The sequence below is a fragment of the Asterias rubens genome, chromosome 19 (genome assembly GCF_902459465.1).
Source record: "Asterias rubens chromosome 19, eAstRub1.3, whole genome shotgun sequence".
In the NCBI taxonomy this organism is placed as follows: domain Eukaryota; kingdom Metazoa; phylum Echinodermata; class Asteroidea; order Forcipulatida; family Asteriidae; genus Asterias; species Asterias rubens.
The window spans coordinates 6732680-6804768 of NC_047080.1; the positions used below are offsets into that span (position 1 = coordinate 6732680).

Here is a 72089-nt window from a genome sequence, read left to right on the forward strand (position 1 = left end):
TTATATATATGGATATGTAGTTGGGTTGGCTACCGAATTATGGTAAGCATAATGTTTTGCGCTTCTACTTTTTGTGTTTAATTTCACTGGACACTATTCGTAATTACTCAAAATAATTTTGAGCATAAAACCTTAAAGCTTTTGGTAATGAGCAATGGAGAGCTGTTGATAGTATTAAACATTGTTCAAGCTTAAAGCACACAACTTCGTGTGACTAGGGTGTTTTTTCTTCAATTATTATCTCGCAACTTCGACGACCAAGATTGAGCTCAAATTTGCACAGGTTTGTTATTTTATGGATATGTTGAGATACAGCAAGTGAGAAGACTGGTCGTTGACAATTACCAATAGTGTACAGAGTCTTTAGGGAAACTATTATTCGTTCCTCTATGCATTTTGGTTAATACCGTTACGGCAATCTTCAGCATAACCGGAGGGTCAATTTCAGGTTGAACACAATCAAATCAGTCCTGTTATTGTCTTTAAAATGAATACAGACAATCTTTAATAACTAAACAAGTTTAAGCATTCAATAAAACATGTTTTAAAAAGTAGCTGCACTTTTTTTTTAAAGAGATGTGGTTATAGTGTATACTATAATAAACTACAAATGTAATCAATATATAAAATTATAAAACAATTTAAAAACAAAGGCTTTAAATTGAAAACGACCTTGGTGTCGAACTAGGATAAGATGAATATAGTTTACATTAAAAACTACGTGGCCATCGTCTAATTAATGAACTAGGCCTATTTATTTATTTGTTTATTTATTTATCGATTATGAGAAAACTCTGCATACACTTTTACATAAAACAACTACATTGTATTCACTTCGAACAATAACATCATAACACAATGATTAACTGACTTGAAGATGGCCGTCACACCCTGTTGGGGCTCACCCCTCGACTAACCAACGAGTACAATATTTTTAAATTTCTCATCAAAATACAATTCAACATCTTTTGTGAAGTGAACAAAACGAATAAACGAATAAAGAAATCATGTTTGTTCCATTTGCAATCCATCTTGCATCATTAACGAGCTACCTCGTGTACTCCACCGAAACAGGCCCAGTGTAATACAGTTGCTTAAAGGAACACGTTGCCTTGGACCGTTCAAGTTGGTCTTTGAATATAAGTGCATATGGTTGGAAATAAGTTTGATGTTGAGATACACCAAGTGAGAAGACTGGACTTTGACAATTCCCAAAGGTGTCCATTAAGTGCCTTCAGGCAGCTGTATGAAACTGGGCCCAAGATAGGCCTAACCCGAAATTGTATTTCAGTTTTCCCCCTTGATTTTGGTGTCTTTTCATAAATCCATTATTAACTTTTGTTATATACAAATGACAACAAAACAAACACCCAAACACCCCAACCAACAAACAAGTTATTATTAAGACAATACTTTATGCCTACTTTACCAATTTCATGGGGCTGCTACAAACACAAGAAACATGCTTATTGTGTTCATCAGAGTACAGTTGCATGTCGGCATGGGTCTTGGTGTAATCGTCAGTAATCGTAGCAGTAAAGTTGGGCGGGGATCGAGTCTTCAATTTGCCAAATTGCTGGATTTTGACGGCAATCATACCCCGACTTGATAATTATTTGAGGTCGTGGTGATTGGCAAAATCTTCGTAAGGTCGTAGTGCTGTGTGACGGGGTATAAACGGGGTGCTATCAAGGTAGGGATATTATGCCGTGCCTGAGTATTATGATTAAGTGTTTTGTTGAAAAGCAGCTCTGTGAAATTAGGTTTTGCAGGGTTGGAGTTCTTGAAGCTCGTATTAGGTGACTCAATTATATTTACAGATACAACTTAATTACATCAGTATCAAACAAATTGAAGGTGGGGTCATACTTTGGTGAAATGTAAAAGTTCTATCCGAAGGTTTCTAAGTTCTAAAGATGGTAATGATAGTATTAAAGCAACGTGCGAAATTATTTCGTCTAAAATGCCTCCCTTAATTTAGCGTTCAATAAAAGCATTTATATCTCAGAAATGAATAATACATGAATCTTTCCTCATAGTTCTCCGGGTTGGTGTCCGTTCGCGAAAACAGCGGCCAGAGATCCAGCTGGTACCCGCTGTCATCTCACTAAACGTGGATGGATTTGACGATCGTGTGAAAACAAAAACCGTTTTGTGCTGGGGTTTTTGAACAAGTAGACGCTTTATAATGTGCATGGACGTTTATATGTAAGTAGGTCCTTGACAATATCTAGGGGCAGGCACCGTTTGTTTATTAAGTGATTTAAGGCACACACCGGCTTCGTTGGGCCATTTTGGGCTACTCATTGTTTTACAACAACCATCTCCACACATTTTAGCTAAGATTATACACCATACACTAAACTATGTAAATGGTGAGGCGGTGTGTCCCTTAATAAGGAAATAGTACCAACCACCATGCTGCCGGTGTGTCCCTTTAAGGAAATAGTACCAACCACCATGCTGCCAACTAAACCTCAAATCACCGTTATCAGCGTTGTCATCAAGTGAATTAATTAACCTTTACCATCACTTTATTTGATTCCTCCACACTTGCCTACACGTTTCTTGAAATCTCTTGCTGATGGTCGCTTGTTGGCATTTCTGTTCCAGCACTCATTGAGCAGACTCAGCAAACCTCCTGAAATATTGATGTCACTTGGAATCTTCAACTCCACTTGGTCTTCAACACCCATCACACGACGCTCAATCTGGCGTGTATTCAACCCAAAGAAAGGCTCCTCATGACAGATGACTTCCCAAGCCACCACAGCCATGGAGTAGACATCGGCCTTACACATGGCGACTAGGTCTAACTTATCCCCGGCCAAGACCTCAGGAGCGGAGTATTTCGGTGTGCCAACGCCCTGAACAACCTTCGCAACAGACTGCGATGTCTCTGCTTCATTCTTCATCATGCTGAGACCAAAGTCGGAGATCTTTGCAACCACACCATCTTCAGGGATATCGAGCAGTATATTGGTGGACTTGATGTCACAATGTGCCACTTCTTTCTGATGCAGATAATCCAAACCATCTGACATGCCTGCGATTATCTGGTACTGCTCAGCATCGGAGTAGTCAACATCTTCAACATGGAGTGCGTCATAGAGACTGTTCTGCATATACTCAATCACAATAGCCAGGTTTGGTGTGACAATACAAGCACCCAGAAACTTCACAATGTGGGGATGATCTAACTTACAGAGGACTTTAACCTCGTCCTGGAACTGTCTCAGGCGTTTTTGAGACACGCGTTGCACACGGAGTTTCTTGACAGCAACTACACTACCAGCCCACTTGGCAAAGTGGACGTCTCCAAAGCCTCCATATCCGATCTTCTTTCCCAGATTAATCTCTTCGAAGGGTATAACTTGGCCATCATATTTGAAGACTCTGACATCGGTTTGAGCTCGTTTGCCTTGGTTTGACTCCTGCCATTTTGCTTCCTCTTCCTGACGCGTGATATTATTGAAAACTGTCTCCGTCATGTATTCTTTCTCTCGGTCCGAGACCCACGGTCCAAAATCATAATCGTCTGGTTCCTGTCAAAGCAAAACGTCACAAAGTGTAAACTTAGTTAAAAGTGGATGAAAAAGGGGAAAAACGAAAACAAGTAGGCACAATTTAATACAAAGAATAATAAAGTATCATGAATTTAATTGTGTTCATAGGATTTGCGCATTAATTTGTAGTGTTCAATAGACCCATGGAACAAGTTTGTTGTAAGCGCTATGAACCTGGTGGCCAAGGCGCTATGTTTATGATTAACTGATTATTATTTGTAATTTAACCTCTTTGTCGCCCATAGTGATGTAAGTGAATCAAAGCTTAAAGCGTGTTACAGAACCGTCACTTCGACGCCTAGCAAACTCGACACAAGCAAACTTCCTTTGCACGCACAGCACATGAAACACGGCACACACTCAAACACTCAAACACCAGTAGTTGTTTAGGGTGCCAAGTTTGGTAAGTGCCAAAAGTGACAGGCTTTTTGTCACGGCCCCTTAGTTTGGAAAGTACATGAAATAATTGTTATTGTTAATACAGGTAACTGACACAGAGTGCACGCCATTTTACTTACATCATCGAAAAGGAGTACGGAGAGTAAATATTTCATGTAATCTGCTGGCAGACCAGTACTCTTCTCCTTGGACGCTGGCTGACCAGTACTCTTCTCCTTTCCGCGGGAGTTTCTCTTTGGGATCTTTTTGCCGACTCTGCCAAGCTTTCGATTCGCGGCGTTGTCCTTAAAGACGCGGTCTCCAGTTGGCTTTTGTCGGTGATGCGGTTCGGACCAAAGAGGCTTTCCAACACGATCGAGTTTCCTGTTGAGGGGGTTATCCTTGTACACCTTCGTTTCCTCCGACGTACAACTGGATGCTGTCGACCCTTGACCTTTCTCAGATATAGACATTGACCCCAAGGCGGCGCCAACACTTGAAGCACCTGAAGATCGAGACACGGGCATTGAGCCCTTTGGAGCACCAACTCGACCATGGCTTCGGTTGTAGGCGTTGTCGACGTAGGTTCCTTGGCTCGGAACGCTCGAAGCACCACCAGAAGATCGAGACACGGGCATTGAGCCCATTGGAGCACCAACTCGACCATGGCTTCGGTTGTAGGAGTTGTCTACGTAGGTACTGTGGCTGCTAGAGGAACTTGACGCTCCACCACCACCACCACCACCACCACCACCACCAGATGACCTGGAGACTGGCGCAGACCCCATGGCGGCACCAACGCGTCCAAGACTTCTGTTCTGGGCATTGTCAACATAGGTCGTACCTCGTGGCATGGTTGTGTTTTCAAGTCGAATCTGAGTTAAATTTGAATACAGAACAAAGCAATATTGTATTACCGCACACATAGATCCTGTTCTTTCGGTTGGTGGCTAACGCATCAAGTGGCGCCCGTTTTCTTGCCATGTGTTTACAGTGATTCTGTCCCCCGTGATATTTGGGGTGCCCCCCCCCCCCATAATGCCAAACTGTGTACAAACTTCTTCTGACAGCGCCCTCTTTTGAACCATCCTCCTCATCTCAGCCCATGTTGATAGCGAGCTTTTTCAAGACGACGGGAGGTGGGGCCACATAAAAGTAGGTTACCGGTACGTTTATGGATTAAATTGCAGTCAGGAATGCAAGTCGTACCGTTTTTCTTAAAAATATAGGGGTGTCGGAACATATGGGTGTCGGAACATATAGGTTGAGTTGTCGGAACATAGGGGTGTTGGAACATAGGGGTGTTGGACGTTGGGGTGTCGGAACATAGGGGTGTCGGAACATAGGGATGTCAGAATATAGAGCAGTCACCATTTTGACCAAAAGCTGGAGATCTGATCACTTGTTAACAACATTTGCCATCACGACAATAACATCTGCTAAAAGAAAGTGGACACTATAGGTAATTGTCAAAGACGAGTCTTCTTATTTGGTGTATCTCAACATTACATAAAATAACAAACCTATGAAAATTTGACCTCAATCGGTTGTCGAAGTTGCGAGATAATAATGAAAGAAAAAACACCCTTTATTAGATGGTTGATTTCGAGAATACTTCTTTCTTGAAAACTATAGGTCACTTCAGAGAGAGCCGTTTCTCACAATGTTTTATACCTTCAACCTCCCCAATACTCATTACCAAGTAAAGTTTATGCTAATAACTATGTTGAGTAATTACTAATAGTGTCCACTGCCTAGGTTGGTATTTTGGGCATCCAATCTATAGTAATTTCTCGGGGACCATTCGCTGTACATTCTTAGTATTTTCGCTGCATTCTATTTCAATTCTTGGACGTTGCAACCATATTTATCAGAGGCCATTCGGAGCGTTCTGACTGCCCTCGAGATGAAATTCCCTCCCGAATGTCGAAGGCGTCACGAATTATGAAAATTCGTTATACCGGCTGATTCGGTCGCTTACGGTCACAATTCCCCGCTTACGTGCAGGCGCCAAATTTCTTTGCTAGCCTTGTACGCACGCGCAAAAGCCAAAGTCCGCCGCTAACCCGTGAAATACGCTTGCTGTAAGCAGATAATTCCCTGCTTCCGTAAGCGCCGATTTTGTGCGTACGGTAAGCAGAGCCATGAAATCGGCCCAGTAGGGTACGCAAATGTTTGGTCTTATAGCATTTTCAGCATGTACAACATGAATTGAGTGGGGGTCGGTCTCGCACTCGTTCATTTTCTCTAAAACTCCATGTAGCATGATTTGGGGGTCATCAAACTTATTTCAAAATGTTAAAAATTTAATGACAATTAAATTGCAATTAAAACAAGTTCAAATTGATTTAAATGTGAACCATTTTAAAATGGATCACCGCCGATATATTAAAAACATATTTGATGAAATTGCATCCGCGAGAAACTGATTTACTTAATTTGAACTTTCTATAGGAGTATAGGCCCTACCGCGATTTTTCTGTGGAATGACAACATTACATTAAATGGGGACAGACGATGAATGCAATTTTGTGCATTTCGTTTTTCATGAAACCGCGGCAACAACGTTTTTACATGTAGGCTTACGACGTCCACTATTCGACGACCGACGATTTCCGGCTGGCGGGTATGCCAAAATGTCACTACTTTTAGCCTTAACCTCGTACAAAACGGTTACTTACCTTTTTATATCAACGCAGTCGAAAGTCTCAAGCTATAAAACTTTGTGGTCACTAAAAGGCATCAAACAAGACCTCGAGTTAAATATTATTTGTAAATGTTATTTGTAAAGTGAACGAATAATGCTGTGCGCCAAATTTGCAGCCGATATGGTTCATTGCGTGACAATGGTTTTTTCTTTGGTAAATCCCAGTATGAGAAACTGCCTGTTTCACACGGTCGTCCTGAATCCAATGTGAACCCGGAAACTAGAATGTCAACTAAACATTAAACAGTGCAGTTATCATAACAAGTTAAATTGTATGAGCTTGGTTCTCAGTTATCTAAAATCTGAAATGTAAAACTGCTGTTGTGTATAATTATCGTGATAACTTTTATTTATTTATTTGTGACACCAGTATATGTTATTGGAGTAAAAAATAAAAGTGTCTTGAAGAGACTAGAGAATAGCTGTTGCCTTTATTATGATTTATTCACGATCTTGAAAATAGAGGAGGGAACAGAGTTCGTTTTAAGTGTTGTCACATTATACATTGTCCTGTCATTATATTTACATAACCTCTTTACTATGCAGAGAAGTATTCAAAGTCGCATATACCACAACCATATAGAAACTGAACCTTTGTTTCTTTTACATTTATGTTTCACGTTAATTGTTACAATAGTAAATAATATTTTTATTTTCTGTTATACCTTTAACTCAAACTATTTAAAAACATTCACCACTTTGAACTGATTTAAAGCCACTCAACAATATTTACAAATCGGTGTATAACAAGAAAAGTCATGTTTATAAACACAACTGCCCTGCAAGCCATTCGGTTTCTTGACATTTGACACATGTAGAACAGTTTTTGTTTTTTCACACGTTATTTAATTATAAAAATTCGTCATACCGGCTGCTTCGGCTGGATTCCTGCTGATTCTGAATAAAAGTGACAGTGCCTTTCTGTGAATAAACAGTAAGGTACGCAAATGTTTGGTCTTATAGCATTTTCAGCATGTACAACATGAATTGAGTGGGGTCGGTCTCGCACTCGTCCATTTTCTTTAACTACATGTAGCATGATTTGGGGGTCATCAATCTCAACAACTTTATAATTTTACAAAATAACAATTAAAACAAGTTAAATTTGATTTAATGTGAACCTTTTTTTAATGGACCACCGCCGATACATTTAAATATTTGAGGTAATTGCACCCGCGAGAAACCGATTTTATTAATTTGAACTTTCTGTAGGAATATAGGCCCTACCACGACTTTTCTGTTGAATGACAACATTACATTAAATGGGGACAGACGATGAATGCAATTTTGTGCATTTCCTTTTTCATTGAACCGCAGCAACAACGTTTTTTTACATGTAGGCTTACGACGTCCACTATTCGACGACCGACGATTTCCGGCTGGCGGGTATGCCAAAATGTCACTACTTTTAGCCTTAGCCTCGTACAAAACGGTTACTTACCTTTTTATATCAACGCAACTGCAAAGTCTCAAGCTATAAAACTTTGTGGTCACTAAAAGGCATCAAACAAGACCTCCACACATTTCGTATTTTACCCATTTCTATTACGTATAGCGCTGGCACGGTGCCAAAGGAGTAGTAGGCCTACGTGTACACACACACAGCACACAAACTGGACCTCCATCGTGCACAACAATTTTCACGAAGAATCACTTGCATTATATTAAACAAATTATTACTCAGTAGTAATACTCACTAATACAATGAAAAAACAGATTCGTAATGGCGGTCGGTACCGAGACATTGATTTCAAAACCAGTTTTATTTTGCATACGCGTTCTCTAAACAGAAGCTGGACTGCAGTGCCAGGCTACTTATCCCATTCCTGTTAGGACAAATAGCCACTGAACAGAATTTTGTAACATCAATTTTGCTTCTCCAACAAACCTTACCATGTCCCAAATTGTTGGAAAATCCCAACTGTTGTTGGGACATCAGTCTCACCAGTATAGTATTGGCCACTATCAAGTTAGGACTGAAGAACTGTATCTGGTTAAAAGATAAGACCGTGAGCAACGACTCCTGAAGAAAACACAGATCTTGTCTTAAATTATATAACAACAAGTTTACTTTTGGCAATACAAAGTACAGGGGATGTGCTAGACATGTAGGTTTGGTCCCCTACTTTCCACTCTTGGGCTTGGCTACTCCTACGACATCCCCTTGCACAAATCATAGAGCCAGGAGAGAACAAACCACCCTATGCACAAATAGAGCAAGTGGCTTATAGCCTCTCAAACTTCTAAAATCTGTCAAGTGTACTGAATATTTCCCCCCAAATTGTTACAAATAAATGGTAAGTAAATTAACATAACTCACTTAGAAGGCTCCAGACTTGAAAGTTTCTTGAAAATGATCACCACAATGATGTCAGAGCTGGTGAATTGTCGAACAGTTGAAATTAACATTCATAAGAAACACAGCCTCACTCTAGTATACTGATGTATACTGCCCGTATGGGCGGCCAAAAGGGCCAAAAGCTAAATAAAATAAAAACTAACTAACTATATTTTTGAAAACTAACATAAAAAACGAAAACCAAAGAACAATTACAATTAATAAAAGATAAACAATAATACCAATAATAAAACAAACGAAATTTATGTGTTGATCGTAAATACAGAGCACCAAAAGTGTAAAATGAATAAAAAAAAAAAAAAAAAAAAAAAAAAAAAAAAAAACAGCATACTGTTAATTTAGACTAAAGGGAAAAGATGAACAATTAATAAAAACTTGAAACAGTATGAACAAATATTATCCACTAGAAAAAAATATTACACTAAATTTAAAAAAGGTTATAATTAAAAAATGTTTGTCCCTTTAAAAATAAAGACACGAAATGATTTTAAATTAACAATAAAAGAAAACTATCAAAAAAAATAATCCATTTGAAAAAAACGGCACTAAATTAAAAATAAATAATAATAAAAGAAATGTTTGTCCCTTAAAAATAATTAAACGAAATGTTTTTAAAACCAACAAGAAAAAAAAAACTATCAAAAAAAAATAATCCATTAGAAAAAGAATTCACAAAAAAAAAAAAAAAAAAAATTAATAATAAAAATTGTTTGCCCTGATAAATAATAACACGAAATGTTTTAAATTAAAATTAAAAAAAAATTACACTTTATATATATTTTTTTATTAATTCTTACTTAAAAACCACAAACGTAAACTAAAATTGCACAGAGACAATATTGTGTAAAGGACAAATTTTGTAAAGGACACATTTTTTAAAGGACAAATTTCAGAATCAATGAACACAAGTTTTTACTAACTGACCATAAATGAACATAGAGGGCGCGCATGATGGCGAGTCGCGATTTTTTTTCTTTTTATAGGCCAAGATTTTCCCATTGGCTGCAAAAAGCGCAAGACGGCATCTTTCATCGTACATCACTTCTCGCCGGGCCAGTGTTCCCCTATTATTAGAGCTATAATTTGCTCTATGGTCTCAGATGCTGGCCATGCAATTGCAAGACGACTTAAAAGTAAAAAAATAATGTTGTACGTGGTGTGTATAATACCATATTGAGCAAGCAGCTGAAAGCTGGCCTACTCCGACTGGTGGCTTACGATCAGGAATAACATGAAAATAAAATCAAATCAGTGATACAGTTTGCTCTGATTACCAAATGAAAAGAAATTGTGGACTTATGGCTGGTGCCCGACTAAATTTGTTGATAGTGAGGAAATTTTGTTAGCAGTATGATTTGGTAAACAAATGAAACTGGTGGGCCCTGTTAATATTCACAGTGAAAGATTTTTTAATCTTTGGGGAAGGGAATCTTGAGGTATTCGAAAGTGTCCTTAAACCTTTGTGAGATCAGTTTTGAAACGTAAGTGATGCTGCAACTCTTGAAACGTGAGCCTATCGACTCGGGATTGAAAGCGTACCTTTTGATGTTGTAACTTGGAACCTAAATGTGTCTTGGAATGTAAAGAGTAGCTGCGTGCTTGGAACGTAACCAATTTTTTGGAACGCTACGAGCAATTTACATATTTCATGGGAAGGGTCTATTCCCTGTTTCCACAAGCGTCGATACGCACAGTAAATTACAGACCCATGAATTGGGGGCTCCAGTGCAGGCTGTGTACTTAAAACAAACTTAAAAAAAGAATTCCCGAATTTACAAGAGCTTTTCTTTCTTCAAGTAGCACACACATGATCAGCCATGAAACACAGGTTTTATCAATGATAGTACGATCTTTGGTTTTTATTGCACCACCATGCACGGACTGTACATGGAGCTGAGGTATGGACTGTACATTGAACATGTACACCGACCCATTACGGCTCCATGAAATCACATGTTTCAACCCGTAGAGCTATTCTAATAACATGATAATAGCTTTATTAATAGGGGAACACTGACCCGGCGAGAAGTGATATACGATGAATGATGCTGTCTTGCAGCCAATGGGAAAATCTTGGACAAAGTCTTGGCCTTAAAATCCACTGGGAAAAGAAACTCGCGATTCGCCATTATGTGCGCCCTCTATGTTCATTTATGGTCAGTTCGTAAAAACTTTTGTTCGTTGATTCTAGAAATTTGTCCTTTACAAAATTTGTCCTTTACACATTATTTGTCTTTAGTTTGACGCCCTCAATGTTTGTTTCGCTTTTTTGTTTTAACGTAGCTTGTGCAATTTTAGTTTACGTTGGTGGTTTTTAGGTAAGAATTAATAAAAATATGTATATAAAGTGTAATTTTTTGTAAGGATAATTTTTTAATTTTTTATTTAAAAACATTTTTTATTGTTACCTTTTTTTAATTTGGTTATTTTTTTTCTAATGGATTATTTTTTCGATAGTTTTTTTCTTGTTAATTTTAAAAACATTTCGTGTAATTATTTTTAAGGGACAAACATTTCTTTTAATATTAATTTTTTTAATTATTTATTGTGATTTTTTTCTAATGGATTATTTTTTGGGAAGTTTTCTTTTATTGTTTATTTAAAAACATTTTCGTGTATTTTTTTTTAAAGGGACAAACATTTTTTTATCATAACCTTTTTTTTAATTTAGTGTAATTTTTTTCTAGTGGATTAAATTAACAGAATGCTGTTTTTTATTTTATTTTAATTTATTCATGTTAAACTTTTGGTGCTCTGTATTTACGATCAACACATAAATTTCGTTTGTTTTATTATTGGTATTATTGTATATCTTTAATTAGTTGTAGTTGTTCTTTGATTTGCGCTTTTTATGTTAGTTTTAATAAATATTGTTAGCTTTTATTTTATTTAGCTTTTGGCCCTTTTGGCCGCCCATAGGCCCGTGCTTGTACATTATATACATGCGTACTGTTTAACATCACAGACACAAATGAACTATACCGAATTCGTTACAGAGGACAAACGTGCATGTGACAGGTATTTATTCTTATAACCCTGGAATTGGTTTGACCTTGGAGGTAGGGTTCGACTAGTGCCCTGTTTTGGTTCCCATAGATAACTCAACAGGTAATCGGTCTGACCACTCCCATGTACAGTTCCGTTGTATTGTTTACACCCCGCTAGATGATGAAAATCCTTTACACAAATATTTCTAAATGTAATGTGGGTGAGGGTGTTATACGCCTCTCTTAATATTTATGCGTGACGTCATAATTCTAACCCAAAATTAGGCTATGGCGCACATCCGCCACTACTTGCAGTGGCTGCGCCCACAGCCTCGTTTTGGGTTAGAGTGACGACGTACCTTAGCACACATATTAAGAGAGACGTATTCGGAGGTACAGAGGTTATAATAACTTTGTATATTTGGACTGAGAATTGTATTTAAAATGATTGAGAGTGTTAAGCGCTAAAGATTCATATAACATTCATAAGATTTCTATACTTTTATTATTTGGGTTGTTTTTCTTTGATTCTTTTTTTTTTGTCCTTTTTTTGTGTCTCAAGAAAAAATTATATAAGTGTTTTGCCATTTGTTTCTCTCTATCCATGCCCTTTAAACTAAATTTATGTATACTTATTTCGACTTGTTTGTTTGGTGATGTTTTGGTGTATAGTTTTGGTAATTCCCCATAAGGGAGCGACTTATTGATAAAATGAATGTTTCTTGAAATCGATGTTAAAGGTTAGTTGTGAATGTAATGTTGTATAGGCCCGTATTGTTTATTTTTTTTTTTTTTTAGGGGGTGTGTGTTTGTCTCTTCATTTCGTTCTTTTAGATTTGTAAATTGCTGATTAGTTTAACAAAAATGGTAGTGTTACAGGGGTGTGGGTGCCACAAGATAGTTGTTCAATTGTGTGTTACCTTGTTGGTCTAATTACTATGCTAAAGATTGAAATAAGATTGAAGATTGAAATATGAAGTACATTATAACAAAGGATAATATGAGGTCATGTCTCGTAACGGTATAATATCCTCCTCAACAATAGGATAAATCCGACAAAAAAAGGCTTGAATAGTCACAGCCAATACGCAGAGTTTATCCGACTGAAAGGGAAGAAAGTAAACACCTTATAAAAAACGCATTGGTTGGCGGTCCGCAGGTTCAATCGTGTTGAACAGATGGTAGCGAAAAAGTTCAACGTTATATCTGCAAAATTTTATTGAAAATAAACACATTGAATGATTGGTTGCTTTCTTTGATTTATTGTTTGCTTTATTTCCAATAACACTACTATTTTTAGAATCTTGGGCCCTTTACTTGTGCATCGCGATCTATGGAGCGTCACGTCCCACAATACATATTGTTAAGTTGTTACAGCACTAAATAAAGCCAGTTTTCGGAACATGCTGGGTGTGCCACAAATCTATCTACTGTTGTTTACCAACGCTTTTTGTTGGTGGTGGGGGGGGGGGGGGGGGGAAGAGCGCCGGAGATTATTGGAAGTCCGAGGTCGCCACCCCTAAAGTGATCCCACGGCGACCTTCTTCACCAAGCAACAGGTGACCTGTATCAAAACCAGACAACACACCGCTCACAATACACTGACCAGAATGTTTATTGTAAGGAGAGGTTGGGCTCGAATTACATGCTTACTTTATTTGTGTAAGCCCCCTCCCCCAACCCCAAAATGGTATTAATTCCCACAGGCTCCTTCCAGCCTATAGCCCTATAGTTACCCAATGTTTCCAAAATTATAAAGCTTCCGTTTGATCCCATCCTTGTCCGCTTGTCATGGTGTTTGGAAGTCAATGCTTTTTTATAAATTATTCTCCATTTAATCTTTTCAACAAATGAGTCACCTGTCAGAAAGATATCTAGGAAGTCTGGTAACAACATCGACCACTGGTTGACATGGTCGGTCGCCTGCGAAACATCAATCTGAGTTTACTTCATTCATTCAATGCAAATTCGTGAGATTTGTTTCGGGTTTTGTCCTGTCACCCAGGCTCTTCGACCCCCTGCACGGCAATGAATGAACCACTCCGGAGAACCATGCTTAGCACAACACGAAAGTAACCCGACCAAAAAGGGCGGATCGACGCCGGGTGGGCGGGCAAGGGGCAATGAGTGAACCAATCCGGAGAATCATCTGCGAAACACTGTCCAATGAGTCTCCTGTCATAAACATTTCTACACTGTTAAAAGAGCTGGGCAAAATATCGCTGGGTAAACGCCATTTGTGATTTGTTGGGAAATTTTTGTTCAACTATTGAGTAAACTTTAGGGTTGGTTAAGATAAAAAAGTTACCAACGTTGAGTATAGTTTAAACAACAATTGTTGGATAAACATTGTCCAATTAATTGGTATTGTTTATTAGATTTATCCAACCACGAATTTCTGGGTAGAAATTGGAGAAACACTCCCGGCAGATGGGCATTATGGCGTGAAAGGGTGTGACGTTAACCATTTTGTTGTGAACTTTGTTATCGTGCGCACACGCGCTCATTACCAAGTCATGAAAGTTATAATGCGACGTCGATGATGGCTGACCACCAAGTGTTGAGATTACTGGAGGAGTGTGGCGTTAGCTCCCTAACGGACGTTTTCTGAGGTGAGAATTGAAAAATGTATCTCTAAAGTTTAAAAGTACATGTTCTTATTATGATTTAGATCAAGAACGTGTGGGCCTGTCCGAAAACTCGGCTTGAGCTGTGAATGCATGGCCTACCGCACGTTATCGCAGTTTCAGGGACATCATCGACACACAACACACACACGACGCCACACGCAGAGCCATGCCTAGCCCTTGTGTAGTAGTAGTAGTAGCCTATATAACGTCCAATAGTGTCCTTAGTTAACCCCCTTATCATTAACTTTGATTGATAATATCCCTTGATATAAAACATGTAGATGAACTTGGGTGAACATGTAATGTATGTAGCAATTAAAACAGCATGGGTTTGGTAGGCCTCTTCAAGGAATGGGAAAACTTTGTTAATTATCTCCAAAGATTTGGTATTTTCTCCTTAGAAAATGGGTAATCGGTTCTGTTCTTCCAAAACGTTGAGTACATGCTATTATCTTGCCCAACTGTTTGCTTACTGATCTAAAAAAGTTGGGTTACATGTTCCTGATCTCCCCAAGGGTTGGGTACATGTGCACCGCCAATTATATTCTCCCTAAATAGTGGGCGCATGTTCTCCTATACCAAGCAGTGGGGGTACGTGACACTGTTTTACCTGGGTCCGGGGTATGTCCCTATTTTTCCCTGATGCTGACAATTTGGAAACAAAATGACCACTTCTTGAAAAAAAAGTGAACACAAAAATCAAAGCAAAAAAAAGGACCCTTAAATTTACCAAAGTGACACTAGTTTTAAGAGTATTGGAAGCAGTGCATAGTTACACACAGCTACTTTTAAGATAGGATAGCTATGCCCATGCGTAACAGCTTTGCAATTAAATTTATTTTTGTTTACAACTCATACAGATAATGAGATTGACATGCAGGCAATGAAGGTGCTGACCGAGGCAGATAATTTGCAACTTATTCCCAAAATCATCCATCGACACTAAACGGGTAAGTGATGAATTTCTCTGAAAACGAGCAGCCTTGCTTTGGTCTTCTATTTGTCACTGTTATCTGAATTTGTTTTATTTAAATGACTCCAGTATGTTTTGAAAACCCAATTTCATGAATCATTTGTTTTCAGAAATAATTACAATTCTTACAAACCCAACACAAAATAATAGTAACACACATGTCTCTAGTAAATTACTGTTACTCTTCTCAGTATACGGATCTGTCCTGGTGTTCGTGCGTGGTTGTCTTCAGATTGTGCCGTCACCTTGTAAACCCTAACAAGGCGCTTTAAACAGCTCTCATAACTCAAAAAAATAACTCTGTATATCCTCTTGTTAAATAAAATAATAATGATCACTTACTTGACATTTGAATGTTATATTAGGCGCTATATCTTAAGAACTGAGTATTAGGACATTAACAAGTTTTATTAATTATTCTTTTTATGCCACAGGATATCATAATGCCACACTACCTGAAGGATAGACACAACGCTTCATCCCCAGCCCTTTGTGCTATCATTAGGCAGCGCTGATCTGGAGTCAAATGCTTTTCCACAAACATCAGTCATGAAAGCAGTAGATGTGTACTACAAGGCACACTATGTGCTGGACTGCAAATACCAAGTTCAGTGCCAGGGGTATGGACTTTTTTTGAAACGTGTGTGTTCAGCCAGCAAGGTGTGCAATAGAGAGAAACCGTCACACTGAGAGGTCTAATGGCTTATCTTGCACATTAAAACGTGCTGGAAGTCACTGCAGTAATACTGCACCCATCGAAAAAGTTAAAAGGCTACCTAACAAGTTATAATTATTGTAGTCGGTGTGTGAGAGAATCACATTATAAAACTTTGTTTTGAAAAAACATGTTGTTGTTGTTGTTGTTGTTTTTTTTTTTTTTTTTGGGGGGGGGGTATGTGTATAAGTTAGCAGCTTTAAAGGTTTCATTAGTAAACATAATACAATTTAAAAGTGTAAGTCCCTGTCAAAAAAATTACAACTCTTGTTTGTATTTTGTTTAGAAAGTACTTTGCTTTACAAAATAATCTTTGTTTTGAAAGTCACTGCAGCAATATCTGCTATAAACCCATTTAAAATTATGTAAGGCTACCCAACAAGTTGATCCTTAGGGAGTCTTATTATAGATGGTGTGTAAGAGAAGCAGATTCTTAACTTTGGTATGAAACAATGTTATGAGTAAATATATTACATTTTGAAAGTGTACATCCCAGTAACGTCCGACCTGTCTGACTTGTCATGCAAGTGTCATCAAATTGAAGTACTTTGCTTTACACAATACCTCTCATTGTTTTGAAAGTCACTGCAGCAATGTCTGCTGAACCCATTTACAAGTATATAAGGCTACCTAACAAGTTGATCCTTAGGCAGTCATATTGTAGTCGGAGAGTAAAAGAAGCAGATTCAAAAAAATTGTTTTAGTTTGAAACAAACAGGCTTTTTCCGTTGATTTTTTTCTGGGGGATGGGGTGTTTAAGTCAGCAGCTTTAACGGTTTTATGAGTAATATAGCCTATGTTTGTATTTATTTGTGCAAAAACTTTGTTTCATTGCTTGTTTGATGTTCACAAATAAAAAAGGAAAAGCAAAGAAGTACTTTCTGAAGTCTTTCATTAATGTTTGTGCTAATTACTCAACTGTTGGATGAATAACTTGGTTCAATCTAGTCTCAACAACTGAGCTTTAGTAATGGATTTGTGCCCAACAATTTACAAAAACCAACGGAAATTTACCACCAAGTGGTCATTATCATGATACACGGTTGCCCATCTATTGCATAGTCATATTCCAACTACTAAGCAGTTATTCTAAAAGGTTGACCAATATATGAGGAAACATGGTTATACAACGTGTGTGTAACTGTTACTACCCAAGAATTGGGAGACTTATTATTACCAACCCTTGGACATACTAAACAAACCAAAGGTTGGGCAGAAGTAAATTCCCAACTTGTGTGTAGGTCGTTTGCTCAATCATTAAGCAATGACATTGACCAACGACCGTTGGGCTATAATTGCCCAATAGATGTTGAAGCTGACTATTGTACCAACGTTGGGCAATAAGTTGGGCAATTTTTTGCCCAAAGTTCTAACAGTGTAGGAAGTCTGATAACAACATCGACCAGTGGTTGACACACGGTCGCCGCCCAAACTTCCTCCAATCAGACAACTCGTAAGTGGGAGTTCGGGTCAGGGTTTTGTAGACTTGCAAAGCGACGTTTAAAACGACACAATCGTGTTGAATTCCACAACGATGTTGTTGAATTCGGCAAGGATGCCATGCCACTGGACCTTCTAATTTCAATCGAAGATGGAGCGGGTTACGCTTTTAATAGTATAGATAAACTGACACAAGCGTTCATGTGTTGGGTTAGCCTTTTCTCAAGGCCCTTGTTGCTTGGACAGCTTCGTAGAACCGCGGTCCCAAGCGAGTGAGCGACTGGAACGGGAGAACACACAGTGCCCCACGCGAGTTGCGAAGCCACAGGGGCATTATTCACCTTTTATAAACAAGAATGGTTCCAAATGTTTTCTTTGCAAGGAAATTGTTATCGGCCAGTTTTTCACGTCCTCTTCCAATGAAGCTTTAAAATATGATTTGTAAAGTGAACAAATAATGCTGTGTGCCAAATTTGCAGCCGTTTTGGTTCACTTTCATTGTATAAGGCATTTAAAAAGTTCAAAGTGATCTTTTTTGCGTGACAATGTTTTTTTTCGTTGGGAAATCCCAGTATGAGAAACTGCCTGTTAAACACGGCCGTCCTGAATCCAATGTGAACCCGGAAATTAGAATGTCAAAGCTAAACATTAAACAGTGCATTTATCTTGAAAAAGTTAAATTGTATGAGTTTGGTTCTCAGTTTATAAATCTTAAATATAAAACTGCATATATGATTATCGTGATAAATTGATTTATTTGTGACACCAGTATGTTATTGGAGTAAAAAATGTCTTGAAGAGACTAGAGAATAGCTTTTGCCGTTATTATGGTATATTCACGATCTTGAAAACAGAGGAGGGAACAGAGTTTAAAGTGTTAAACCGAGGTGATCCCCGGAGCGTTCTACTTTAATAGAACGCTCCGGGGATCACCGAGGTAGTCATAGTTTTAACCATTGCACGAGTAAAAGCAGTCAATATTTGTTTTATAACACCCAAACATTTCTAAATACTGTACTATTAAGTTACAGACCTGAATGCTACAATCCACGGACGATGCGAATACAGATTTCGAAAACTTTTACTGTGCTGCATGTTGTGTCATGTAATCCGAAATTGTTACAGACTATTAATCTATCATCCTCGTATACGCAACGGACGTCTGGGTTCTGCATGCCGTGTGATAGTCTTCGGACTAGCGCATGGCAAACCGATGCACTATCACACGGCAAACCGATGCACTATCACACGGCCGTCGTCTAGTAAAACTAAGACATATCATGTGACGCGCTCTAAACCAATGAAAAAGCAGAATATTGGTAAGGGGTGTTATAATTAATAATATTTGTTTCTGTTGTACCTACATGAATTGAGAGGGGTTCGGTTTCGCGCTCGTCCATTTTTTCTAACTCCATGTAGCATGATTTGGGGGTCATCAATCTCAACAACTTATTCACAAAATGTTACAAATTAAATGGTAATTAAATAACAATTAAAACAAGTTAAATTTAATTTAATGTGAACCTTTTTTTAATGGACCACCGCCGATATATTTAAATATTTGATGTAATTGCACCCAGGACTATAAAACGTTGTGGTCACTAAAAGGCATAATAACAATTTTGACATTGAGTTTTCACCGACACATTTCGTACTGTCCCATTAGTATTACGTATAGTGCTGGCACGGTCCCAAAACGGGTTACACACCTATATTCCATCCGACTCCCTTATGTTCCGATAACTCAGCCTATATTCCGACACCCCTATGTTCCGACACCCCTATATTCAGACACCCCTATATTCCGAACCCTTATGTTCCGACACCCCTATGTTCAGACACCCCTATATTTCGACACCCCTATGTTCCGACACCCCTATGTTCCGACAAGTTATTTTCGCACATGATTACTCTGTTGAACAAAAACACACCTTGTATTGGTTTCCCGGCGAATTTCGGCCGGGAATAGGTTTGAACATTCATAAGTTGAATTTTTTGAAAGTGATTTAATCAAATTAAGATAATCGAATCACACATTATTTTGTTGCTAGTTGGGGCATGCATTTCATTTTGGTGTTGTTATATAAAATACTCGGTACTTTGCTACTGTTAGATGCGTGTACTTGTTGATAACATTTCATGAGCCTTCAATTTATAACAATTCCAACACTCCCCTGCGTTTTTTGCGCCGATGTATAATTTATTTCATTTGCCCCCCCCAAAAAAAATATATATATATATATTTATAATAATGATAAAAATAACAATAATAATAATATGTTAACAACTAATAACAATACATAATTAAGCCCTACCACCCCTTAATTACTCAGTCCTTCTAAATAAACCAAAGTTTTTTAATAGCAGAATAACACTTTTCATACAAATTAAACTCCTCTGGAGTATTAACAGATTCATAAATATGGGTTACCGGTACGTTTATGGACGGTTATGTAGGTTTGGTCCTCCATGCTCTATGGACACGACCACAGATCCCCAAGTGTACTGACCATTGCTCTCTGCTGGCCATTATTGTTTATTATTAATATGTAGGTCATGATGTCACCAATATTATGCTATTTACGCTGACGTCATTAAATGAAGAGTTCCTCAACCCCCACATCTCCCAATTTTCCACTCTGGGCCTCGACTATTCTTTCGACCTTTCTTTGCACAAATTACTCCATGCACAAATACAGCAATGACTGATGATCGCCTCTCAAACTTCTCAAATCTTTCAAGTATACTGAATATTTCCTAAATTTGTTTTTTTTTTTACAAATGAATGTTGAATAAATTAACACAACTCACCTAGAAGGCTCCAGACTTGAAAGTTTCTTGGAAATGTTCACCGCCCACAACGATGTCAGAGTTCGTTGATTGCCAAACAGTTGAAATTAACATTCATAAACCATAAGACACACATGCAGCCTCACTACTGGTGGCCTGTGCTTGTATGTACTTGCATGTAGCATACTGCTTACACCACAGACACATGAACTATTTATACCGAATTCGTTACAGAGGACAAACGTGCACGTGACAGGTGTTTTTTTTTTTTTTTTTTTTTGTAAAGTGAACGAATAATGCTGTGCACCAAATTTGCAGCCGTTTTGGTTAACTTTCATTGTATAAGGCATTTAAAGTATTATTTCGTGACTGTACAATGGTGTTTTTTTTATTGGGAAATCCCCGTATGAGAAACTGCCTGTTTCACACGGTCGCTCTGAATTCAATGTGAACCCGGAAACTAGAATGTCACCGCTAATAAACATTAAACAGTGCAGTTATCATAACAAGTTAAATTGTATGAGTTGGGTTCACAGTTATCTAAAATCGTACATATAAAACTGCATATTGTGTACAATTATCAAGTTTTATTGATTTATTTGTGACACCAGTATGTTATTGGAGTAAAAAACTAAAACTGTCTTGAAGAGAGGAGAATATAGCCTTTGCAATTATTTAAAATGATTTATTCTCGATCTTGAAAATAGGGAACAGAGTTCGTTTTAAGTGTTATCACATTATACATTGTCTCGCCACTATTTACAAACTTCAACACTATGTAGAGAAGTATTCAAAGTCGCATATTATATCAATAGTTATGTTTTGTTTCAAACAAACCACAACCCTATATAGAAACTGAACTTGTGTTAACTTTCTTTTACATATGTTTCATGTTAATTGTGAAAGCTTTTGTTATGATGACTTCCGTAACTATTATTTTTCTGTTGTACCTTAATTCAAACTGTTTAAAACCATTCACCAATTTAAACTGATTTAAAGCCACTCAACAATATCTACAAATCAGTGTAAAACAAGAAAAGTCGTGTTTAAAACACCGTTTCTTGACATTATACATGTAGAACAGTAATGGGTTTTTCACATTAATCTTAGCCAGTGTTGTGCAATGTCATGCTGGGGATACTCTGCCATAGGTGAGGAAGACCAATGGGTGAAAACACTCATACGCCAAAACCCACACTATTTGTAATTGTCGAAGTGTGTTGGGTAGAAGGCTGGAAAAGATGAAATGGGGAGGATATGAGAAGGTGAGGAGGGGTGAGGGGAGGCAGAGGGGTAGTACGGTGGGAAGGCAACATTTCTTTTGTTGTAGCCGTAATAACCTTGACATTTGGCCTAGGGTGCAAAAGCAATAGGCTTCTTGGGGATCACCAAACCAGTCCATAAACCAAGTTTTGAGTTGATATGACAAGTACTTCTCGGACAACATTCCTTTGGCTTTGTTTTAGCCATAATTACCCTTTTTTGGCTATAGTCCAACATCGACAGACCTCTGGGGGTGGGGGGGGGGTGTCCAAAGACCAATCACTAAAACAAAGACCAATCCACAAACCAAGTTCGGAGTTGATATGACAAGTACTGCTCGAGATATTGCTCAGACAACATTCCTTTGTTTTAGACACAACTACCATTTTTTGCCTATAGTCCAACATCGACAGACCTCTGGGGGGGGGGGGGGGGGGGGGGGGGGGGTTGGCGGGGGATCCCAGGACCAATCCAAAAACATAGACCAATCCACAAACCTGTTTATAGTTGATATGACCATGACAAGTACTTCTCGAGATATTGCTAAAACAACAATTCTTTTGTTTTAGTCATAATGACCTAAAAGTTTGGCCTAGGATCCAAAAGCATTAGGCTTCTTTGGGATCCCAAGACCAATCCACAAGCAAAGACTAATCCACAAACCAAGTTTCGAGTTGATATGACAAGTAGGCCATACTTCTTGAGATATTGCTCAGACAACATTTCCTTTGTTTTAACCATAATGACAAATGTGTTTGCCTACAGTCCAAAAAAGGCAGTCAAGGGGGGGGGGGTCCCAAGACCGATCCACATGAACAGTTTTGAGTCCTTCTCTATGTTCTAAGTTACTAGCGGGATGCTGCGCGGCAACCCTGCTAGAAACTTGCGTTTAAAATGCAGCAAATATGTATAGCGTTGAGTACGGGGGAGGGTAAGTGGAGGGTAAGGTCACATTACAAATCACTGTGGCAAACCACCCATCCTAAGTTAAATGAATGTGAGTGTTTTGTGAAATCGTACACTTGCCCGTCTGGTTTCCGTTTCGGCATTGTATGGGATCCCATCCATATTTTCCAGTTTCGAGCGGGTCCCGCGAGTGGTTCTTTCCCAATCCCGTTTATATACCCTGTTGCGTTTATTTTGTTCCTTTTCAGTTTATTATTTTCCTGTCCTGTATATCGTTTTCAAGTCCCTTTTCTTTTTCCCCTGACCTTAATATACTAACAGCCCCGTTCATTTTGCTCACGCCATTTATTTTGCCGTTTCCCCACTCCCTGTCCCACCGTGTGCCCGAGTCCATCTCCCGTCCCACATCTAACCCGCGCCTCCGTCCGTGCCTCCCCGTCCCCGCGATCCCGTGCGATGGCATTGTTCTTTGCTTGCCACTGTTTGCCCATCTCATGTTTTCCAGTTTCGCGCGGGTCCCGCTCTATGGTGGATCTTTCCCAGTCTCGTTTATGCCCCGTTCTAATGTTTTCCGGTTTTGCGCGGGTCCCTCGTATATATACCCATATTCTAATGTTTCCAGTTTTTACGCGGGTTCCGCTTAAAGTGGTTCTTTCCCTGTTTCATGGTTTGATTTTTCCTCGTTCAGTTTAATATTTTCCTGTTCCATATCCCATATCATCATAGGTAGTCCCTTTTAATGTTTTCAATCCCTACCCCAGCCCTGTTCATTTTCACCGTCATTTTGTTTTGCCGTTCCTACTTCCCCGTTCCACAGACGTACCACTTTGTGCCCCTTCTTCATGTACCCTTCCCAAATCTAACTCGTGACTCCTTCCCGTAAACCCGTGCGTTGATTGTTCTTTGCACTGTTTGCCGGCCCACACGTTTTCTTGTTCCGCGCGGGTCCCGCCAGTGGTTCTCCGTTTCGTGTTTTTTCCCTGTTCAGTTTATTATTAAATAATAATTAAACATTTTCCTGTCCCAAGTCATCATTAGTCCCTTTTTCTTTTTCCCCTTTCCGTATTATTTTCCCAGTTCTGTTTAAACATCGATCCTTGTAAAGTAGGTTAAAGGAGAGTCTTTACAGCCCAACAAGGTGGACTAGGCGAAGGTCTGGACCCAATTTATTTTATTGCTCTGCCAACCGCCGAATTCTGCGCTTACGATCACCGTTCTCCGCTTACGTGCAAGCGCAGGAGCCAAAATTCCCCCGTGAAATATGCTTGACGTTAGCACGGAATTTCCTGCTTCCGTAAGCGCCGCCGATTCTTTGCTTACGGTTAGCAGAGCCATGAAAATTGGGCCCTGATGCATTGAGATAGTTCCTTCTACATTTAAACATCATCTCAAAAAACATAACCCAAAACATCGTAAAACAATAAATTAAAGTCCCAAAGTATACTATAAATCCAAATGCGATATTAATATTAAAACATAAGACTCAATTACTGAAATTACCAGCAAAGCTAAAAGTAGTTGCGATAATCGGAACCGTCCATCCTCCTGACGATGCAAGAATAGTAGACCTAAGGGTTCCGAAGATTCAATAGGTTGGGTAAACAAAATAGCGGACAGGTACGTACACAGTGTTTCCAAGGATTCAAACGTTCTAGTTCACAACGGCATTGACGAGCTAGGTGTACAAAAATTAAAAATATAAGAAAACTCGGCAGTTTGGCTCCCTTTACCCCTTCCACGGAATAATGCCTGAGGGTTCTCACTAACCCTCACGTTTGCACCGTAAAACATGGACTCTCTCAAATATAAAAACTTGTTTAACTATTCTATCCATAATCTGAGTATTATACACATATTGACTGGCAATGAGTGACCAGAAAAGTGGCCTATTTCCCTCGGCCTTCGACCTCGGGAAATAGGTCCCTCTTCTGGTCACTCAAAGTCCCTCGGGGAATAGACGTACACTTGTTACTGAATTATGCCAGTCAATATGTGTTTTATAACACAGCCCGGTCTTAAATGTGAAATTAGAACAAAAATCTGTAAAAGAAAGGGCACTAACTCTCAAAGACTAGTGCCCGCTAGGGAACTAGTTCCCGCAAAACACGCGCGCGCGATCACTAGACTATATAACACACCTATTGCTTGTTCTGTATTCTGGTTGGCTGAAACACGGTCACGATGTTTTATACTATCAACGGCTCCCCACTACTCGTTACCAAGTAAGGTTTTATGCTAATAATTATTTTGAGTAATTACCGATAGTGTCCACTGCCTTTAATAATAATAATAATAATTTTACTGCAGTAAATAATTTTTACACGTCTGGAAGTAAAACTAACCCCTAAGATCACGTGATTTCTTAAATCCGTCAAAATGAAATAGTTTGGATAAATCACGTGACCTTAATTGTTTGTTCTTCTCCCATCCAAATTAATGTAACAAGTCAAGTAAATTAATAGTTAGATTCCTTTTTGGCCAATGAAAATGGAGTTTAGTACCAACTAAACAAAGAAAACATTTTGAAATCACATGGTGGTTATAATTTCAACTAACTGTGATAATTTAACATACCGACAGATTGTGTCTGGTAAAAAGTAAGTAACACCCGGTTCAGACAGGCGCTCCAGAATCGCGCCGAACCAAATTCTGAATTAAGTACACGAAAAGTTCGACGTCTGAAACAGTTAGGAGCAACTGGACGCGCTAGAAGTCCGGAGCGACTCTGTTTCAGACGTCGATCTTTTCATGAGCCGAACCTAATGTAAAAGTTGACTAAGTTCGCCTGTGTGAAACCAAAATTTTATTTGGTCGACCCAGAGTCATGACCATTGCCCCACTCTGTCATGAGACAATGCCCTGTCGAACCATGAGCTATTCGGCTACATTGATAACCACGCTGTGATCTACGGCTTTCTCCAATAACACATTGGTACAAATACCACCCATAATATCAAGCTGAGAGATGATGACATTGAGCTCTTTACTGGCCCACGTTACCATCTCTACAGCCATTAGTGAATCAATACCGTAGTTGATCATTGGTTGTTGTAGGTCAATGCTTGCTGGCTCCACGCAGAGGAGTTGACCCATCTTCTGTCTAACACGATCCTCTAGATCTTCCTGGCTGAGGTCACAGTCAGTCTGTGCGACCTGCCGACCCAAGGTAAGGTGACGGAACTTCAGGGAGTCGTTGTGGCAATGTCTTAAGGTAGCATCCCAGTCCTGTGGTTAATAATACCAGATAACAAGCTATTAATGAGAATAAAACATACTGGTACATCAACTTTAAGAGTAATATCTGTTCGGGGATAAAAAAATAATAATAATAGTGGCTTCTTATATAGCGCTCAGGTCCGTCACGAAGTGACGCTCATGGCGCTTCAACGTTATTACCCCTGCCACTGGGCCTTAACATTCCTTAAACCATCTCAGCTCCCTGGGAAGTGTACAGCCTGTGCCGGCCAAATATGTAGCGAACTAAGCTAATCTACTAATCTACATGAACCAACTCTGCCCTCACACCATTTACCCCTGGGTGGAGAGAAGCTTATGGTTAAGTGTCTTGCTCAAGGACAAAAGTGACACGACCGGGATTCGAACACCCACACTCTGTTGAACAGAAAAACCAGAGCTTGAGTTCGGTCCTCTTAAGCCGGCCTCAGGTCGACCTTGCGTCAACAAAAAACAGTCGGCGACTGACTTTCCAGGATTACACAGCGCCTGAGCTAAGACCATCGGGAACTTTTCAGTCGGCGATTATTTACGACCTGAGTGTAGCTGCGATGATTTTAAAACAACCTGAAACAGTCGCCGCTCGAAAAATTAACAGTCGCAAGGGTAGAACAATTTCAACTTGTTCGACGTGATCCCGACGGTCAGGAACCAATCGCCGGCGCACGATTTCTCAGTTGTTGTGATCTGAACATATTTTGTCTACGCGTTGCCGACGGTTTGTCGACCTGATGAGGCCGGCTTTTTTCGCTGGGCCACGACATCCCAACGACACCCCACAATGACCAATAAAGAAATGACCAGGGATCAATGACAGAGAGAAATCTTTAGAAGTAGCGGTCTTCAGTACGATTTGATCCACTTGAGAAACTTCTAATCATATTAATACCTATACCAAGTTTACGATAATGTTTGTAATTTCATATAGGCTTGAAATGTTCACTTAAAATGGCAACGTGCCAAATGCCTTCAAGAAACCAAACTTTTTTGACCAAACAATTTGTCTCACATGCAATTTGTACACAAAAACTACCAGCTATTAGTTGGGTTTTTGGCAAATTATTTCTATATGGGATTTCACGCACTACATGGTGAAGCATCAATATATATTTGATTTGCGGTAACGCCATGAAGACTTTTGTTCTTTAGAGAACAAAATCTACCTGGCAAGTAGACACACACATTCGTGCAAATCAGATATATAAATGTTATTTCATTCTTACCTGGTTTGCAAGACAAAGTACAGCTGGTGAATCCTTTGCTTGAAGAAGCTGACCAACAAACTGAAGCACCTCATCAATGTGTAGCGTCATGTTACCCTTCATCCCGAATGTTTTGACCACATCGGAGTTGCTCTCCAGGTATCCGGCACCCCGAACTGCTCCCAGTTGAAGACTCGTTGCAGGCAGACCTTTAGCCTTCCGCTCTTCGGCCAACTCGTCCAAGTAAACATTAGCAGCTGTGTAGCAGGGTTGAGAAGGATGTCCCCAAACAGCGGTTACAGATGATGTCATCAGGAAGAAATCCAGCGGCAGATTTTCAGTCGAGTTGTGGAGGTGCCGGGCACTGACCGCCTTCGCACCAAGGATGTTATCCATCAGCTCAGGTGTAAGGTCAGATAAAGATTCTTCAGCGATGAAACCAGCGAGGTGGAAGATGCCCCTGACAACTGGAGCGTTGTGGCTTTCCTTGAGTTGCCTAAGGATGGTTTGAACACTACTAGCATCGGCCAAGTCCACGGCGAAATCATACACCTTAACCCCTTTTCGCTTCAGGAATGTGACGGTGCGCCGAGCAGAAGCATTGTGACAACCACGACGGGATACCAGCGCCACATGACGAGCCCCTTTCTTACAAAGCCAACGGGCGAATGCCTGGCCAAGTCCTCCATAACCACCAGTGACAATATATGTAGCATTTACCTTGAACAGCGTGCATGTTGGGACAACTTGGAGGGGCTTGTAGTCTTTTGGAATATCAAAAACCACCTTGCCGATATGACTTGCTTTGGCCATGATGCGGAATGTGTCAGCGAAGTCTGTAATTGAAGTTGTCTCAGTGTGGATTGGTTTGAAAGCCCCCTTATCAAATAGACTCGCCACCTGTATCATCAGCATCTGAGCCTTGTTCTTCTGAAGCATTACTAATCGGTCAATCTGGCATGACAACACAGACTTGTTTTCTAGGAGCAGGGGCAACAGAAGAAGATTCGTCTTCTGAAGTATATCTCTCTTTCCAATTTCGCAGAACCTTCCACCAAAGGAGAGGCACTCTATTCCCTTGAGAAGCAGTCTTCCACTCAATGAGTTAAGAACTACGTCAATTCCGTTACCCTCTGTCCAGCTCATCACATCATCATAAAACCTTTCAGAACGAGAATCTGTCACCATCTCAATGCCAAGTTCCTCTCGAAGGTAGGTTCTCTTCTTCTCACTTCCAGCAGAGCAGATGACTTTTGCTCCAATCATTCGAGCCACTTGAATTGCTGCCAAGCCAACCCCACCACATGCAGAATGAATTAGAACCGTTTCATCCTTTTGAAGATTTGCTCTTTCAACCAGACTGTAATAAGCAGTTGAGAAAATCACACTTATGCCTGCACTTTCAACCCAGTTGAGGTTTGACGGCTTTGGGACCAGTAAATCTTCATCACTGATTGTGTGTGAGGCGAAACAGTGCTTACCAAAGCCAACCACATCATCTCCAATGTGCAGTGAGGTTACCCCAGCGCCTATTTTCACGACCACGCCACTACATTCCAGACCAAAGTTGGACCTCTCATCTTCTTCATCTAACCCTGACAGGAGTCCAAGAGCCATCACTACGTCTTTGAAGTTGAGAGCAGCAGCATTCACTTTAACTATGACTTTACCGGGAGGTGGTTCCATTTCACTCAGATAACTGAAGCCCATATCATCTATTGAGGCGTGCTTACTTGACATGTCAGGGTTTTGTATGAGTTGCCAGTACGTGTCAATAATCCTGTCATGGGCAGGAATTTCAGCTTTAACCAATCTCGGCACGAGGACTTCTCCATTCTTGATGCTTATTTCCCGATCCTTTACATCACATCTCACAATAATCTTGACTAAGATACTTAGGCTTTCTTGTGACTCGTCATCGAGATGAAAAGAAAACATGGGCACATTGCACTGGTTTGTGGCTGCCCTAATAAGTCCAACAGCAACTGCAGTTGACGTCTTGGACCCAGTCGCAACAACGGAAACCTGTGAAAAATTACCCGAGTCTTCATTGACTTCTTGTAAGACGCGGGTGAGTTGTTTAGCTTTCCAGTCAGCCTGATTGAGAATGAAGACGAGGTGAGTACACTCTTTCTTGCCCCCGAGAGCATCATCAAGCTTTCCGTCAGAAGATGCGAAGGTGGTGGTATTTGGCAGTGAGTCTTCGAGTGCTCTCAAGACATTTCCATTACCTGGGAATGTGGAGTCGGAGAGAACAAGCCAGTCAGAGTCAGGTTCTTCTTCGCAACACTCTTCAATTGACTTCTTGCCGATCATGATGCTATGGAAAAACTCATCTGGAGAGGATACAGCAACAACGTCGGTAAAACCACCATTCTTCATCAGGTCAACCCAACCTTGTTGATCCAACCAGCAAACATCGGTACGGAAATCTTGGAAAGCCCAGCATAGCTCCAGAGCTCCAAACAGGAGCTCAGATATATACTTGGTTTTCGTTGCTTCATACACAACCAACCACCCACCCGGACAGAGAAGGTTCCTCATATGGTGGAGTCCGTTGTTCAAGTCAACAGCAGAATGAAGGGTGTCCATGCAAACAACAATATCAACGGAACCAGGAACGAATCCCTGTTGCCCAACATCAGTCTCAATGTCAAGCTGCTGATATTTTACGAATGGGAACTCCTGAAGTTTCCCTTGTGCGTGAGTAAAGAACGAGGCACTCAGGTCGGTGAAGATGTACTCCAATCGTTTATCCATTCCAAGTTGTTTAAGGGGCTCTAGTATGTAGGTGGCTAGGCCACCCATTCGTCCCCCAACCTCCACAACTCTCACAACTCCTTTGCTCTTTGCAGCTTCTTTAACTGCATTCGCGATCATCTTGGCTCCTGCTTTGTAGTAAAGTCTGGTTGTCAGGGAGTCTATGAAGTAGTGCGCGATGTTCTCTGCGGCAAAAAGAATTGAGACTGCAGTTGATGGATCACGAAGGGTGGTCGGGAGATTGTCACCGAAACTGGTCATTATGGTCAACTCTTGTTTGAGCTCTGGGATACGCTGCATGATGTCTTTGATGACAATGGGGATTTCTTCAAATGGTATATTATCAGCTGTATCATCTGCTGCAATTTCCTGAAGTCTCTTAATGTATCGTGGGTTACACTTGCCACGTTCCTCTGCGGGAACCTCACCGAAAGCGTGACGAATGTATGAGACGCAGATTGCCTGCAGCACATGAACTACATCAACATCCTTTGAAATTGGATCTATCTCTTCCGGATAGTTCTCTTGAAGGCAGTTTGGCTCGAAGACGTCATAAGCAGCGGAGGTTGGTGGAAGAGCAGCCTTTTGGGGCTGTAACTTGGTGAGGTAGAGGCAAGATGACAAGGGTACATCTGAGGTAGTACCAACCACGTTCTGGCATTTGCAGCCAACCACCTCCATCAGAACCTTTCCGCTGTTTGTGGCCAATGTAATGTCTCCTATGAGTGACAAGGAATCACACTCAGTGACTTTCACATGGGCAAGAAAAGACTCCGATGCTGGCAGTGACGGAACGTGCATCTTTAGGGATTTGATGGCTACGGGAAGATATAATGTGGATGTGTCTCCAATGGCAGAGATGAGCAGCTGAAAACATCCATCAAGGTGGGTGATCTGAAGTCGCTGTTTGTTAACTGGAGCTGGGTAAAGGTAGCCAAGCGCTTCACCGTCCCCAAAAGCCATTTTCTCGATAACCTGGAACGCTGGACCATACTGCAAGCCAAGAGCAGAAAGCTTTTCGTAAAACACATCTCCAGGTTTATTACCAGTGCAGCGTGAAAGAATGCTTTTCATTGGGATGTGGTCGTTTAGGATCGTAGCATTCGCTGTGATATCGGCCTCGCTGTACATTGTGCCATCTGCTACAATCTGGACCTTGGAACCTTCCATGTTACAACCGAGCTGAAGATTGCCAAATTTACCACCAGTAGCCGTTTTTTCGGGCCACATCAGTAGATTGCAAAACAACACATGTGACAGAGATGGCAACTTATTCTTTGGGAAGGAAGCCTCGATGGCGTACTCTACATAGCCCGCTCCAGGAAACACTAGTCGGTCCTGCACAATATGGTCGGCCAGGAAGGGGTATACCAATAATGATATGTTTCCATTTTGCCCCTTGAAGGTACGATCGTCAAGTCCAAGACGTTTCATGCGCATTGGCTCCGACTCTACCCAAAATGACTGATGCTGCCATGGGTAGGTGGGAATCGATACCCATTCTGCGCAGTCTCCAGTAACATTCTTCCAGTCGATATCAATGCCAGCAATGTAAAGCTCACCCAAAGCCTTTAGGACCATGTAGCGATCATCTTGTCGACGCTGACCCGAAGAGATAGAGGTGATGTTACATTTGATGTTGCCTTGCTTTGCTATCTGATTGACAGATGAGATGAGTGTTGCTGAGGAACCACATTCCAAAAAAAGATCTGCATCGGTGTCTGCCAAAATAGCCTCAACTGCTGGCTGGAACTGCACCGTATTTCTGATGTTGTCCCACCAGTAATCTGTACCAAAGTCTCCTTTGTACAGCTCCCCTGTTACGGTAGAATACAAGGGTAAGGTGCGGCATGCTGCCTTCGTCTCCACCGTTTCTTTCATGGCAGCTCGGAAAGACTTCTCCATTGGATCCATTTCTGGTGTGTGGAAAGCACACTGGACCCGTAATTGCTTGGCCACTGTAGTGTTTTTTTTTGCATACTCAGTGATAAGCTCAGTGTCTCCTGCGATGGTGATGCCAAGCGGGGCATTTAATGCTGCTATGTAAAGCCTGTCAGATTTAGAGCATATGTCTTGTGCGTCTTTCAGGGACAGACGAAGAGCTGCCATGCTTCCAGCCCCCTTGACTTTAGCTTGTTGTGTACTTCGATGATAGATCACTCTTACTGCTTCTTCAATTGTCAAACCACCACATGCGTATGCAGCGGCAACTTCACCAAGGCTGTGACCAACCACCACATCTGGATGGATCCCCCAAAGCTGCCAAAGATGGAGCAAGCCAATCTGGAAGAAGAGGATAGCTGGCTGTGATATCTCCATATCGTTGATAAGCTGATCTGCGTCTATCCTTTCTCCAGTTTTAGTCATGTCATTTAGTCCAATGAAGAACAGCTTGTCGTGAAGAAGGGACCAACCGCTCAATTTTTGGAAGATTTCATCACATTTTTGTACAGTTTCACGGAACATTTTCTCTGTTCTGTAAAGCTGCCGTCCCATGTTGCCCCATTGTTGTCCTTGACCAGGAAAAATCATGCAGATCTGTCTCTTCTTACCGTTAGCACTTCCATATGACATACCTTCTCCAATTCCGGTTTTCACGAAGCTGGTGAGTTGTTTCTGAAACTGTGCTCCGGATTTAGTGATGACAGCTAGGCGATATTCATGATGCTTTCGTCGAGTTGAGAGCCATGAGACAACTTTCAGAGCATCTTTGTCATCCGTGAAACTCTTCCATTTTTCTGCAACACCATTTAGAGCATCTGTTGACTTGGCCGATAAAGGAATCAAGATGCAGTTGCCTTGATCACTGCCGCCGAACTGCCACTGAGCCCGGAAAGATTTTGAGTCACTTTCTGAATCTGGAGCGTCTCGAGTTGGGGGCTCTTGGAAGATCACGTGAGCAACTGCACCAGCCACACCGAAGCTGTTGAGACCGATGATTGTTTGGTGACCATCGGGTAGAGGCTCGAGCTTGGTCTGGAGCTGCAGCTTCAACCCTTCTGTGGCTATATGCGGGTTAACATCAGCACAGTTGATAGTTGGACACAGCATCTTTTTCTCCAACATCAAAGCCACTTTGATGGCTGCTGTGACCCCGGCAGCACACTCGTTGTGACCAAAATTGCTCTTGACGGAGCCTATCCTAAGAGGTGTTTCACGATGCGGAGCAAAGGTTTTGCCGATAGCTTCAGCCTCAATCGGGTCCCCAACCGGTGTTCCAGTCCCGTGGGCCTCGATGCAGTGTACACTTGAGAGAGGGACATCAAAGCGCTCATACGCTTGCTTCATGACCATCATCTGAGCTGGCATAGATGGCATGGTGAGGCTGTTCGAGAATCCATTGGCAGCAATAGCACTACCTCGAATCGATGCGTAGATGTGATCACCGTCATGTATTGCTTGTTGAAGAGGCTTCAAGATCAGAGCCCCGAAACCTTCACTGCGTACGTAGCCTTTCGCTGAGCTGGAGAAGGGACAGCATTGTCCCTTCGGGGGAGAGGACTCCAAGAGCGCTGAAGCCAACCGTAACATCAGGCATGAGGAGATTGTTACAGCCACCGACAACTGCAACGTTACACTCGTTGTTCCAGATGCCGGTACAGGCAAGATGCATCGCTGTCATGGACGAGGCACATGCCGTATCTACGGCGAAACTTGGACCTTTCAAATCAAAGGCATATGACACCCTGTTTGCTGCTACGCTGTGTAAAGAACCTGTCACGGTGTAAGCATCAATAAGAGAAGTCTCTCCAATCGACTGGATCGGGTAGTCCATCGAACCTATGCCAATGTAAACCCCAGTGGACTCACTGACTGTGTCTGGTACGATGCCAGCATCTTCAAATGCTTCATTGACTACCTCGAGTGTATGACGTTGCTGCGGATCCATGTACATCGCTTCTCGTGGAGAGATTTTGAAGAAGGTGTTGTCAAACTTGTCTATGCCATCAATGAACCCACAACGCCTGGTGACCATCTTCCCTTGCTTGGTCTGGTCAGGGTGGTAGAAATTGTCGAGTGACCATCGGTCTGATGGGACCTCAGTAATGGTGTTTCTACCATCATGGATTACCTTCCAGAACTCAACCGGACTTTTAACACCACCGGGCATGCGACATCCTGTTAAATAAAAAATACACATAATTGTATGAACCTTTTGTTTTACAAAAACGTTGAAAAATCGCATTTTTGTTTGTTTGATCTTCTCAGCATGTGCACATGAAATTCCGATGTGTTTATTTTCATTGGGTTTACCCCACTAAATAGGAGAAAACAGAGCGTCTGCCTAATTTATATTGTGTTTAGGGCCTCAAGCATTATGCTCCTATTTGCCAAGAGATTTTCTAGATGGATGCTTGGACGTTTGGAAAATTACACCGGTATAGGGTTGTTTTTATTTGGATGGAGTAACTTGACGGGCTCTGGGACTCTCCATAACTTGTGCAGATGATATTAGTGCCAAAGAGTGAATGAATAATTTCCCTTTTACTACAAAAACTGTTAGACCTCAAGTATTTTTCGTGAATTATTGAATATTATGCATTTTTCCCTCTTTGCTCCGAATTTATTGGTACACCCATAGGTGAAACTAGCACAGCGCCCTCTTACGTTGGCAATCTCCTTTTTTGAATTTACGTTAGAATGGTGTGCACTACGAAGGACACTGCACGAATTACCTATCCCAATAATTGCGACTGGGGGGTGCTTGGACTCCATGTATGCTGTTATAATGTTGATGTGAATCTGGAACCTCTGTCACACAGCAAGAAGATTTAAGTTGAGTTCCAATTTATCCTGTAATTGGGGAAAACAAATTTGTGTTACTCCATATTGGTTTATGGTATGACATCTTTGTATAAATCAACACGCTTATGTCGTTTTAGAAGTCAAGGTGATAGATTTTAAAGACGGTTACCCGAACTCCCGAGTCGTCTGGTTGGCTGCTTGAGACGGGCCCCTTGGCTCGGCGTACAAGGGCCTATGGGAAACATAGAAACTGACAACTATATTTCCCATAGACCCTTTTACATGACGTATAACTGTTTCTATAACTAACAAGATGCTGTCCGCCATCTTGGAATACAAACGAAAGCTGTATACATTTGCAACACGTGTATGGCCGATAAACAATGACGACATTAAAATCATAGAAGGTTATTACTTTTTAGTAACGCATGGAGATTCATTGAGGGACAACATGCTTGAGACAGAAGCTAGCGCAGATGACTCCACCGAAGAAAAAAGAAAAAAACACAAAAAACACACACATAACAACAAGAAAAGAAAACACAAATCAAAAACACATTCAAACAAACAACTAGACATTAGGTGTTTGTGCACAAACCAAAAGCTGTTCCTTGTTGTTTTGCTTCGATTAAGTTCCTCAAAGATTATAGTTGCTCTGATTTAAATTTAGAAGAGTTTGGGATTTCCCACAATACAAGGAGTTTCGAAATCGGTTGTGTAGTTTTTGAGATAAGGTCCCACTTCCTGTTGACCCGTAAGTAAAGGTCAACATGGGGTCACGCTTATCCAAGGCTTGTCTCCAATGCGCAAGGAGTCTATAAATAAAAAAATGAAAACAAGTTTTATAGTAACCTGTATCCCCCAAAAGGGTCCGCTTCATATAGGTTTAAAATATTAAAGTCACCTGGAAATAGATTTTGTTTTCCTTCAAACATTAGAGTATATGTTAATGAACAATAAAATATTTTTTGAGTAATTGTTTGGAACGATTTATATGTTTAAAAAATAGATAAAGTTGTTCAGGGGGTGACTCCGCCTACCTCTTTTGTGACGTCAATCGAGGCAGACTTTGCCTCGATCGAACATTGAACACACGTACGTGCAAGTACATGCAAGTCCTTGTCGTGAGTTTGTGCGTTTCGAAAAAAGGTTTATTTCTTGTATTTTTCCTGCAATGTCGACCACGTGCATTGCTGCTGATGTATTGCTGCTTGAGGCAGCAAAACAACTAAAAATGGGGTCAGTTTGCAGAGTGGTCCGGTCCGACGTCTTTTCCAGCGCTGTGCAGCAAACACTTCGAGCCGCCGTGCTTCAAATTTGTTAATAAAATGGAAACTAAATTTGTTTAACCTTAGTTAACTGTTTATTCATATTCTACTCATCAAAACACATATTTAAGTGACAAAAGCTTTATCTTGACAAAATACCACTTGCAGGTGACTTTAAGCAAGTTAAGAAAATACTGAGCAATTTATTTACAAACGAACCAAGACAATTAATACATATTTAAAGGATTTGGGTACTTGTTGTAGCACAAAACACAATGACCACAGATTTACATAAAACTTGCACCGTTTATATAGAGGGCGCTGCACCGCGGCGACCACCTTTTTGTACAGCCCTCGTTCAATGTTTGTAAAATTCGTCATGTTTTACCGTATCCGTCCTAGTTAATCGTCTTAATTTTGTCATACAAGTCTACATGATGGCACCAGATGTGTGATGGTGTGGTTTTTCGTCGTTTTGATATATCTGTTGAGCAGTATTGGACACATTTGTGCTACACTATCTGACGGAAATATTGCATGTGGGTGGCCATTACAAGAACGCATTGTATATGGACGCAACGAACTGTTAAATCTTCGCGGATCTTCGGCAGGCATTGTCTTGCCCAGCAAAGACATTCCCGAGGACTTACGAAAACGCAAACGGGGTAGGAAAGGTGGAATCCGAACCCGTCTTCGGCGTCGAAGATTCAACCCAGCAACAAAATTGATTAACTGCAAACACAAAATATTGATGGCTGCAGACACAAAATATTGATGGCTTCATCTTTAAACGTATGGATAGGTCCCCTGAATCAGGAAATTTATCGGGCGGAGGTGTGTGTATTTACATGAATCAAAGATGGTGCAACAACATTTGTGTCAAACAAAGCCATTGTTCACCCGATGTTGAGTATAAATTATTACTGTGGGACTTAGACCATTCTACCTTCCGAGAGAGTTTCCCAAGATATTTGTCACCGTTGTATATATCCAGCCAAAAGCAGACAGCGCTACTGCATCTTCTATCCTTGCTCAACATGTTCAAGAACTGGAAAAGAAATCCCACGATGCTGTCAAACTCATTATGGGTGCCTTTAACAAATGTGATTTAAAGCATGTGATGCCTCACTACCACCAGTATGTCAATATTCTTACTAGGAGACATCGAACCCTTGACAAATGTTATGGGAACATACCCGATGCTTACAAACCGTACAGCAGAACACCGCTTGGAAAGTCGGATCATGACTACTCTTGGTTCCAAGACCATTGGTGTTGCGCGGTCACACACAACCAACGTTCCGATCTATGCACGGCAAAAACTGTACACTCTTGTAATTGAACGAACGCTAGCGGGCGCTCTGTTTCTCTGATTTAGATCTCACCAAGGTCTTGGAAGTTTGCAACGACGGGTCTTAACTTTTTTTTTTTTTTTTCGGCAAATCTCCCCCGACTTTCCGGTGGAGCCAATCAGAGGCTGCGTTGCGGTTGGCTCATGAATATTAATCAGTGTTGTGCATGCAGTGCACAATGCATGCAGTAAGTGCGTTGCATGACTTTTGCTATACTCTGCATGTGTGTGTGGGTATACGTTTTTATCGGACTATAATGATATCCAGATCAGTAGGATTTGAAACTTTGCATGGTGGAAATACGATAATGAAAGGTTTGCGGTAACACCACAAACCTTTCTATGTATAATATCCAAATCCAGATACTGCATTGCCATGATGCAGTTTGAAATGCGATCGTGGCGTTATGCTCCCGACGTGCCAGGGCCCAATTTCATGAAGCCTGTATTGGTACAACAATTTGCTTAGCACAAAATAGTATTGCTTAGCAGAAACTGGTTATACCAGCTAATTTTTAATTAAATTTGAAATGTTGTAGACTTGTGGCTTGTGCCCGACTAAATATTTGGATAGTAAAGAAATTGTGTACAGTATTTTCTGCCAAACAGATAACTGGTGGGCCCTGTGTTATTCACAGTGAAAGTTTTTTAATCTTGGGGAAGGAAATCTTGAGGGATTCAAAAGCGTCCTTGTGAGAACGTATTTTGAAACATAAACGTAGCTGCATATCTTGGAACGTAAGCGTAGCTTGACTCGGGCTTGAAAACGTACCTTTTGATATTATAGTGTAACTTGAAGGACCGTAGACCTAAGCGTATCCTGGAACAGATCCGTAGCCGAGTAACTTGGAACGTAACCATATAATATCTTTTGGAATGTAGTCGTAACCATATCTTTTGGAACAACTCATGAGAAATTGCGAATTTTGATTGCTTGTTGAGTGGCGACTACTGCTATTCAACTCACTTGGTTAATCGTGCGGCTAAGACTACGTACTATTAAAGTAGTTGTGATGCTTGGTATTACCACTTCCGTCGCTCATGACTATTCACAAAAACTTTTTACAAAACACAACCAGACGTCAGTGACACAATCTTTCAATCATTTCAGCACGAGTTTTACGTTATTGTGCCTTCGGCAAACAATAATATGTCACGATGCATCTGGGGCATAGGGAGTACTCGCGACTAGTATCGAAGTCGCAGTTATTTGATATAGTCGGGTCATAAATTCCACTAGTTGCCCGATTTAATCAACCTCAAAAATAACTCTTCATTCACAGAATCAAAAAATAATTCTTTATTTGACAAAATTGTGCTTTGAGGGAATTTTGTTTTATCATTATTTTTATTTTAACCTTTTATAAAAAAAAATCTCATAGTTTTAAGCTACTCACACAATAACACTGTCAATATAACAAAATGCGGTATTCCTACGTTTTGACATCATCAAAATTACCTGAAAACTCATAAAAAAAAAAAAATAGGGGGCCATGAAACAAAATGGAGCATATTGGAACGTTGCGATCATAAGAAACAACGGATTCGACACGACCCGACTGACAAACCCACGATGACAAACATGTACTTTTATGTTTGGCTCCCAACCCCTCCCAAGCTCACGGCGAGACGTACCCGCAAGCCGGGAGTTCATAGCGCCCGGGATTACACCTTCAACCCCCATGAGACACGGCATGGACGATACGTGATATTCCCCAAGGCTTTACGTTCCGATTGCTCCACGCCGTGGGGCCTTACAAGCGTCCGTTACACGGACTCTCTGAATGCTAATCTTACGTTCGAAAATAACTCTTCATTCACAGAACTAAAAAATAATTCTTTATTTGACAAAATTATGCTTTGAGGGAATTTTGTTTTATCATTATTTTTATTTCAACCTTTTATAAAAAAAAATCTCATAATTTTAAGCTACTCACACAATAACACTGTCAATATAACAAAATGCGGTATTCCTACGTTTTGACATCATCAAAATTACCTGAAAACTCATAAAAAAAAAAAAAATTAGGGGGCCATGAAACAAAATGGAGCATATTGGAACGTTGCGATCATAAGAAACAACGGATTCATAGCGCCCGGGATTACACCTCCAACCCCCACGAGACACGGCATGGACGAAACGTGATATTCCCCAAGGCTTTACGTTCCGATTGCTCCACGCCGTGGGGCCATACAAGCGTCCGTTACACGGACTCTCTGAATGCTAATCTTACGTTCGATTTTTTAACCATTATTGACGATTTCAAATCGTCATGTATCCATAATCTGAATAGGTAGTCTATACTTCAAATTTCACTGTTTTCCTTTAATAGGCCTAATGACCACGGAATCACTTTGAGCAAAGATTATAGAGCGCCGATCATATTGACCTTTGACTTGATCTAGTTTGAATAGTCATCTTCAATTCGTCACGTGATATGAATATTGCAAACATTAAAAGTCATTTACATAGTCTGGCCACGCCTTCAATTTGCAAATGTCCAAGACCATGGTGGAGATCTAAATCAGAGAAACAGAGCGCCCGCTAGCGTTCGTTCATTACAAGCGTGTACAGTTTTTGCCGTGCATAGAACGTTGGTTGTGTTTGACCGCGCAACACCAATGGTCTTGGAACCAAGACTAGATCATGACATTATCTTCTCCCAAAGTATAAACAAAAACTGAAGCAAAACAAACCTGCTTTAAAAAAAAATAAGGAGCTTTAATCAAGACAACACGGAAAATCTAAGCAGCTGTTTTGATTGTACAGACTGGGATGTTTTGTTTTCTTCCGAGTCAATTAATTGAAGAATCTACTGATGTAATCAAGATTTTTCCAAACAACAAACCATGGATGACAAAAGACATAAAAATAACTCACCAACAGGAAACATGTGGCGCACATAAATAACAATCTTCAAGACAAACGCAAACTACAAAAAGAAATTATGCCCGGAAAATCGAACATAAATTCGGAAACAGCGACCACAAGAGTGCTTGGGAGGGACTGAAAGTCATCACAGGATTTGGCGTACGCAATAAATCGGAGATACCACCCGGTGATCTGAAATTATTTGTTAATTATTGACCTCGACCAATTTTATGGCCGGTTTGATCAGTTAACGCCAAAATCGTACGACCTTAACTTCCGGGTCGTTACCCTGGGTCAAAGTTCGCCTTCGTGTATTTTACATCAACAAAACAACTTTTGAGCTTTTAAACAAGGGTAAAGCTTGTACAAACTTAAACTTACTATGTACATAGGCAATAGTGAGTAGATGAAACCGCCACTTTTTGGAATGATGACGTCATTGATGAGGTCATGACAAGGTTTTTAATGTTTAAAAATGACCATTTGCTTGTTGCTGTATCTCAACGAATAGAAAAGCTATGATGTTCATACATTGGCATCGGATAGATAAAGACTTGGGAAACATTTGAAAAGTTAACACTAAAATCGTACGACCTTAACTTCCGGGTCGTTACCCTAGGTCAAAGTTCGCCTTCGTGTTTTTTTCATAAAAAAAACAACTTTTGAGCTTTTCTACGGCATAACTCAAGATTGAGATCGATTTGAACCTTGAACCTCAACAGATAGTTAAACCTTCAAAATGACGTCATCGGGTATTAAATAACAATAAAACAACTTTAAAAATTCGTAAAATCATATGGCGCGAAAGTTTTTGGGGGAATTCCCAACAGCGCTCTCTTATTGCCCACCAAAGAGGGCGCTGTTGATTATCAAATCTGTGTACATCATCCCGTGCAGGGGTAGCTAAATTTTTAAAGGGTTTCCATAAATTGCAAATTAAAACCTTAAGCCAATCTCACACAAACATATTGCATTTGTGAAGAAAAAAGGAGTTGTTAAAAACTGTGATACAAGTTTAACTATAAAAATTAACGACACGTTGTAGAAAAAGTCATCTTTATGGTTCAATCTTTTTGAACTACGTCATCACGTAACGTCCAACCGAACACCGTGTTTTTGTAATTAACAAAAATTCTATGTCTAGTGTATTTTTAAGTTTGTTCGGCCAACTCAAAAATACCTTGTCCGCTAACAAAAGCACCTTTTCCAAACTCGTATGAACTTGAAACTTCACACATAGTTAGATATTCATTAGGAGAGGAAACTGTTTAAGTTACGTTATGAGGACGTCAACAGTTCTTGAATGATGGTCATTCAAAGTTTTTTATTAATATAAAATCATAACTTCTGATCTACACAGGGGATTCTTACAATCAATACATCATCGGAATCATCATTCAAAACTCCGTAAACGTCTCGCAGACATAATCCCATTTTGACCTTGTCTTACGGTTCAAAAGTAAGCATTTGTATGTTTTCTTGGCCTAAGTGTTTATGCCTAACGCAGCATACCCCTCGCGACTATAGCTTGTTCAGACTTGTTTACACATTATACGCCAGTGCCATGTGCGTGCACATGGCGTGATTTTCCATTGATAAGTTTTGACTGGCAAAAGGTCACCTACGGAGCTCCAGCAGTGCCATCCGACATGTCGAGTTACCGACGTTATCTCATCAAGACGACTTATTTCGTGGAATCAGTTACTTACCGACATATTATTTTGCTAAGTTGACTTATTCAAAACAATCAGTTGACTTAACAACATAATTTATCTCACCAAGTCGACTTAGATAAAATGGTAAGTCGACTTACTGACATAACTTATCTCACCAAGTCGACTTACAGTAAGTAATTAAGAAGTTTACTGATACACAGCCTGCACACGTTGCAACGTGTGTGTGTTGAGATTGCGAGTTAGGGCCCGCGTGATCGCTAATAATGTGGGGGCGTTTTTCGTGCCTGGGATGCAGAAGAATAACCACAATCTAAGACTTGAATCAAGTCTACACCTCGTCCAACTCCGATAGTATTAGTCAATTCAGGCATCCTCTTCAATTTCATTTTATGTAACAAGCAAAATTATTAATTTATTGATTTTATTTAAAAAAGGTTAATGGCTGTTAGCAAACTGCGTCCAACTAACATTACATGGTGTACATGTACTTGCAAAATAGTGTTACTGGCCTCACGTTTTGACCCTACTAAATGGCTACGTGAGAAGAATGAGACAATAAATCATGAATTCAGTTCAAAAGGATAAAAGTTTGTTTTCGTCATATTATTCATCAAACTATAAGCCTTTACACAATTAAAATCTTCACAACAAAATGTATGTATGGAAGGTACCAGAGCCGAGTTGAAAAGTGAAAATACCAAAGTGCAACCATCAGCCGTGAAGTAACATTATATATGATGGTTGTCAAAAGGATAAAAAGGTTGTTGTTGCCACAACCAACCCCCTTATATTCAACGAACCATGTTAATCTATTTCAGAGCTCCAGGAGTGCCATCCCACATAATTTATCTCATCAAGACGACTTATTTCGTGGAATAAGTTAACTTACCGACATATTTTATCTTGCTAAGTCGACTTATTCAAAACATCAGTTGACTTAACAACATAATTTATCTCACCAAGTCGACTTAGATAAAATGGTAAATCGACTTACTGACATAATTTATCTAACCGAGTCGACTTACAGTAACTAATTAAGAAGTTTACTTATAAACAGCCTGCACACGTTGCAACGTGTGTGTATTGAGATTGCGAGTTAGGGCCCGCGTGATCGCTATGTGGGGGCGTTTTTCGTGCCTAGGATGCAGAAGAATATCCACAATCTAAGACTTGAATCAAGTCCACACCTCGTCCAACTCCGATTGTATTAGTCAATTCAGGCAAAAGGAAAACCACGCAATTTCGAGGCAAATTTGTGTGGATCATTTTATTCTACTTTTACAACATCTTTCCAACCATTTTGTATTTTATAACAAACGGTTACAAACGCTTTTTATAGACCAACTCGTCCGATCCAAGGCAACGTGTTCCTTTAACGCATATAACTTTTTTAATTTATTTATGGATCTTATTTTTGAATGCTTTACTTGTGCAAAGAATCATGGTTCGTTGGTGTGGTGACAATAAAACTGGTATCCTTTTGAACTGAATAACTTGCTGTTAAGATGTCGTCATACGGATATAATTTTGTCGGGTTCTCAACATGACGGATGGTACACACACTAGAGCTCCGTAATTTTGCAAGTTAGTGTTATTTATGCAATCTCGGACTCGTATTAAATTAAAGATGCTATGTCAGATTTTCGGCCCCAAACATCAAAAAATATATTTTTTTGAGTGAATGGTATTTCAAAGAGTATCACCTGTTTTAAAAAAAAATAAAATAACTTTTACTTTAATGGTCAGGAACCATGACACAAATTTAAAATGTTTCTTATAAAACACATAAGAATTGGTCACGTGATATATTGTCGGGATCCCGACAAAAACTTATTTTGAGCACTTTATTTCACTGCTAAAAATAATTGGCGGACTTTTTCGAGCGATGGCTCAAATAAAAGCTTGTAACTTTCTCGACCCCCATCAAAATACGTGAAATTTTATACCTTGAATTTTAAATCAAAATTTTTGGGCCAAGTCGGCCAAAAATATGACATAACATCTTTAATATAAAACATACAAATTATGGTATTATAGGAAATCTTACAATGAAAATGAATAGTTTGCTGTACAATAAAAGAGTTACGGGAACGCACTATTTAATACCGACTTGAACAATTCCCTCCCTGCCAAAATAGTGGCATTATTGCTGTCACACCTTAAACTAAATACCGTAAAGAAATAGGTTTCTCGGTCAATTTCAGAAAATGAGCAGCCAATTTAACCACCAGCCTATTCTATTTCACGCGAAATCGAATGCTACTGAAAATGGTAATTTGATTTTGTTTTATGATTAGTCAAATGTAATGTTGCGTCATCGATTTAACAAAACAATCATTCAATTTAACGATCCTGCAAAGCAGCATTAACATTCGCAGACGCTTCTTGAGGCGTGTGTGTCGCGAAACAGAATGACGACACGCTAAATTTAACAGAGTGCTAAAGGAATTTGACTCAACTCAAACCGAATATGAATGGCCGAATTCTGAACTTGAAACGCAAACATCTTTAATTCGAACGCATGAAAATGAAATTGGCTGCTCATTTGCCGAAATTGACCGAGAAAACCTATATTATAACAGCAAACCTTTTATGATTTCTACAACTTCTATTAATTTTAAGAAACATAAACAAAATGAACAGATAATATAAAACGATGTGAATAAATTGTGTTATATTTACCTGGAGAATAGAGGAGAAAACAGAGTCCGTATGAAGTGTTGTCTCTCTTGAAAGTATTTTGCAAGTGAGTGTAAAATGTGAACGTGAAGCTTATGTGGGCGCAAGTTTGAACAGGTTAGCTTTGCATAAATAATATACACATAATGTTCATGAGTTGAAAGATGGTATACACATAATGAATGTTTATGAGTGCAATGGTGCGAATATGTTCATGAGTTGAAAGATGGAATGTTCTATTCAACGAGGCGGAGCCGAGTTGAATGGAACATTCCATCTTTCAACTCATGAACATATTCGCACCATTGCACTCATAAACATTCATTATGTGTATATTATATAACACCCAAGCAGATCCTTGCCATTTGATTGGAGGATTGTCCATCACGTGATAGCAAATAAAAGTACCAATACACGCTGAGTCACTCACCATGCTTTTTCGTTCCATCCGAAAAGTACCATTGCACGCTGCCAGCGTGCAATGGTACTTTTCGGATGGAACGAAAAAGCTGAGTAAAAACATCACTGCGTGCGTGTGTCTTTGGTAACGCAGCAGTGTTACTGCAAGGCATATTAGTAAACATTACTAGCATTCGGCTTCTACAATTAAAAATTGTAGGCCTACGCTTTGTTTGTTTTGAAAGTTGTATCTTTCAATCAAAATGACAAAGATCTACTTGGATGTTATATAAAACAAATAATGAATGTTTATGAGTGCAATGGTGCGAAAATGTTCATTCGTTGAAAGCTGGAATGTTCCATTCAACTCGGCTCCGCCTCGTTGAATAGAACATTCCATCTTTCAACTCATGAACATTATTCGCACCATTGCACTCATAAACATTCATTATGTGTATACTATTCAACGAGGCGGAGCCGAGTTGAATGGAACATTCCAGCTTTCAACGAATGAACATTTCGCACCATTGCACGAATGAAAAACATTCATTATTTGTTTTATATAACATCCAAGTAGATCTTTGTAATTTTGATTAAAAGATACAACTTTCAAAACAAACAAAACGTAGGCCTACAATTTTTAATTGTAGAAGCCGAATGTTAAGTCATTATACTACCTTGCAGAGTAACACTGCTGCGTTACCAAAGACACGCGCACGCAGTGATATGTGTTTACTCAGCTTTTTCGTTCCATCCGAAAAGTACTATTGCACGCTGGCAGCGTGCAATGGTACTTTTCGGATGGAACGAAAAAGCACGGTGAGTGACTCAGCGTGCAATGGCACTTTTATTTGCTATCACGTGACGGACAATCCTCCAATCAAATGGCAAGGATCTGCTCGGGTGTTATATAAACGTTTCTAATATCAAACGAACCCAATCGGCGTATGAATATTATGGGCCGGTTCGGCAACCATCACACGATTGCGCAAACGATTATTTTACAGAGGGTCAATCGGTTGAGTTTCGGCACCAATCATTTCCAGAGATTATAGAAAGACTTACTCAGGTGAAACACAAAAGAGTTGGTACTTGACTGTGGTTTACATCTAACAAAGGAGTTCACCCACACCAGGCTATCACTGACACTTCCACCGCTAATCCCTCGTTAATCACGACTAATCCTCCACGGCCAGGAGTACTGGTAACAATCAGTGGGTGCGTGTACGCCCAGGTAGTAGATTTTTCTTAGCATCATAAATGAATAGATTTTTGGGGGCAAAACGCGGCTTTGAACATCTTGTTATGTAATTTAAGTCGACAAAATTCGGGATTCTTGATTTTGAGAGGTAGGCCCGAACGGAAATCATAAAAATATTTATTAAATAAACAAGGCTGTTCCAATTTATAAGTTGGTTAACGGATCGCGGTGAGCGATTTCCTACCGCGATCCGCTGTGAAAATTGGGGGGAAATGGAAATTCCCCATTTCGTTTGTTTTGACGAACTTTTGGTCCCATTATCTAGACTATATAATCTTATTTTTTTTTCTTTTCAGAGCCACACACATCAAAAAAGAGATTTAACATGATGCGTCTTTGTAATAAAAAGTGATTAAACTATTCATTTATAATTTCACAGATTTGTAATATTTATGTTTCAGATTTTCCCCAAATCACAAGACGGACTCCAAATTCATTTACAATTTTCCCGGAAACTTATTTATATTAAAGCACGAGATTGTCTGATCAACCTTAAACATAGAGGGGCTTTATCTTTACTCGATGTCAACTTAAACGTAAAAACGGGAAAGGTATAAACAAATGTTCTGATAATAAGATCAGTTCATTTATTCCAATTAAGCACAAAAAACAAACAATTGCACACACATACATTAGATATTTTTTACTGCAGTCTTTTTTTTAATGCAATGGTATTTCTTCTTCAATGCTAACAGTATGTTTAAAATTAAAAGTATTCACAATTAAACCTTCAGACGAGGACGTACTGATAACAATCCTATTTGCATATCACACCCAAATTCAACAACCTGGTCATACGTTTATTAAAAACATACACATTAGTTGGGAAACATTCTTAGTTGGTCACAATCAACCACAAACTGAGTTCGTCTCGAACGCTCAAATGCATGTACCCATGTGACGTACATTGACGTTGCCAGCGCTAGGCAAAGCCAACCAGCAAATACATGACATAAAGAGGTAAAGTAGAATGTCAGGTTATACTTCATGGTTTTTCACGATTCAAAAAAGTATGTGTGGTATCTTTTGACAAGTATTTAATAAATAAAAAAAAACACAGCGCAAAAATAAAGCGTTTGAACATTTTAGTTTTTAAATTCATATTCATAGTCTACTATGCAATGGTCAAAGCTATAATCTCAACACAATGGACAGTAATCCGATTATAGCCCCTTTGTTTGGACTCTGGACGACCAGACAAGCTTCAGCGCACTGAAGCATTTGTAGAACCTATCCCCCAATCGTCTCACAACCGCTGCTGAATCGTTTGCTACTGTAATCGTTTGACAATCGTGTGATGGTTGCCGAACCGGCCCTAAATGGACCGTGCGCCTACGGCTAGTATAATACCTTTACAAATGAAAGAAAATAGTACATTTCAAAAAAAATAAGTAAACTCTGTGGGTTATCTTTGAATGTCACGTTTTGTAAAGTTGAACAACTAGAATTTTGACAGATGATAAGGTGTAAATTTACATTTTTTTTAATGATTTCAATTCTTCAGGGGATAAAAGTAAAACAATGCACATTAATTAGGATTAAAAAAAAGAAAAATACAGCAATAGTAACAAAGAAAAAGAAGCAGCTCGGGCCCGAAGGATTGCCTACAAGAAACGCAGTTTCTAAAATAGAACAAATATAGACATACAAGGACAGACCAGCAAAGTGAAGACATAATAGAAAAGAAATCTTTAAAATAAAACTAGACATTAGGTGTTTGTGAACAAACACAAAGTTGTTCCGTGTTCTTTTGCTTTGATTATGTGTTAAAATTACCAAGGAGTCTATAACTGAAAAAAAGTTTGAAAAATACTGTACAGTGTCTTGAGTTACGGTGCCACTTCATGGGGTCACGGTAACCTAAGGCTAATCTCTAACGCCTAAGGAGTCTGTAACTGAAAAAAGGTTAGAAAATCGGTTGTGTAGTTCTTGAGATATGGTGCCACTTCTGGTTGACCCGGAAGTAGAGGTCTACTTGGGGTCTTGGCTTTTCAAAGTTTATTTTTAATGCCTTAGGAGGATAAAACTGAACAAAAAGGATTGGAAATCGGTTGTATAGTACTTGGCGTATGGTCCCACTTCCGGTTCACCCGGACGTAGAGGCCAACATGGGGTCACGGGTTTTCACAGTCAATATTAATGTCAAGGAGTCTGTAAGTGAAAACAAATTGAAAATCGGTTGAGTAGTTCTTGAGATATGGTCCAACTTCCGGTTGACCCGGAAGAAGAGGTCAAATTGAGGTCACGGTTTTTCCAAATTTTTCTCCTATCCCAAGGAGTCTTATAACTACAAACAGTCGACATTATTAAAGAAGACTGTCGTCTTCCTGTGATAATTTATCTCGGAATGTCGACATCCCAAAAGGAGGATGTCGTCTTCCTGTGATAATTTATCTCGGGATGTCGACATTCTAAAAGTAGGATGTCGTCTTGCTGTGATAATTTATCTCGGTATGTCGACATCCTAAACGTCAGTTGTCATCTTCCTGTGATAATTTATCTCGGCAAGTCGACATTCTAAAAGAAGAATGTCGTCTTCCTGTGATAATTTATCTCGGAATGTCGATATCCCAAAAGTAGGATGTCGTCTTGCTGTGATAATTTATCTCGGGAAGTCGACATCCTAAAATTAGGATGTCGTCTTCCTGTGATAATTTATCTCGGGAAGTTGACATCCCGAAAGTAGGATTTTTTTTTTTGAAATGATTTTACTTGTATACGTTTTGTTAACTAGTATTACATTTCCAACAATATTTCTAATATTCATGGTCATTAACTACGTTAAACTAAAATAATGGACGAAACATGTGGTCAGGGCAGAAACCACTAAAATCTGACATTTTTAGGGTAAAATACCACCTTTTTGGTAAAAATGTCATAACCATGTCAATTCTCATCACACATATGCAAATTTGGTATCAAAATGATGAGAATTGCATGCTCAAATCAGTTCTTTTGTCAAAAATAAATTTTCTGAAATGTAGGTCACTGTAATCTTTAATATGTTATCGTGACCTTTGACCCAGTTTTTGAAATAATGTATCATTCCAAAAATCAATGAAATAAAAATCTCTTGATAGAGCATGTCTTCCTCTATCAGAATCCACTAAGAAACAGTTGGGCTCTTCAAAATTTACAACTTTATGACTATTTTTGTACAAGTACCGTGATCTTTAATATGTTATCGTGACCTTTGACCCAATTTGTGAAACAATGCATCATTCCAAAAATCAACAAAATAAAAATCACTTGATAGAACATGTTTTCCTCTATCACAATTAACCAAGAAACAACTGGGCTCTTCAAAATTTACAATTTTATTACCATTTTTGTACAGTTGTTAGGCCACAAACTAGTCAATTTATATACTTTACATAATAAATCCACCAACAAACCTCACTCTTCTGTTTCTAAAGTTACTTAAAGTGTTCATGGTTTGCGATTTGTTTCTTGTTGAGGGCTGATGCGGTTTAACCAGAATCAGAATTTAAACTATCAGCAGTGACACACCCAGGATTTATTATTTTTTGGGGGTGGGCCATATTTTCCCCAAAAATTTCTTTCGAAGATGGTAAAACAAAAAATCATAACAAATCAAACAAACAAATTGAATACCTTGGAGGGGCTGGGATCAATCCCCCAGACCCATCGTCCCCCACCCATCCCCCCTTTCTGGTGCACCACTGTGATTTTTAGTGATCCCAGTTAGAGATTACATCAAGGTTGAGATGGAGAAGCTATCTGCCTTTCTTCAGTAGATCACAAACTTATGCAGTCTTACTTGAACCCCCTGTGATGAATCTTGAACAACAAATTAATGCATAGTAACTTTCTGAGAAATCCTCAAGAACAATTTGTTCACCATGCTGCAACTCTGACTTCAGTGCCCATTTTAATAGAGCTGCTCAGCAGCACATTTTGTGCTTACTGTGCCATTTCCATTTAACCGTATAGCACACGAAAAGGCATGCTAACCTTCCGATGAAGTCAGAGTTGCAGCATGGTGACATTTCTTTTTTACCACCTTTTGGAAAGAATTTTGTTTCGGACAAATGCCCTCCCCCCCCCCCACCCCCTCCACCCACAACCCAAATTAAATCCTGGGTGCGTCACTGCTGGTATTTTAAAGTATGATTCTGGATAGACAACATCAGCCCTCAACATGAGAAAATCCCAAACCAATAAAAATTTTAGTAACTTTGGAAAGTTTTTTATTTTTATTTATTTATAAAGTAAAGTACATGTATAAATTGACTAATTATTTGTAATCTACCAACTGTACAAAAATAGTCATAAACTTGTAAATTTTGAAGAGCCCAACTGTTTCTTAGTGGATTCTGATAGAGGAAGACATGCTCTATCAAATGATTTTTATTTCGTTGATTTTTTGAATGATACATTATTTCAAAAACGGGGTCAAAGGTCACGATAACATATTAAAGATTACAGTGACCTACATTTCGGAAAATTTATTTTTGATGAAAGAATTGATTTGAGCATGCAATTCTCATCAATTTGATACCAAATTTGCATATATGTGATAAAAATTGACATGGTTATGACATATTTTTACCAAAAAGGTGGTATTTTACCCTAAAAATGTCAGATTTTAGTGGTTTCTGCCCTGACCACATGGAAAGTTCGATCGGGCTGAAAATTGGTGTACATCATTGCTCATTAGGACCTACAAGCACAGCAATTTTTATAAAAATCAGAAGACATGAGGTAAAAAAGTGCGTTGGTCTGACATGGAATGACCCATAACTTACAGGGTTTACAGAAGGCAATGGACTCCGATGACCGATTGAGCACAAAGTGTGGGCCTTGGACAACACTGTTTACCGAACGGGTCCAATGGCTTTAAACTCCGGTTCCATTGTGTGCTGTCTGTTACCCTCCACACATAGATTTTCTTGTGAATAGTAGCTGTGTATGATTCATAGTTTGCTGAATAATGGCGATAACAAACTTTTATCATTTTGAACTGAATGCTTGATTTATTATCTAGAGGTAAATGCTTGAGGCCAGCAATTTTTATAAAAATCGGAAGACATGAGGTAAAAAAGTGCGTTGGTCTGACATGGAATGACCCATAACTTACAGGGTTTACAGAAGGCAATGGACTCCGATGACCGATTGAGCCTAAATTTTCACAGGTTTGTTATTTGATATAGAAGTTGTGGTACACAAAGTGTGGGCCTTGGACAACACTGTTTACCGAACGGGTCCAATGGCTTTAAACTCCGGTTCCATTGTGTGCTGTCTGTTACCCTCCACACATAGATTTTCTTGTGAATAGTAGCTGTGTATGATTCATAGTTTGCTGAATAATGGCGATAACAAACTTTTATCATTTTGAACTGAATGCTTGATTTATTATCTAGAGGTAAATGCTTGAGGCCAGCAATTTTTATAAAAATCGGAAGACATGAGGTAAAAAAGTGCGTTGGTCTGACATGGAATGACCCATAACTTACAGGGTTTACAGAAGGCAATGGACTCCGATGACCGATTGAGCCTAAATTTTCACAGGTTTGTTATTTGATATAGAAGTTGTGGTACACAAAGTGTGGGCCTTGGACAACACTGTTTACCGAACGGGTCCAATGGCTTTAAACTCCGGTTCCATTGTGTGCTGTCTGTTACCCTCCACACATAGATTTTCTTGTGAATAGTAGCTGTGTATGATTCATAGTTTGCTGAATAATGGCGATAACAAACTTTTATCATTTTGAACTGAATGCTTGATTTATTATCTAGAGGTAAATGCTTGAGGCCAGTAAGAATATTGTGCACGTACACCATGTAGTTTTTATTGTAAACCGTTTGCTAACAGCCATTTATGTTGCCCTTTGAAATAAAATCAGAAAATGTATAAGTTTGCTTGTTGCATAAAATTAAATTGAAGATGATGCCTGAATTAATTTTTACAATCAGAGTTGGACTCTAGACTGACGTGTTGGACTCCTTGAACACTCAAAGTGGTTCAATAGGTATAGTACAATTCCAATACTTATGCTGATGTTCTCATGATGTCAGCATCAACAGGAAGTTCCAACAACTTTGTCCCCTTGTACAATTAAATATGCAAATATGAGTCACGTGGTTAATTAATTACGATTTTTAACATTGTTGGGGGTCGGTGGTTTGATGTTTGATCTAGTACGATTTGATTTCACAGAACTCTTAACCACCAAACTCTACGCTAATGATCACCATTTTCCGCTTACTGTGTTTTTCAAACATCATCGTGTCATGCATGCAAAAGAAAAGGCAACACTATCGATATCAAGATAAGAATCTAACTTAAAATATTACAGAAAATAACTATTTTTTTAGTTTTGGGGGATAAAAACAAATATTGTATCGTACGGAGATTCGATCTCGCAGGTATCAGCGAAGGTGGAGGGGGAGGAGGAAGAGGATTATCACGAAGACGATTATCACGAAGACGATAGTGAGGAATCATCAGACGATGATAATGAAGAAGATGACGAGGAAGGGGAGGAGAAAGAGGTAGAAGAGGAGGGGAGGGGTGGGAGGAAATCTACGAAGACGATAGTGACGAATCCTCAGATGAAGATGAAGAGGGGTAGGAAGAGGATTTTCACGAAGACGATAGTGAGGAATTATCAGACGATGATAATGAAGAAGATGACGAGGAGGAGGAGGAGGAAATCTACGAAGACGATAGTGACGAATCATCAGATGAAGATGAGGAGGGGGTAGGAAGAGGATTTTCACGAAGATGATAGTGGGGAATCATCAGACGATGATAATGAAGAAGATGACGAGGAGGAGGAGGAGGAAATCTACGAAGACAATAGTAATGAACCAACAGATGATAAAGATGGAGTTGCTAAATCAACAAAGGATTCAAAATGCTCCAGCTCGGCTGGTTTCTAATTTTCACCATCGGAGTCAATGGCTGCTTAGACTGGCTTCTCCTGTCAAGTTTAAACCTATTATTGTTTTGTAGTCCTAAGTTAATCAGCAATAAAGTAACAATGTTTCGTGTCGAGACGTAAACATACATAAACAGTCAATGAGAAATGGGACATCTAATATGCTGCCCCCCGTCTAAACAGTGAGGGGTACGCCCCCGTCCAAACACACTCCGACGCCCGTGTTTCTAAGTACCTTTTCATATAGGTGATGATATTTTGTTCTGTCATTCTGTCCTTTCGTTCAATTTTTAGTAAACCAGCAGCAGTTTGCAGGTACTTGTCCACCCTAAAAATTGATTGGTTGAAATAACTACCAATGTAATTGAGGGTTAAGTAGAGCTACTACTTTGGGTTTTCATGGCCATATATAAACACTCACATGCCGTCTAGTTCGCTCAAAATAAGAGAGGTTTCGCAAGTCTACGGATACACATTACATGTACCGATACGTCGACACTTTGTGTGTTCACGTGACGCGTATCCGTGACTATCTTAGGGTGCGTTCGTTTAGCTTCCCTGGGTCTACCCCGCGGTGCTCACTCGGGTGAGCCCCTGACAAGAGCTAAACGAACGACCACTCACCGCTCTCTTAGTGACGTCGTTTACCTGGGGTCAGCCTCCAAGTGACCCACTCCACAAGCAGGGCACTGGGGGCTGACCTGGGTGAGCCCCTGGAATGACGTCAAAAGCTATTCAAACGCACCGGGGCAGACCGGGGATGACCCAGGGAAGCTAAACGAACGCACCCAATTTTTGCACACATGTTAGCAACATATACAGGCGAGGTTCATACACGTCGAAGACAAAGGAGACTGTTTTGCAAACCTTTAGTTGTCTTTTTAACCCAGATCCAATATCCAAAATGCAAGTTATAAAACACGGGGTCTCTATAGGTCATGCTTGTCGGGAAAACACCCATGGTGAATGCGCACTCAAGTGACACATGCCTATAATTTGCGAAACAACACGTATAGACCGGCAGCCCAGAGCACTTTGGTTGAACGAGGTACCAATATTTGAGTACAGGAACATTTAGTGGATATCCTGACATGGTCAGATATGGATGTCTGCCGGGGACCCCCGCTGCCTTTTGTAGCCTTGAACTTAAGTTCAGTGACTGTACTTCTGTGTCATGCATTGTGTATTGCTGTGGTATTGGAGCATTAAAACGCAATACGAGAGATTCTTTCATATTTGAGATGTCATCGTTGCATTTAATTGACTGTTCTTTTATAGACGGTCGGCTTCCTTCCCGTATGTCTACATTGATTTGATTGTTTGTATGTACATGTATAAGCAAACAATTTCTTTATTGTTTTCCGTGATACGCAACTCTACGGTCTGATTTAATCTAATTAATTATTGTTTTTAGGCAGTGGAAACTATTGGTAATTACTCCAAATAATTATTAGCATAATTTCATTTCCAGACCTCATAATTAGAGTTTCAGGTCTCGAACTCAAGCAGAAAGCACACAACATCGTGTGACAAGGGTGTTTTTCTTTCATTACTATCTCGCAACTTCGACGACCATTGAGCTAAAATTTTCACAGGTTTGTTGATGTATGCATATGTTGAAATACACTAAATGAGAAGACTGGCCTTTGACAATTTACCAATAATGTCCAGTGTCTTTAAGTGCACAGTTTAAAATAAACTCAGCTAACTGAACACTTGTAAAACAAAAAACAAAAACAAAATAATAATCTGAGTAAAAGATAAAACGTTACACAGGGAAAAGGATACAGTTAAGCATTTAGGAACCAAAAACAACCATAACGGAACGAGAGTGTTTTTTTTATATTTCTTTTGAAAATGAAATATGCTTTCTAAGAACGAAACAAATGAGTTTCATTATTGACTAACAGGCCAAGTAAACATTTGTTTTTTGGAACCTCTCGATTGTTTTAATACGATGCAATGTAAGGGTTGATGTACACAATAAGACTAACAATTGGAGATGGAGTGCTTTCTGCTCTACCGGCCAGGTTTCGGACTGATGATACCCAAGCCTAAATGCGTATGGACTGTAAAGGGGCAACCCTGCTCCAGCCCTAGGAGTAGGTGGCAACGGCCCCTTGAAAAAAAATAGTTTGTAGCCCACACCTTGAAGTGGCCTTCAGGCCTTGTGTGTCTGGCAAATTGCATTAAAAAAGTGGAAAAAACATGACAATTTCAATATCACGTTTTTGTGATAAAAACCGGAGCGACTAATGTCGACGCAGGAATAATATCCATGTTACGGAAAACACAAACTGAGAAATCTTTTGCGCGGTAACGATTCTCAGATTCAAAATTTCGGGGGGGAAACAAGTTTTCTTGTTATTATTATTATTATTATTGGTTTTAAAAAAACAATCAAACTTGGAAATTGCGTTTAAAATTACAGGGCATAAGAAAATATATATACTATAGGTTTTCCCGGTCAATTTCAACAAAAATCCATTCATTTTAACTCCTGGCTCATTCGATTTCGTTTTGAAAATTAATGCACCTTGAATCAGCATTCAAGAGTCAAAAAGAGTTATCAATTGCAGAAGTTAAGCATTCACTGGTCAAATAAAATCGTTCAATTTCATTGGGCCGCAAGACTCATTCAATTTCGTTCAAGCCAGCACCAGGAGCTGGTCAACCATTCAATTTCATTAATAGGCAAACATTTTCCAAATGTTTGCATTCAAATTCAAATTCTATGTTATGTGCTTATACTCATTCGTTGCTGCCTATAAAGGCAGATACTTTCAGGGAAAACTCATTTCTACACTGGTTTGACGTTTAAGCCCAACGGTTTTGAATATAAAATGGATGCCCGTGGTCGTTACAGAGCAAGAGAACTAAAACGACCCCTAAATTTTAAGCGTTTTGTTTCCTTAAAAAAACTTCTTAACTTCTAATTTTACATGTTCCGGACATTAGCAGAAACAAAGACAACAACATAAATACCAGTGCAACAAAATCTTATGGCTAAAGCAACAAAAATAGTTTTCATTCAAAAGTTATCGGATACAGGTTTTTACTTTGAGGGTACTAAGCAAAAGGAACAATTATTTCAATTAAGAAAAAACAAATGGTGCAAATAATAATGTTAAGTACATGGAAATACCTCTTACAAAGGACGACTACATGTATGTGCTAGTAAATGAGCTATAATTCCCAGTTAACTCATAAAGCCATAACTCATCTTTAATTTGAATGCAAAGAAGTTTAAATTCGTTGCACACAAATGAAAAAGAAAACTCCAACCAGCAGCAAAATCATGTTTGCTTCAGTGAGTCTTACTTTGAATGCATCAATTGTAAATATGTAGAAGAAATTCGCTTCGGTTAGTCTTAATTTGAATGCATCAATTGTAAATAGGTAGTAGAAACTCAACTTAGAATGGTCAAAGTGTAGTCTTGAATACCTATAAATGAAATAGAATGACTGAAGCGAATCTGAACGAGAAAAATGCAATCATGTGTGCACGAAAACTAAATTGAATGCATTAAGAGCTTAAAAGAAACCCTATATAGTTTGAGAGGATTAGGGGAAACTGCGTTAATTTGAATGCATGTTAATGAAATTGAATGACTTTTTGCTGAAATTGGCCGGGAAAACCTATATTTTAAAAACTACAGAAAACCATTACGAGATATAAAAAACATTTATTTAAGTACATCAGTAAATCACTTCAGAGTGAATTTTTGTTTAAGATGATGTATACCACCAAACGCTGCTGGATGCTTCTTCTGGTTTGTTTTACCATTAATTTTCATTGTGGTTATCACGTACACCTGTTTTGTAAAAGAAAAACAAAAGAAGAAACAAAAGAAAAAAACAGTGTCCACAGATTTACATTAAACTTGCACCGTTTGAAGATAATGTTTAGTAGAACGCCAACCTTAGAATATTACTAGCTGAGGTGCTGTAGAAATGAATAAAACAATGTCACCAAAATACGTTTGACAAGTCATGCTAAAATAATGTTTGCCTTTAGAGAGAAAACTAATTTCCTGACTTGTTTTACTAATTTTTTTAACTACATCACCTCAGCAAGTAACATTTTAAGGGGAGCTTTCTACCAACATTATTTCCAAACCGTGTATTAAGTTTAATGTTTATATGTGGACAGAGTGTTTTTGAGTTAACAAAAGTACACAAACCCTTTAAAGGATTTGAGTACTTTTTCAAAATGTCCATTTGAAGATAAAGCTTCCCTTGAAATATTACTTACTGAGGTGCTGTAGTTTTTGAGAAATGAGTAAAACAATGTCATGAAAATACGTTTGTAAATGCTAATTTCATGACATTGTTTTACTCATTTCCCAAAAACTACAGCACCTCAGCACGTAATGTTTTCAGGGAAGCTTTCTGATACCATTATCTTCAAACTGTGTAAGTTTAGTGTAAATCTGTGGACATTGTGTTTTTTGTCCTACAACAGTTACATACACTCTTTAATGTGACTAAACAGATCTGTGGAAGTTGAAGCTGTCATTTGAGTGAAAAGAAACTAGTAAACATCCTTCCTATCTGTTGTCAGGTATTGAACTTGCCAGATCCAAACTAATTGTTCCCGTTTTTCACAAACTGAAGCATTTCAAGCAAATTAAATTACTTTATTCAATACCATCTTTTGTAAGTTATGAGCCAATCTTATTTCCAATCTTAACGATGCTGTGCACACCCTTTAAGTGGCCCTTACCAAAAAAAAACCCACAACGGAACCATTCACAGCGAAAAAAAAACCCCATAATTCCCTGTACATTATTGGTAAAGACAATCTACTTAACTAATTCATAACAAAAAAGGTTTCATATTTCAATCGATTGATTAGTTTATTAATCATCAAATTCATTACTAGCGAATCCACTGACCCCTAATCCCGTGACCTTAAATATCGAAGCAGCCAAGGGTTGCTCGTTTTTCACGATTTCATCGCTGATTCCTGCTCGAGAACAAGTCACGTAGAGTTCGTCCAGGTTAGGTCCCCCAAAACAACAGGAAGTTATGTTGGTTACTGGAAACATGACGGTTTGGAGCTTCTCACCTAAATAATTTCGAGTAAACAAAAATATATACAAAAAGAGTCCATGCTTTTAAATCGAATTGATATTATAAAGAAACCACAGTAAGGGCCGAGTCACACTGCAGCGGTAACGAAAACAATAACGATCACGACGTAAAGAGAACGCATTCTATTAGTTGACTTGCTCCACAGAGAATTCGCTCTAAACCAAAGGAATGCGTTTTTTTGCGTCGTGATCGTTATCGTGTTCGTTATCGCAGCAGGGTCACTCGGCCTTAAAGGTCATGTTTTTTTCTGATGTGCCCTTTATAAAGTTCGCGAGGGAACTGTTCCACATTCAGGAGGACAGAAAACTCAATTTCTTATATCCCAGATGCAACTATTAAAGTTGTTGTGGTCCCCGCTGCTAATTAATGAATTCAAACTGATTCCTACTATGAGTACAATATACCTGGGGTGTTTTCCCCGTCTCTGGAAAAGACCGAGTACTAGGTGCTTTTGTACACTGGAAGGGTTCAATACCCAAATAAAATATGGTTCTTTCCCAATATTTTGATAATGCTGAGCGTGCATACAAACCTGTGATAGGGTTGTAGCGATTCACTCTTGAACTGCTATAGCATCCTAGCCACAGCATTCCTTCAGTGTCGATACACATACCATCTGGCAAACCTTCCTCATCCGTAAGCTTAACAGCTGGTCGTCGATTACCTACAAAATATTTATAAAGCATCATTCATAAATACCTTAAACAGTTTCTCTATTCTTATTGGTGGAGAGCGCATCACGTGGGGTGTTTAAACGGTTGATAATGCTGTTTATAACTAGTTGTTTTCGGATACGCATACTACGCACACGAATGCATTATCCGAAAACTGTCTCAGTCATAAAAATGCAACACACGTATACAGTGCTCAAAGACGTAGGAAAACGGATAAGTTTTTACATAGTTCCATACTTTATTACGTCTTTTAACCAAAAACGCATTTATGAATGGAATAAAAGAGCAGTGACTCGGTTTTTAAACTGCCGTTTTAAACCTTGCAGGGTCGTGGCCGTGCGATAAAGGCCCGAGCCGAAGGCGGGGGCCTTTATCGCACAGCCCCGTCCTGTTGGTTTTAAACGGCAGTTTAAGAACGAGTCGCTACCCTTTTATTCCCTTATTAGTATAACTAATTTCCAAAATAACTGGGATGTCATGGTCGAGCGTTCAAGCGAACTGGACTCAAGCTTTCATGTTTCTGGTCAGCAGAGTGTGGGTTCGAGTCCCGTTTGTGGCACTTTGTGTCCCCATGGAAGACACTTGACCACTCATAATTGTTTCCTTCTTTGGATGGGACGTAAAGCTGTACGTCCTGTGAAGTGAAGGGGTTTGCCACAGTAATTCCGGCAGTGGCTGCATACATGCAAGAGTCTCATAATTTAAGACACTTCACCATTGATTCATCCTTCGGATGGGACGTTAAGCCGTTGGTCCCATTTGTTATGTAATGCATGTAACCCAGTGCACTTATCGAAAAGAGAAGGGGTTCGCCCCGGTGTTCCTGGTCCGATCGGTAGCTAATTGCGCAACAAGCCTTGTACAAACATTACATGCAGTATCAGGATTAGGTCTCATCATTCAAAAACATGGTCCCAAATCATGCAGGAAATACTGTATGTTACCAGTGCCAGGAGATCACTGAGTGACGGACACATGTGCGCTATATAAGAAGCCACAATTATTATTGTTATTAAAACATAGCTCTGCCTATCCTGTTAAAAACAAACAATGGGCACTGATGAGCACTACTTTGATGATCCAACCTACGGGATGTGATAAATTGCTATACAAGAACCCAGTGTTATTATACTGACAACCAATGAACACTGTGGTTACTTACTTATTTCACCAGTTTCTAGATTGAAGTCAAATGCCTCAATCATCCTGGTTAGGGAGTCAATGTAGTACATGATCTTATTATCAAGACTCCATGCAATCCCGTTGGAGATGTCTAGGTCTTCAGCATGTTTTGTGACTGACTTGTCAGGATGTAGACAAAAGAGGGAGCCCTGTTTTGGTAGGACGACGGCAGGACTTGACTCAGGCCCCATGGTTCCTATGTTGTATAAAGTTAGGTAGCGCAAGTTATTATTTAAGAACAGTACAATTAGTTGTTCAAAATAATGCAATCATTCCTATTCGTTATGCTATAGAAATAATAGATTAACTTACATCCATAATTTATTTCATTATTTTTTGCTGACATCTTGCCCTTGATTTAATTGTGTACTATGTTGGGGCTCAATTTATTCAGCTGTGCTTGATGTTTCTCTCTAGTTAAAGGGGCACACCGGCTGAATTGGACCACAAAATAGACTAAGATATGACTTCACAGGTCTTCCATGAATGGAGAAGAGCAGTGTCCCTAAAACAATCGTAAAATTTAGCCCTTTTTGGGCATTTTTCAAAAACCGTATGTCGCGTGATAGTTTGTACCACAAAGTGGTTAGAATAATCACGTGACCTTCCGAGTTAGTTTTAATTTTAATTATTATTTTTTTTTTTTTTACAATTATTCATGAGTGTATATGACAAATAAGACTACGTATTCAGATTATGGATATAAATTGTAAATAATGGTCAAAATCGAACGTAAGATTAGCATTCAGAGAGTCCGTGTCATCATGACCAACAGGCATATTGCTTTGTTAGAGGAATCTATAGGAAGATTAAGTGCATGCTTAATCAGGTTTATGGAACACGGGAACCATGCGTGCATCCCTTACAGTTTGCTTACAAACAAACAGTATAAACACACAGTGCAGCTTGGCTTTTACAACCCGATCCCTGAGTAAACAGGGTCATGTTGAGTAGACAGGGTCACCGTGTGGCTATTGTTCATTGGTTAAGCGGAATGCGCCACTACGTCATCGCCTCATGCCTGCTTTGTTCATGAAGACGGCCCCTTGTTATTTTAGTAGTAAGCAATTTGAATTTGATACATAAATGTTAACACTGTAAGCAAAATCTTGAGCAGGATGCATGAGGATTATGAATGTTTGACTATTTGCCAGATCAGTGTTTAGTTTAAAAGAAACAACAGACCAAAAGAACAATTGGATGTGCTCGAAAGGTTTTGGTACCTTTTCTAGACCAAGATTGTGGCCTTGACATGATTGCCTACTCACTGTGAATGAAGAAGTATGTATAGAAGTTTCAGCTTCATAAGTCATAAACCACATAGCAATGCTTTCCGGAGAGTCGTGCTAATCCGTTGTAAATGCTAAAAAAATAACTCACGTTTCACTGAAAAAAAAAATTTGTTTGTGAAAGTGCTTTATTCATTTCTCGCGAACTGCAACACCTCAGCAAGTTATAATTTGAGGGGGAGCTTTCTATCATAGTCATCTTTAAACCATGTGGGTTTAATATACAACCTGAAGACACAAATGTTACAAGAGAACCACAATTGCGAAACCTTTTCAAGTTGATGATCATAACTTATAAATTAAACAAAAGGATGTTTGACTTGATGTAAAAATGACCGACCTGCCCAAAATCTACCCTTGGCATCACATTTCCCATCGTTGAATCTGTTGTTAGGTAAATCCTTATCCACCTTGGCAACTGTTGTCAATGCACCGGTTGACCAATCGAGATACGCAAATCGACACTTGGAGGCTAACAGGATCTTGCCGGACTTTGTTTTAATAACTGTTCCTACCATTTCACCTGGGTGAAAAGAAAGAACAAGTTAGCATGAAATAACAGTTATGAATAGTTATTTGATTATTTTAACCGATTGAACATTCACTGTTGAGCTGTTAGTGACAGTGGGGAGGTTTAGCTGCATGTTACGCGAGCAACGTGAACGTGAACGTGAACGTGAACGTGAACGTGAACGTGAACGTGAACATCAGTTAATGTGTTGTAACAAATCTCAAGTTTTTAGCAAACGTAAAGTTACAATTGTTCACGCCAGGAACGTACGTACACACGTCATACGTGAGCATGAAAATGAATGAAGCCTTTAAGTGGTGACATCACCTAGCAACAACATAATTTTTTGACGTTCACTTCCACGTACTTGGTTACGTAACCTTTCCTGGCAACTAATGACGTTACACCTTATTTTTTGTTTTGTATGATATTGAAGCAAGTTGCTTGTAATAATATTGATATCACAAACATATAAGTAATGTGTAAGCAACACTACAATATCAGCAACCCCATGGTGTATGCCCTTAAAAAGGCACTGGAAACTATTGGTAATTACTCAAACTAACGATAAGCATAAAACCTTACTTGGCAGCTCCCTCTGAAGTAACGTAGTTTTTGAGAAAGAAGTAGTTTCTCATTAAAATATTTGAATTTGATTTCGAGACCTCAGAATTAGAGGTTGAGGTATCGAAATCAAGCATCTGAAAACACACAACTCGTGCAACAAGGGCATTTTTGTTTCTCTTATACCAACACCGTGTTCACACTTGATCCTGCTAGGAGGATCAAAAGAAGATCTTATCTCGAAAGGGCGATCAAAGGGAGGTCACCGGCTAGTGTGAACGCGATCAGGATCGGGATCAGATCCTCCTTTTCGACCTCCCTTCATTGCGAGATCAGAGTGAGATGAGATCCCGCAAAGGCTTAAAAAAACAAGTGTGAACGCAGATCGAGATCAGGTCCTGCAATTTAAGCTGCTTACATCCGGCCAATGCTGTGTATTAAATCTCCCTCCATGGTGTAATGTACTTGGGGATTGTATACATTGTGCATGTGCACTCTATCGTGAACTGGTCCCCGACCCCATAATTTGTATGACACTGGTAGCCAACATCACAGCCATAACATAACTCACATGCTTTGCGTCCTCCAGAATTTTCAGTAACGACCTTTTTTCGTTCATCATCTACCGTAAGCATTTTTTTTAGTACTCAAACAAATTATTTGTCAATGTATTTTTTATACAGTTATAACATAGGGAAGTTATTGTCAGTTTGGTCAGTTTTGTGTCTGAATTTTCGTCGAGTTCCGGTTATTTCAGGGAACATGCGCGCACAATCAATGACCTCGCACAGTTTTCCGTTTAATTATGCGAGGTCAATGTGAGATCATACTCAAGTGTGAACGCGGCAAAAAAATGCTTGATCTCGCTTTCGGAATCTGCTCCTCCTTGGATCCTAGTAGTATGGGAGGCGTATATGACCTCCTTTTTGAGAGGAGGGTCATGACCCTCAGTCATGAGGGTCTTCGATCCACTCTAGCAGACTTTGGACTGGGTTTCTCGATTGCTGTGTAAGGGGTGTACTCGTCTAGAAAATTCTTTTGTTTTATATTAATAAAGAAAAGAAAAAGAAAAAAAAATATTTTTATTTTTTGCCTGTTTGTTTGTTTGTTTGGTTTTGTTTGGTTTTTTGTTTTTAATTTGTATCAACTAGCATGGTGAGATAAAGGAAATTAAAAAGATATTTCTCGATGCAAACAACCGTCGTTAGTAACACATCCCTTCAAGAGTGTGCGAGGCCAGTAAAGTTGATGTCGTCTACCAAGTTTTGATCGTATCGTGTCTGAACCTGCTCTAAATGTTCGTTTGTTGTTGTTGTTTGTATTGTTTTCAGCTAACAATGGTTGAAAGAAGTACATGGGTCATTTCTCGATTTAGATAACTCGTTTAAGAATCACCCCTGGGTCAAGAGTGACGTGTCCACCAGTTCTTTTGATCGTGTTCGAACTTGCTCTCAGTTGCCGGACCGACAACCGAGCGGAAGGCCCAATTAAACGTACGTGGCGTATGTTTCTGTATTACGGTGGATTAATTGTTTCCTTCTTTTTTTTTCAAAAATAAAACGGTTCTGTTGGAATGCCGCTACAAACCATTATTTGAGTATCAAATGTATACGTCTAATAATTGTTATTTTTGTTTACTCTTTGTATTATATCCATCCACAATTCGGCTTTTTGACAACAATGTTTACATTTTTAATGAACCAATAATTATAATTATAATAAAAATAACCCTGGTTTGTTTAGGTTAAGATATTGTATACATATAGTAATAGTATCATAGTTGAATATAATTACACTGTATTGGAAAATTTCAAATAAATAATACTGTTATAACTTTAGGCCTATCTAATAAATCAGTATAACATACGAAAAGCAATATAGCGTCACAACCAAAGACCGACGATATATAAACACGGTCGTGTTTTTGTTCTATTTTCCCGAGGCGAAGCCGAGGGAAAATAGAACGCTCCGGGGATCACCAAGGGAGTCATAGTTTTTAACCATTGCACGAGTAAAAGCAGTCAATATTTTTTTTATAACACCCCAAACATTTCTAAATACTGTACTATTATTATTAAGTTACAGACCTGAATGCTACAATCCACGGACGACGCGAATACAGAATGCAAACACTTTTACTTACTGTGTTGCATGTAGATTCGTGCAATCCGAAATGGTTACAGACTATTAATTTATCATCCTCGTACACGCAACGGACGTCTGGGTACTGCACGCCGTGTGCTAGTCTGTCGGACTAGCGCACGGCGCCGTGTGCTAGTCTTCGGACTAGCGCATGGCAAACCGACGCACTATCACACGGCCGTCGTCTAGCGAAACTAAGACATGTCATGTGACGCGCTCTAAACCAATGAGCAGGCAGAATACTTGCAAGGGGTGTTATAATATAAAATATTGTGAGAAACAGCTCCCTCTGAAGTGACGTATTTTTCGAGAAAGAAGTGCTAATTTTCCACGAATTTGATTTCGAGACCTCAGATTTAGAATCAAGCATCTGAAAGCACACAACTTGGTGTGACCATGGTGCGATAAGGGTGTTATTTCTTTCATTAATATCTCGCAACTTCGACGACCAATTGAGCTCAAATTTTCACAGGTTTGTTATTTTATGCATATGTTGAGATACACCAACTGTGAAGACTAGTCTTTGACAATTACCAATAGTGTCTAGCGTCTTTAAAATACCTATTTATATGGGAGCAATATAGTTATGGAGATATCTGTGAGCTCTATTTTGTGTATAATTCCTCATTGTTTACCTGAATTATGTACCACCATGCATGTAATCGTGCTTCCTGTTGTGACCTGTCCTTGACTGCGCACAACATACATGTACATTGTACCGGTATTGTTATGACTTTTTGTATTGTATGCGAATTAAAAAACTGTATAGAAAAGATTGGGCCCTATTTCATATTAATTATTTTGGAAGTAAAATTTTGTATTGGTTGTGTTTCGGCGAATGCTCGTCCGTTGGCGAATGCTGGTATTAATTAGAGGACCGGCTTCCTTCCAATATCTCTACAGTTATAAAAAGCATATGGCTGGAAACATTATCCACACAAATATCGAAATGATATATCGTTTTTTCTTACGTCGTGAACTAACACGGCACGCCATTTTGTGGAGTCTTGTGTGGCCGACCGTGTTAGTTCGGAAAGTAAAAAGAAAACCATGCGATTTTGAGGCATATATAGTGGGATCGTATGTTCAACTCTCAAAACATCTTTCTAACCATATGCAATTTGTAACGAACGGCGTTCAAATGCTTGTTGTAGACCAACTCGCCCGATCCAAGGCATTCTTGACTATTCCTGTTTGTTATACACTGTAATACTAGAATACGAAAGTGAAGGCCGCCAGGGCTAAAATATAATGCTATACCCAACAATAAATTCAAAGTTCAAATGTCAAGGCATGACCGTCATACTGAGATGTGCTTGGTAGACCCAGTAAATGTAGCCTTGTCCAAGGCTCTTTTAAATAATTTACTATTTGCACCGCTGTGGGCGTTGAGGGCGACTGACTCTTTGTCAGTCGCGATTCTGGCTGGGCTAAGGTGAGGGCGTCAATAGCGGTGGGACTGTCCGGCGGACCCCCTTTTTTGTATTTGGGTTGTGGGTTTTGGGAAATTCTTTTTACCCCACCCACCCTACCCCTTTTCGCTCCCGCTTCTGGTTTCTACGTTTAGAACCTTTTCTACCCAGTCCTCAATCCATGTAGAGACCGGAGCCCAGGACGAACACAGCGGTGCAAATAATTTACTATACTAAGACCTCGTCACTCGTGAGAAACCACCGTCCTCTGAAATGACGTTTTTTTGAGTAATAAGCAATTTCTCACTGTAATACTTGAATTGAATTCGATACCTCAGCTGAGGTCTCGAATTCAAGCATATGAAAGCGCACAACTTGTGCAACAAGGGTGTTTTTTCTTCCATATTCTCTCGCAACTTCGACGACCAATTGAGTTAAATTTTGCAATTTTATTTGCATTTTGTGCACATGTTGAGATACACCAGTGCGAAGAGTGGTCTTTGACAAGTAACAAAGGTGTCCACAAGGAAACTATTGTTCCTCCAGGCATTTTGGTTACCGTATCAGCATAACCGGAGGGTCAATTTCAGGTTGAACACAGTCAAATCAGTACTGTTATTGTCTTTAAAATGAATCCAGACAATCTTTATTAACTAAACAAGCTGAAGCAATAAAACACGTTTCACAAAAGTAGCTGGGCGATTTCAAACAGAGCTATGGTTATAGTTTATAGTGTATACTATAATATGTAAACTCAACTGTAATCATTATATAATATTCTACAACAATTTAAAAAACAAAACGCTTTAAAATTGAAAACGACCTTTATAGTGTCGAACTAGGATAAAATCAAGATTGTAATAGTTTGCATCAAAAACTACTCGACGTTCCTCTTATCTATGTAATATTTTTTTATGTAATATATATTTACAAATTTTCCCGGTGTTTATAAAAACTCTGCATTCATTGTTACATAACAAATCTACATGATTTCACTTCGAACAATCACATCATAACACAATCTTTATTTAATATGAAGATGGCCGTCACACCCTTTTGGGGCACACCGCTCAAACTTTGACTAATAAACGAGTACAATATTTCTTTAAACAAAAAGTTGTGAAGTGAACAAAACGAATAACCGAATAAAGAAAGCAAGTTTGCCCCATTTGCAAACGGGCCGCCTCGTGTACTGCACTGAAACAGGCCCAGTTTAATACAGTTGCGTAAGTCGAAAATATTGCTTAACAATATTGTCTGCTAAGCAGAAATTAGCAGAATACCAGTCATGAATTGTAAATGTGATATGTAGTTGGGTTGGCTACCGAATTATGGTAAGCATAATGTTTTGCGCTTCTACTTTTTGTGTTTAATTTCACTGGACACTATTCGTAATTACTCAAAATAATTTTGAGCATAAAACCTTAAAGCTTTTGGTAATGAGCAATGGAGAGCTGTTGATAGTATTAAACATTGTTCAAGCTTAAAGCACACAACTTCGTGTGAATAGGGTGTTTTTTCTTCAATTATTATCTCGCAACTTCGACGACCAAGATTGAGCTCAAATTTGCACAGGTTTGTTATTTTATGCATATGTTGAGATACATCAAGTGAGAAGACTGGTCGTTGACAATTACCAAAGGTGACCAGTGTCTTTAAGGAAACTATTATTCGTTCCTCTATGCATTTTGATTACCGGTACGGCAATCTGAATAAGCATAACCGGAGGGTCAATTTCCCGTTGAACACAACCAAATCAGTCCTGTTAATGTCTTTAAAATGAATCCAGACACTCTTTAATAACTAAACAAGCTGAAGCATGAAAACATGTTTTACAAAGGTAGCTGTGCGATTTCAAAAATAGATATGGTTATATAGTGTATACTATATATATAAACTCTAAAACAATTTAAAAAAAAAGAAAAGCTTTAAAATTGAAAACGACCTTTATATAGCGTCGAACTAGGATAAGATGAAGATTGCAAAATATAGTTTGCATCAAAAACTACTCGACGTCCGTCTTACTTAAAAATATGTAATATTTATTTATTTATTTAATATTTGTATTAACAGATCCCGGTGTTTATAGAAAACTCTGCATACATTGTTGCCTAACAAATCTACATGTATTCAATTCGAACAATTACATATCATAACAAAATGATTAACTGAATTGAAGACGGCCGTCCAATCCCTTTGGGGCTCACCCCTCAAACGTTGACTAACCAACGAGTACATTTTTTTCTCATCAAAATACGATTCAACACCTTTTGTGAAGTGAACAAAACGAATAAACGAATAAAGAAATCAAGCTTGTCCCATTTGCAATCCATCTTGCAGCATTTACGAGCTACCTCTTGTACTCCACCGAAACAGGCCCAGCTTTAATAATACAGTTGCGTAAGTGGAAAATATTGCTTAACAATATTGTCTGCTAAGCAGAAATTAACAGAATACAGTCACGAATTGTAAATGTGATATGATAGTTGGGTTGGCTACCGAATTATGGTTAGCATATTATGTTTTGCGCTGCTACTTTTTGTGTTTAATTTCACTGGACACTATTGGTAATTACTCAAAATAAGTGTTGGCATGAAACCTTAAAGCTTTTGGTAATGAGCAAAGTAAAGCTGTTGATAGTATAAAACATTGTGAGAAACGGCTCCCTCTGAAGTAAAGCAGTTTTTGAGAAAGAAGTAGTTTTATTTTAGACTACAAATTTTGAATTGATTTCGATATCTCAGCTGAGGTCTCGAAATCAAGCTTAAAGCACTCAACTCGCGTGACAAAGGTGTTTTTTTGTTTCACAGTTCAGACTCGAAACTTCGACGACAAATTGAGCTCAAACTTTCACACAGGTTTGTTATTTTATGGATATGTTGAGATACAGCAAGTGAGAAGACTGGTCGTTGACAATTACCAATAGTGTACAGAGTCTTTAGGGAAACTATTATTCGTTCCTCTATGCATTTTGGTTAATACCGTTACGGCAATCTTCAGCATAACCGGAGGGTCAATTTCAGGTTGAACACAATCAAATCAGTCCTGTTATTGTCTTTAAAATGAATACAGACAATCTTTAATAACTAAACAAGTTTAAGCATTCAATAAAACATGTTTTAAAAAGTAGCTGCACTTTTTTTTTTAAAATGATGTGGTTATAGTGTATACTATAATAAACTACAAATGTAATCAATATATAAAATTATAAAACAATTTAAAAACAAAGGCTTTAAATTGAAAACGACCTTGGTGTCGAACTAGGATAAGATGAATATAGTTTACATTAAAAACTACGTGGCCATCGTCTAATTAATGAACTAGGCCTATTTATTTATTTGTTTATTTATTTATCGATTATGAGAAAACTCTGCATACACTTTTACATAAAACAACTACATTGTATTCACTTCGAACAATAACATCATAACACAATGATTAACTGACTTGAAGATGGCCGTCACACCCTTTTGGGGCTCACCCCTCGACTAACCAACGAGTACAATATTTTTAAATTTCTCATCAAAATACAATTCAACATCTTTTGTGAAGTGAACAAAACGAATAAACGAATAAAGAAATCATGTTTGTTCCATTTGCAATCCATCTTGCATCATTAACGAGCTACCTCGTGTACTCCACCGAAACAGGCCCAGTGTAATACAGTTGCTTAAAGGAACACGTTGCCTTGGACCGTTCAAGTTGGTCTTTGAATATAAGTGCATATGGTTGGAAATAAGTTTGATGTTGAGATACACCAAGTGAGAAGACTGGACTTTGACAATTCCCAAAGGTGTCCATTAAGTGCCTTCAGGCAGCTGTATGAAACTGGGCCTAACCCGAAATTGTATTTCAGTTTTCCCCCTTGATTTTGGTGTCTTTTCATAAATCCATTATTAACTTTTGTTATATACAAATGACAACAAAACAAACACCCAAACACCCCAACCAACAAACAAGTTATTATTAAGACAATACTTTATGCCTACTTTACCAATTTCATGGGGCTGCTACAAACACAAGAAACATGCTTATTGTGTTCATCAGAGTACAGTTGCATGTCGGCATGGGTCTTGGTGTAATCGTCAGTAATCGTAGCAGTAAAGTTGGGCGGGGATCGAGTCTTCAATTTGCCAAATTGCTGGATTTTGACGGCAATCATACCCCGACTTGATAATTATTTGAGGTCGTGGTGATTGGCAAAATCTTCGTAAGGTCGTAGTGCTGTGTGACGGGGTATAAACGGGGTGCTATCAAGGTAGGGATATTATGCCGTGCCTGAGTATTATGATTAAGTGTTTTGTTGAAAAGCAGCTCTGTGAAATTAGGTTTTGCAGGGTTGGAGTTCTTGAAGCTCGTATTAGGTGACTCAATTATATTTACAGATACAACTTAATTACATCATTATCAAACAAATTAAAGGTGGGGTCATACTTTGGTGAAATGTAAAAGTTCTATCCGAAGGTTTCTAAGTTCTAAAGATGGTAATGATAGTATTAAAGCAACGTGCGAAATTATTTCGTCTAAAATGCCTCCCTTAATTTAGCGTTCAATAAAAGCATTTATATCTCAGAAATGAATAATACATGAATCTTTCCTCATAGTTCTCCGGGTTGGTGTCCATTCGCGAAAACAGCGGCCAGAGATCCAGCTGGTACCCGCTGCCATCTCACTAAACGTGGATGGATTTGACGATCGTGTGAAAACAAAAACCGTTTTGTGCTGGGGTTTGTAAACGAGTAGACGCTTTATAACGTACATGGACGTTTATATGTAAGTAGGTTCTTGACAATATCTAGGGGCAGGCACCGTTTGTTTATTAAGTGATTTAAGGCACACACCGGCTTCGTTGGGCCATTTTGGGCTACTCATTGTTTTACAACAACCATCTCCACACATTTTAGCTAAGATTATACACCATACACTAAACGATGTAAATGGTGAGGCGGTGTGTCCCTTAATAAGGAAATAGTACCAACCACCATGCTGCCAAGCCGGTGTGTCCCTTTAAGGAAATAGTACCAACCACCATGCTGCCAACTAAACCTCCAATCTACCGTTATCAGCGTTGTCATCAAGTGAATTAATTAACCTTTACCATCACTTTATTTGATTCCTCCACACTTGCCTACACGTTTCTTGAAATCTCCTGCTGATGGTCGCTTGTTGGCATTTCTGTTCCAGCACTCATTGAGCAGACTCAGTAAACCTCCTGAAATATTGATGTCACTTGGAATCTTCCACTCCACTTGGCCTTCAACACCCATCACACGACGCTCAAGCTGGTGTTTAATCAACCCAAAGAAAGGCTCCTCATGACAGATAACTTCCCAAGCCACCACAGCCATGGAGTAGACATCGGCCTTACACATGGCGACTAGGTCTAACTCATCCCCGGCCAAGACCTCAGGAGCGGAGTATTTCGGTGTGCCAACGCCCTGAACAACCTTCGCAACAGACTGCGATGTCTCTGCTTCATTCTTCATCATGCTGAGACCAAAGTCGGAGATCTTTGCAACCACACCATCTTCAGGGATATCGAGCAGTATATTGGTGGACTTGATGTCACAATGTGCCACTTCTTTCTGATGCAGATAATCCAAACCATCTGACATGCCTGTGATTATCTGGTACTGCTCAGCATCGGAGTAGTCAACATCTTCAACATGGAGTGCGTCATAGAGATTCTTCTGCATATACTCAATCACAATAGCCAGGTTTGGTGTGACAATACAAGCACCCAGAAACTTCACAATGTGGGGATGATCTAACTTACAGAGGACTTTAACCTCGTCCTGGAACTGTCTCAGACGTTTTTGAGACACGCGTTGCACACGGAGCTTCTTGACAGCAACTACACTACCATCCCACTTGGCAAAGTGGACGTCTCCAAAGCCTCCTTGTCCGATCTTCTTTCCCAGATTAATCTCTTCGAAGGGTATAACTTGGTCATCATATTTGAAGACTCTGACATCGGTTTGAGCTCGTTTGCCTTGGTTTGACTCCTGCCATTTTGCTTCCTCTTCCTGACGCGTGATATTATTGAAAACTGTCTCCGTCATGTATTCTTTCTCTCGGTCCGAGACCCACGGTCCAAAATCATAACCGTCTGGTTCCTGTCAAAGCAAAACGTCACTTAGTTAAAAGTGGA

The 72089-nt window shown here is 39.3% G+C and overlaps 4 protein-coding genes and 1 long non-coding RNA gene across 8 annotated transcripts in view; 1 reads left to right on the forward strand and 4 right to left on the reverse strand.

Moving 5' to 3' along the window:
- Positions 1–1185: 1185 nt before the first annotated feature.
- LOC117303091 (serine/threonine-protein kinase STY46-like) lies at positions 1186–20883 on the reverse strand. Of its 3 annotated transcripts, none has more exons than XM_033787168.1 (3): positions 20567–20883; positions 4085–4819; positions 1186–3545 (listed from the first exon to the last, which is right to left on the reverse strand). In XM_033787168.1, the coding sequence occupies exons 2-3, from the start codon at positions 4796–4798 to the stop codon at positions 2535–2537; spliced, it is 1725 nt and encodes a 574-aa protein (XP_033643059.1). In that variant the 5' UTR covers positions 4799–4819; positions 20567–20883; the 3' UTR covers positions 1186–2534. The 3 variants fall into 3 exon arrangements, with proteins under 3 accessions (XP_033643059.1, XP_033643060.1, XP_033643061.1); XM_033787169.1 differs by lacking the exon at positions 20567–20883 and adding an exon at positions 8972–9052; XM_033787170.1 differs by lacking the exon at positions 20567–20883 and adding an exon at positions 8093–8171.
- On the forward strand, positions 14277–16265 carry LOC117303092. The gene is made up of 3 exons (XR_004520488.1): positions 14277–14609; positions 15488–15577; positions 16035–16265. It is a non-coding gene; the product is annotated as an uncharacterized LOC117303092 (long non-coding RNA).
- Positions 20884–24955: 4072 nt separating the features above from the next.
- On the reverse strand, positions 24956–38971 carry LOC117303329 (phenolphthiocerol synthesis polyketide synthase type I Pks15/1-like). The gene is given in 4 exon segments (XM_033787496.1): positions 24956–25939; positions 27172–33396; positions 33398–34029; positions 38911–38971. Coding segments are annotated over 4 exon segments (7269 nt in total). The 3' UTR covers positions 24956–25588.
- Positions 38972–57487: 18516 nt separating this feature from the next.
- Positions 57488–61828, reverse strand: LOC117302988 (regucalcin-like). The gene is made up of 4 exons (XM_033787005.1): positions 61650–61828; positions 60001–60216; positions 58697–58828; positions 57488–58138 (listed from the first exon to the last, which is right to left on the reverse strand). Exons 1-4 carry the CDS (start codon positions 61825–61827, stop codon positions 57930–57932), a joined length of 735 nt encoding a protein of 244 aa, XP_033642896.1. The 5' UTR covers position 61828; the 3' UTR covers positions 57488–57929.
- Positions 61829–69663: 7835 nt separating this feature from the next.
- Positions 69664–72089, reverse strand: part of LOC117302987 (serine/threonine-protein kinase A-Raf-like) — a 4145-nt gene continuing 1719 nt past the window's right edge. For both annotated transcript variants that reach the window (XM_033787004.1, XM_033787003.1), the window contains exon 3: positions 69664–72054. In XM_033787004.1, the coding sequence (XP_033642895.1) occupies positions 71044–72054 (1011 nt within the window). In that variant the 3' untranslated portion in view covers positions 69664–71043. The remainder of the gene's footprint in view (positions 72055–72089) is intronic.

Excerpts from the sequence above, each read along its gene's own strand:
- LOC117303091 (XM_033787168.1), bottom strand. The coding sequence starts at position 4,798 with ATGCCACGAGGTACGACCTATGTTGACAATGCCCAGAACAGAAGTCTT. Across the intron at positions 3,546-4,084 it reads CCGTACTCCTTTTCGATGAT|GAACCAGACGATTATGATTT; the intron begins GTAAGTAAAATG and ends TTGCTTTGACAG.
- LOC117302988 (XM_033787005.1), bottom strand. The coding sequence starts at position 61,827 with ATGGTAGGAACAGTTATTAAAACAAAGTCCGGCAAGATCCTGTTAGCC. Across the intron at positions 60,217-61,649 it reads CAAGGGTAGATTTTGGGCAG|GAACCATGGGGCCTGAGTCA; the intron begins GTCGGTCATTTT and ends TATACAACATAG. Across the intron at positions 58,139-58,696 it reads TCGCTACAACCCTATCACAG|GTGAGAAGCTCCAAACCGTC; the intron begins GTTTGTATGCAC and ends GAAATTATTTAG.